Below are 72,089 nucleotides of genomic sequence, written 5' to 3' on the forward strand. Positions count from 1 at the left end.
AGTAGAAGATGTTTACTTCTACTGTAAAAAGTCTAAACATTGGAAGTGTAATTGCAAGAAATATCTAGCGCATATGAGTTCTAGCAGTGGTTGGTTTATATTAAAGTAAATATCTTAATTAATTCAACTTTTTGGATATTAGATTCTACATGTGAATCTAATATATACAATGATTTGCAAGTGATGATAAGAACTAGAAGATTAAGGAATTGTGAGATCTTCCTAAGGATGAGCAATGGAGCAAGAGTTGATGTGAAGGTCGTGTGAGACATTTACATAGTATTAAACAAGAATTTTAAGTTACTTTTAAGATATGTTTTATATGTTCTTGACTTAGTTAAAAACATTGTTTTCATTTCTATGCTTGATAAAGATGAATTTTCTTATTTATTTGCTAAAGGTATTTGCAATATTTTCAAGAATGAATATTTAATTGGAACATGTGAATTACAAAATGATATCTATAAATTAAAAATAAAAGATATTACAACCAACAATGTCCAAGTAAACATTATATCTCAACAACTAACAAAAGAAAATAAGATAGTCTAAATCAAGCACACTTGTAGCATGCTAGGGTATGACATATTTCCTAAAGAAGAATTCACGAACTAGTACGAGATGACATGTTTGGCATGTCAAATATAAACTCTCTTGATATATGTGTCATGTTTGAAGGAAAGATGACCGAAGCCCCTTTTCTAGGGAAACATAATGTGCATATGATCTATTGGATTTGATCCATACATATGTGTGTGGTCCGCTAAGTGTTAGCACAAGATATGATCAATCCTACTTCATTATCTTTACTGATGACTTTTCGATGTATGATTACGTGTATTTAAGGAAATACAAGTCTGAACCGTTTGAAAATTTCAAAGAATTCAGAGCTGAAGTAGAGAAACAATTAGAAAATAGTGTTAAAACACTTTGTTGCGTGTTTTCCGCTCGCAGGTGCACGGTTGTCAAGTTTTAATATAAGATAATAAAGCATCGTTCTCACAAGGAGTGTATATATAAAAACATATATGTGCTTGTAATTAAAATAGTCACGACTTTATGTAGAAGAATCAATAGATGTTTGGTCTACTTAACGCAAATTAATTAAAAATAAATATGAGTCAAAGAACTGAATTTATGCAAATATCAGTTAGAGAAAATATATAGAAAAGTAATTTCACTTAGTTTTCACAATAATTATTCCCGATTGCATTTATATTCATGAATTCCAGCCATTTTGTAACATCCCGTAATAAAATAACTAATACTACTTTAAAATTTATGGAAAATAAAAAATTTCTTATTTAAATAGTAAACTCTCGCCTTCTGAAGTAAATAAAATGATCGACTAAATTCTTGAAAATAATCCAAGTACAAAATATTTCCATGGCCTAAAAAAAATATCGTTCATCACTACTGTAAAAGCGTTATCTAAAACGAGCATTTGAAAATACTTTTTTGCCAACAAAATTTTGAATAAATAAAAATCAGAATAAAAATTTTAACTTGCATAAAATCCTTTCATAACAATAGCAGTCCTCGGGTTTGCACTTCCCACAGTCCGAGCAAGATCACTGATCAGCACCTACTGTCTCCTCAAAATCATCAATATCTAGTGAGCCTAAAAACTCAACATACATAAACCATGAATAGCAAATAGTACTTAATAAAATCACATGAATTTGAAAAGTAACGTGTACGAAATAACAACTGAATATACATAAATATAGACGTGCCATAATTTCATAAACATTTTCATAAAAGTGCTTCCATCATAACATACATAATCATACTTAATTTTTCCTATAAATATATTCATATCAAATGACCCATAACATAAATCGCCTGATCAAACTAAACCACAGTACTGGGCTGACAGGGATCACCACAGCCTTTCGACCGGATGTCCACACCCACATACATAAATCTCTGGTCATACTTTACCCGGTGGAGAGGTCATTGGTCATGATTTACCGTTTTCCAATCCCATAATCATAAATCCCTGGTCATGCTTTGCCCGGTGGCCACAAGACAAATCACATATCTCCAAAATAAAATATTTTTGCACGTTGATCATACTTAAAAACGTCGAGAGCTTCGCTGGAATGCTCTGAACATGCTGCCCCAACCACAACAGCAAAGATCCAGGAGATCTCAACAAAGCCTGCAACCAAAACCTGAGAAAATGTGAAGAACATGCACAAATTTTCACAGCTTGAGCGGTTTTATGATAAAAATCTTATCTCTCTCATTTTTTATTAGAAATTATGAATTTTCTATCGAATCGAAGATAACACAGAGTACAAAAAAATTATATGTTGAAAACCTTTCCACACAACAAACCAATGAGCCACTCGAAATAACAGAAGGTGAAGGTTTTGTGATACAAAAATTTCACAGCTTGTGCGGTTTTACGACAAAAATCACATCTCCCTCGTTTCGTATAAAAAATTGCGAATTTGCTATCATGTTGAAGATAACACAGAGTGCTACAAATAATATATTGAAATAATTTCCAGAAAACAAACCTATAAGTCACAAAATTTGAAATAACGGAGGGTAACGGGTTTTGTGACAAGAAATTTCACAGCTTGTGCGGTTTTACGATAAAAAATATATATCCCTCATTTCTTGTCAGAAAATTACGAATTTAATATCAAATCGAAGGTGTTACAGATTAATACAAATCATATGTTGAAGACATGTCCAAAAAATGTACCTATAAACCACCAGAATCGAAATGACAGAGGGTGACTGGTTTTGTGACACAGAAATTTCACAGTTTGTATGGTTTTACGATAAAAATCATATCTCCCGTCAAAAAAGTACGAATTTGCTATCAAATTGAAGGTATTACAGAGTACTACAAATCATATGTTGAAGATGTTACTAGAAAACAGACCTATAAACTGCATGAACCGAAATGACAGCAAATGGCGGGTTTTGTGACTCAAAATCTTCAGAAATCCTCTAAATCATAACCCATCATACTTCGTAGATAACGAACATATTTTCATGCACATTATACATCAAAATACATAATATGACGAGATTGATGCGTAAAAGAAAAGTTTATACATGCTTTTGTGTCTAAACGCTCGAATAAACGAATACCCGCACGATGGTACATGGAGGATGAATGGAGGACGATTATTTGACGTTTTTCTTAACAAAAGCTCACCAAAATCTCCAGAATATTGCTAGGATGAGTGATCAAGGGAGGAACAACCCTATATTTACACGTTATTTAGTGTGTGTAAAAGTGTGAGTTTGTGTGTTTGTAGGTGTGCGTGAGTTTTTAGAGGCTATCTTCCTTTTCTTTTCTTTTTTTTTGGGTTAAATTTTAATTAAATTAATTAAATAGCTAAACTACTAATTAGGCTAATTAATTAAGCCTACAAAATTTATAAAATAATAAACCATGAGTTAAATAATTAAATCCTAATTTTTGAAAATTGCAAATAAAATGCTTAAAATATTTTAATTCATCTAATAAATTATTTTGTCTTTAAAATGATAAAATTCATAAATCATTTAAAATAACAAATTTTTTTGGGTTAAAATAAAATATAACATTTTATTAAATCACCTACATCGTCTCCGGTCTCCTTTCCCCGATCGCGCATGGAATATTCTCCTAAAAAGCTAAAACTCGAGGAAAAATTTTAATTTGCATAAAAAAATATATAAACATTTAGCATCAATGAAATCATGCAACATACACCATTTAACTCATTTTAAATTAATTAAACAAGTTAACAAATTAAATCATGCATCGGGTTTATGTGTACTGGTTTTCGGGCACTACACATTTCATGGCCAAAACACTTAATTATTTTATTCCTCCTTTCTCAAAGGATGAATAAAATGTATCATTCAAACTTTGACTCAAACATTCCTAATAAGAGTCTACGTTAAGATGATATATGCAAACGATGTTCTTACCTAAGTCCCGCTAACATGTTTATGTGCCTTCCGAACAATATAAACATTTAACGATGTATCCCTAATGATCCATAATTCTAAGCCTTCTCTCGAGTTGTAAAATTACAAAGATAACAATTCATTTAAGGCCAGTAAATTGAAATCGAATAACCCTAGTAAACACAATTAAACCAACGTAAATTCAATCACATAAACAACTGAGTCAAAATTATCGTGACGACAAAGCTACATCATCCTCTAGAATTAAAAATTTAATGCATAGCGAAATCTAAATAGAAACAAAGCATGTTTGAATATTTAGACATCTCAACATAAGAAATTAAAGAGGGCGAAAGGCTAGTTTCTTCTCTCCAAAAACGGCTACCCCCTCTCTGAAACACTATTTTTTCTTTTTATTCTATTCTGAGCCCGTGAGTTAAATTCCAATTGTATTTTCTCGTTAGCATTAGCGCTGCGGTGCTTGTGCATCAGCGCCTAGGTGCCTGTAGAATCCAAAAGTAGCATCGCAGCACCAGTAATGTAGCACCTAGGTGCTTGCGGTTCGGCAGTGACGGTGCTGCGGCGTCTGTGGTTCAAATATTATGGCGCTGCTATGCCTCTTTTCCTCCTGTAAAACCTTGGCCCTGCGGAAATTTTTCCTTGGCGATGCGGCTGTAGTCTATCAACAGTTCAACATAAAAATGCCCCTAATCGCCATCAATCATCCGATAGTCGTTCATCTCGTGCATGAAAGAAAAACAACAAATACCAAGCATAATTATATTCGAAACTAACATAATTCAAATGGATCCTCGTATAAATAACGTGCAATTATTTCACTTATCAACCCCCCGACCTCCGGCTTATCCATTTTCATGTACCTCACAATTACTCATGAGTCACGTGTGTGAAAGGGGATCGGTTATGAGTGGCCGGATGTGCAACAGAAGTTTCAAAACTCATATTTTCAAGTAACAAAACTGAGCGCCCTACTATATGTATAGCAAATAACAAGAACAAACACAAAATCATACATAGCGTGCTTAGAATTTTTTACCTAACAATCACCAGGATTGATTATTGACTCCAACTAAGTTGTAAACAACTTAGCAGTTGAAGGATTAACCCAGTCTACAAGCTTCCAAGAGCACACCTTGCTCAAGAGGATTCTTTCCTTCAAATTAGGTCCACCACAACTTCAAATATCCACTTTACAATTGCATTAGAAAAGGTAGATTATGTTTTCTTTGAGAAGTCTATGTTGTTATCATCAAAATGAAGGAGTAAACATTCTAAGAAAAATGAGGATAATTTTCCGCCATCTCATGGAGGAGAAAAGGATGGAAAAATTTTCTTGGTGCTTGAAAAATTTAAAAGTGCATGTGCATGACATGCCTTGTTTATTGAAAACGTTGTCTCCCAACTCTTCACCTCCCTTGCATGAAATTTGGCTTGTAACATGTACAAAGATCATGGAATATTATTTAAATATCTCAAACACATTTGAGATTAATTAAATTTTTACTTGAGTGTACTCAAGCCCACTAGTTGAATAATTATTTCCAATTGTGCTATACAAAACTCAATGTAATTTAATTAATTCAACACTTGAATTAATTTAATTAATTGGACTTTACTAGGTCCACTAATGTTTAATTAATACTTGAATTAATTTAATTTAGTCCATAACAATGTTTATGAAAATCACAATTTTCAAATACGTTATTTATTGGAGCCAAATTTTAATTTAGGAACAATTACACAAATTAAAAGTTACATTCCACATAATCCCCTTATAGAAGTCATACTTATATTTTCTTTGCTCTTATAAACTCCTTTATAAGCCGTTCAACATATTGAACCATTTTTTTTCTCAACGAGATCTAGAAAGTTAGCACTTGTGTGACCCTCAATGGTTCAATGATACAACTAGCAGTGGGTTCAAATCTCAATGTGATTCAGGACTAAACATGTCCTTATATAAGCATACCTCAGTTGTTTATTCTTATTTATCGACTCCTTGATAATAAGAACGTCAGAACTCAAGTCTAATACTACCCAACCAATCCTGTTAAACGTCTAGCAGCATCGCTTACATGATTCCATAGGTATTAAATGATAGTGCCTGCAAGAACCATTCCATTATGGTTAGCGTACAACACGGTGCCTTCATCTCATATATCTCGACCGATTCGACAACTATTGGTATATCAAGAGTTGTCAAAGAATCGATACTATGTATCATGTTACAGTTGCATTGATGTTGTAATCTAAGAAACATAGTTCTTAATTACCAACAACTCTCTGATCAGAGAATTAAAACAACATACACATCAAATCACATAGGATACCGAATACAATGCATCGACTCCTATATGTTTTGACAAAACACTCAACCTTGCCACCTGATGACTCATATGAGTCGGTAAACAAATCAAAGTTCAATACAAGCATATAAAGTCACAATGTTGTCTCAGGTCATAAGGACTAATGGAGTACAACATAAACTAGGACGTTTCCACTCGATAAGTAAGAACCACTTGAAAAGTCCTTTATGGAGGGTTGTTCAGTGCACTCTAAAAGGAGCACCTATCTGCATGCTCGGACATCACAATTTCCCCTACCAATGAAACATGGTACTCACATCGTAGATACTAGTTTCAAATTCAAACGGTCTTTATCCTTTTTAACGGCGGGTGAATCGACTAGGAACTGTTTAGAATATACAGTATTCCAAATATAAGTTTCATGATACTCATCATATGAGCATCTCATATTATTTGTATATTCATAGACTTTATCTATGCAACTAGCAAGGATATACAGATAAAGATGGGCTAAAACAATAATTTAAAATATTATTAAAATAAAGATTGTTTATACATAGAGTTTCAACGTGAACCATCGACCAACACTTGGCTCGACGGACACATATTCTAACAATCTCCCACTTACACTAGAGCCAACTATCCATATGCTTCAAACCCAACGATTCGTGATGCATCTCAAACAATGGTCCAGGTAAAGGCTTGGTTAGTGGATCAACAACATTATCTGTGGATCCAACTTTGTCAATTGATACTCCTCCTCTTTCCACAATCTCTCAGAGGATGTGGTACTTTCTCAATACATGTCTGGATTTCTGATGAGACCTTGGCTCCTTCACCTGAGCAATGGCTCTCGTGTTTTTACGAAACACCGGGACATGACAACTCTATTAGGAATGACGCCCAACTCTGGGACGAAATTCCTTAACCAAACATCCTCCTTTACTGCAGCTAATGCAGCAATGTATTCGGCCTCAGTGGTGGAATCCACAGTACTGTCTTGCTTGGAACTCTTCCAAGAGACAACATCATCATTTAGCATGAGTACGAACCCAGAGGTTGACTTTTAGTCATCAATATCGCTTTGGAAGCTAGAGTCAGTATAGCCTTCCAATTTTAATTCTCTACACCCATAGACAAAGAACAACTTATTGGTTATTCTCAATAACTTGACGAAGTCTTTCACAGTTTTCCAGTGTAAAAGACCATGGTTTGATTTATATCTACTCACTACACTTAGTGCAAAAGCCACTTTAATATGTATAGATATCATCCCATACATGATACTACCAATTGCATATGCATAAGCAATCCTTGTCATCGGCGCTATCTATGCATCATTCTTAGGAGACATAGACTTGGATAGGGACACACCATGACACATTGGTAGATGTCCTTTCTTGGACTCATCCATCGAGAACCGCTTTACGATGGTATCAATGTATGTGGACTGGGATCTTTTCGATCTATCACTATAGATCTGTATTCCCAATAAAAAAGATGCTTCACCCAAGTCTTGCATCGAGAACTTACTTGCCAACCATTTTTATGTTGATTGCAACATTCATACATTATTCTCAATGAGTAGAATGTCATCAACATAAAGCACCAGGAATGTGACAGCACTCCCACCGACTTTCTTATACACAGAGGGTTCCTCAGGATTCTTAGTAAAACCAAACTCTTTGATTGTACCATTGAATCTAAGTTTCCAACTCCTAGATGCCTGATTTAGACCATAAATACATCTATGAAGTTTGCATACCATATGCTCACTTCCGATGGATGTAAACCCTTCAGGTTGAGACATGTAAATATCTTCCTTACTACACACATTAAGAAAGGCTATCTTTACATCTATCTGTCATATTTTATAGACATACCATGCAGCTATGGCTAGAAATATCCTTATAGACTTGAACATTGCAACTGGAGAAAATGTTTCCTCATAGTCAACTCCTTGTCTTTGAGTATAACCTTTTGCTATCAATTGCGCTTTGGAAGTCAATACCTTCCCATCCACCCCAAGTTTCCTCTTGAAATCAATTTACACCCTATGAGAACAGTTCCCTCAGGTGGATCCACAAGATTCTACACTTGGTTCGAATGCATGAAATTCATCTCAGATTCCATTGCTTCAAGCCACTTGGATGAATCAGCATCCAATAACCTTCAAGTCAAATAACGCCTCCTTGAAGGTTATTGGAACACATCCATGGTTAGGCTCATCATGGACCTTTTCAAGAAGCATACCATACCTCAGAGGTGGTCTCGAGACTCTCTCGAATCTTTTAGGAACTTGTATCTCCTCTCTTGGCTCTTCGGTTGTGGGTGTCTCTCGAACCTCTTCGAGTTCTATCATCTCCCCTTTTCTATCTAATAGAAATTATTTTTCCAAAAAATTTGCATTCCTAGAAACAAACACCTTTGTTTTTTGGGGATGATAGAAATAATATCCAATTGAATTTCTTGGATATCCCACAAAATAACATAAAACGGATCGACTATCCAAATTATCTTCCACTACATGTTTCACATAAGTAGGGCATCTCCATATTATAAGATAAGAATATTTGGGAGGCTTACCCATACATATCTCATATGGTGTATTATCAACTGCTTTTGATTAGACATTGTTCATTAACAATGTCGTTGTCTCAAGCGCATATCCCCAAAAGGATGGTGACAATTCCATGAACTCCATCATAGACCGAACCATGTCCATCAAATTCCGGTTATGACGCTCTGAAACACCATTCAACTGTGGTGTAGCAGGCGGAGTTCACTGCAAGAGAATCCCTCTCCCTAAGATACTCTTGGAACTCGGCACTCAAGTACTCACCATGTGGCGCCCGGTTTAGGAATTCATAATTATTCCCTTACTAGATGCCACATTTACTTTCAATCTTTCTTTATTGAATTTCTATTTTTATTTTTAGCATTATTATTATTAGAAAGATATTGTAGATAAAATTTTGAATATTTTCTACAATATTTTAAGGATTATCTACAAATATTTACATTCTTATTTCAAATATGTACAATTATTTTACAGCGGAAGTCTAACATTCATATGTACAATTATGTTACAGCGGAAGTTTAACATTCATTTATAAACAGATCATCTCAACTTTCAAATGCTCTTATTTCAGCTTCAGTTATTTTCCTCTTGTTCCAATTCGGGGGTTCCTGTGTCTGGAAATTATAATAGACGAAAAGAAACAGAGGGTTAAGTCTTTAAGGACTTAGTGAGTTTAAATCAATATATGGCTTTTAAAAAAACACTTCACCATAATTATACATGAAATAATAGGAATAAAAATTTAGATATTATGAATGAGATGTAATGAAATAATCAATAAATGAAAATTCCATAAAATAACATTGGTTGCTCTAATTGAGCACTTTTTGCGAGCCGGGTGAACCATTCTCCGGACCGAAATATTCGGTGCGCGTTGTTCAGATGAACCATATACCCGGGAATTTTGACCCGTTGTTCATTGGACTCATTTTCCGGGCCGAAGCCACGTTGTCCAGTGGACTCAATTTCCGGACCGAAATCCGTTGTCCATGACTCCATTCATTCATTCATTCATTCATTCATGATATATCAATCCATTCATAAATATGCAAGAAAATATATCATTAATAGAAATGAACAGTGGATGATATTTGAACATTAAATAAATGCTATTGAAATTTCCAGGCCAAATGCCAAGGGCTTTAATAGAAGAATGAATAGTAATTTCCTCACCTGATAACTTACAATTTAGGCTTGATTAATACTCCGAGTTCCTGGAGCAAGTCCTAAAAATATATTATGAATGATATTTACATGTTAGAGTTTTTAAGTAACTATCTGATCATTTTCAGATTATTTTTTGTTCAAAATTTAATCCGGTGGATTTTAATTAAGTTTCAAAAATCCATATTAATTAGAAGGTATATCCAGATATTACGAAAGTTGGTCAAAAAGTCGGAAATAACCTCAGGGACGTTCGGCTGCCGGAAATTTGCCGTTCCGGCGGCGCGTGTGATACACGCGCCGATGGTGCCGGCGCGTGGATGGCCGTCCGGTGGCCACGCGCGGCCCGTTTTTTTCCAGAATGTGTATCTTTTCATGATCTTGAATTCTCGTATTGAAAGTTTTGTCAAATTCTTAACCGAACGATACCAGAATTAAATATCGTCGTGTGGCTAACGGAGGTACTCCGGCATTCCGGAAATCTTAGTTCCGGCCATATTTTGGGACGACGGACGATATGTACTTCATCTATGCAACAAGAGGTACAACTTTGTTATTAAAGTCGACCTCTAGTTTTGTGTGTAACTATAAGAAAAATAAGCGAAAAGTACCTAGCTTGAATACGGGATACCGTTGCCGATTTGCGGAATATCTTTGTTGAATTTCCTTGTTTTCGGTCGATCTTCTTACGCCACCTCCAGTGCTATATTGTTTTATGATATGAGGTGAATAGTTGGTGATTTATCGGGATTTTTCGGAAAGGGTATGACTTTTCCTTCTATTTTTTTTTCTCTCTTTTTTCCTTCTTTTCTTTCCTCTTCTCTCTTTCTTTCTTCCTCCCCTTTCTTTTCTCTCGGCCGATATGTGGTTTTGGAGGAATGGAGTCGGCTATATATAGCCGAATTTCATGATTATCCTTTAATTTTTATTATTATTATTTTTTTTTATTATTATTATTTTATTATTATACTTATTAATTATTTATTAAATAGAAAAATCTCATGTTTATCCAAATTTAATATTATTATATTCGTGTATCCAATTATTGAACCTAATTATCTTATATTGAACTCAATAATTAGTGTAATTAATTACTTAACATATATGTTGAGTTTAATTATAATATTTTATTATATTTTATTATATTTTGGGTATTTGATTTTGGAAAAAGCACCTCATAGTGCTTGATGAATTTTTAAGTGTATTGTGATGTATTTTAATGTATTTCTAGATACTTTGGACAAATAAAATTTGTACCGAAAAAATAATGAAATTAATAAATTTATACTAATAAACTTTAATTTATGCACCTTTGTTTTTAGGGTGTCACAATATCCCCTCCTTTTAAAAATCTGGTCCCCAGATTTAGGAGTTATTGGAATAAATGAGGATATTGATATCTCATATCTTTCTCTGTTTCCCACGTTGCTTCTTCAATGTTGTGGTTTTTCCATAAGACTTTTACCAACTGAATTGGTCGACCACGAAGTTCCTTTATTCTTTGGTCCAAAATCTTCACAGGTTTTTCTTCATATGTTAGATTGTCTTCCAGATCTATCTGTTGGTGGTCAATCAATTGGGCTGAGTCTACTTTGCATTTCCTTAATTGTGATACGTGGAATACGTTATGTATACCAGAGATATTTTCGGGTAGAGATAGACGATAAGCCACAGTGCCTATTCGTTCTATCACTTCAAAGGGTCCAACAAATCGAGGATGTAACTTTCCCTTCTTTCCAGTACGCCTGATTCCTTTTCTTGGTGATACTTTTAGTAATACGAAATCTCCGACTTCAAATTTCAAATCTTTCCGCCTCTTATCTGCATAACTCTTCTGTCGACTTTGAGCTGTTTGTATTCGTTGCCTGATAAGTTGTATTTTGTCGATAGCTTCTTGTATAATGTCAGGCCTGATTGCTCGTTCTTGTCCATTCTTTGTGCCTCTCCATTCATCCATATCCCAGTTAAGAGGAGATCGACATTTTCTTCCATATAATGCTTCATATGGCGCCATTTTTATTGAGGATTGATAACTATTGTTGTATGAAAATTCAACTAGAGGCAAATGTTTTCCCCAATTTGCCCCAAAATCTAGCACACATGCGCGAAGCATGTCTTCCAATATTTGAATGGTTCGTTCAGATTGACCATCGGTTTGCGGATGTGCTGCTGTGCTAAAATTTAATTTGGTACCAAGGCATTCCTGAAGTTTTTTCCATAATCTTGATGTAAACTTCGGATCTCTATCAGATACTATGGTAGTGGGGATACCATGTAATCGTATAATTTCCTTCTGATAGAGTTCAGCCAGTTTTTCCACCCCATATTTGTGACTTATGGGTATAAAATGTGCTGACTTGGTCAAACGATCAACGATTACCCATATGCTATTAAAACCTCCTGGAAGCTGGGGTAATCCGGTCACAAAGTCCATAGTTATTTGATCCCATTTCCATTCTGGTATAGGAAGTGGTTGCAAAAGACCTGCTGGTCTTTGATGTTCAGCCTTTATCATTTGACAAGATAGGCATTGTGAAACGAAATCTGCAATATCTCGTTTCATTCCTTTCCACCAGAAGTGTTTTTTAATCTCTTGTTACATCTTAGATCCTCCTGGATGAATGTTGATCCGAGACTGATGTGATTTTTCCATTATTTCATTTTTTCATTGAACTTGGCACACAAATACGGTCATGATAGCATAGTATTCCTTGTGAATTGGTGATGAAATTGGTATCAGCACGGAGTTTTGAAACTTCTTGGTCCAATTCTTGATTTTGCTTAATTCTGGTACGAAATTCAGGTTCAATTCTCAATCCGGCCAAGTGCCCACGAGAATGGATGTGTACCCATTCTCTTTCTTCTTTCATTCCCAAACAAGCCATGCTAATCCTTCTACTTAAAGCATCAGCCACTACATTAGCTTTACCTGATTGATAAAGAATGGAACAATCGTAGTCTTCCAAAAATTCAATCAATCTTCTTTGCCTCATGTTCAGCTCTTTTTGAGTAAATAAATACTTCAGGCTTTTGTGGTCTGTATAAATATCAAATTTGGAACCGTACAAATAGTGTCTCCATTTTGCTAATGCAAACACTATTGCTCCTAATTCCAGATCATGAGTGGGATAATTTAACTCGTGATTCTTTAATTTTCTAGATGCATATGCAATAACTTTATCGTTTTGCATCAGTACACATCCAAAGCCTTCTTTTGAGGCATCTGTGTAAACCACAAATCCTTCTGTTCCTTCTGGTAAAGCTAATACAGGTGCACTGGTAAGCATTTCTTTTAATTTGCAAAAACTTTTCTCACACTCATCATTCCACAAGAAAGGGTTGTCTTTGCGAGTTAGTTGTGTCAGGGGAACAGCAATTTTCGCAAAATCTTTAATGAATCTTCGGTAGTATCCTGCTAAGCCGAGAAAAATTCTGATTTCTGTGATGTTGATTGGTTGTTTCCAACGAGATATGGCTTCTATTTTTGCAGGATCTACTTCCAGTCCTTTCTTAGAAATAAAGTGGCCAAGAAATGACACTTTTTCTAGCCAAAATTCACACTTACTGAATTTGGCATACAATTGATGCTCTTTCAAAGTTTTGAGAATCAATCGTAGATGTTGAGCATGTTCCTCATGACTTCTTGAAAATATCAAAATGTCATCTATGAATATGACAACGAATTTGTCCAAGAATGGTTGAAATATTCGATGCATCATGTCCATGAAAGCTGCAGGGGCGTTGGTTAATCCGAATGGCATTACCACAAACTCGTAGTGTCCATAACGAGTATTAAAAGCCGTTTTGGAGATGTCATCCTCCTTAATCCTCAATTGGTAATATCCTTGCCGTAAATCAAGTTTTGAATATACTTGAGATCCTTGTAAAACATCAAACAATTCTTCGATATGTGGCAGAGGATATTTGTTTTTGATGGTAACATTGTTAAGTTCTCGATAATCAATGCACATCCTTAGAGTTCCATCTTTCTTTTTGACAAATAATACAGGAGCACCCCATGGAGATGTACTAGGCCGGACGTACTTCTTGTCCATGAGCTCTTGTAATTGAAGTTTTAATTCTTTTAACTCTGAAGGTGCCATTCGATATGGAGTTTTTGATCTGGGTTGTGCTCCAGGTATTAGATCAATGGAAAACTCTACGTCTCTTTGAGGAGGTAAAGTATTGATCTCTTCAGGAAAAACCTCTGGGAATTCTTGTACAACTGAGATTTCTGAGATTTTGAGTTGATCTTTTGGCTTATTTATCAAATAAGCTAGAAATCCTTGTCCGTTGTCTTTTAATATAGCCCTAGCTTCTGTTGTTGATACTATTCCCATAGTATGGTTAGCTTTGGAAATGATTGGATGAGAAGTTTGAAGATAAACTTCTTTTGTGTAGCAATTGAGTTGGGCTTGGTGTCTAAATAACCAATCCATTCCAAGAATAATATCATAGCTCTTGATAGGCAATTCAATCAAATCTGCTAGATATTCTTGTTCTTGGAAGTTTAAGGGACAGTTTCTGTAAACGATGTCAGTAATCATCGTTGTCCCTAAAGGTGAGCTAATTTCGAAGCTATATGGTAGCTGTTCAAATAATAGTGGTAATTTATGTGCAAAAACTTTTGAGATAAAAGAATGAGTAGCTCCTGGATCAAATAAAGTTTTTGCAGAACTGGATAATATGGTAACAGTACCTTCTACGACTGCAGTGGGGTCAACTTCCTCCTCTTGGTTTCCTAAGAGGGCATAGGCTCGAGCAGGTATCTTTGACTTTGTTGTGGGTTGAGTCTTTTGCGTTCTTTTTGGACAATCTTGAATACGGTGTTGCTCACTTCCGCAAATAAGACATTTCCCACTTTTTCTCCAACACTTTTCTTCTTCATGATTTGGTAATCCACAATATCCACACTTTTTATTGTTGTTTCTTGGAACTTTTCCTTTGACAGCTTCTCCTTGCCCGACTTGTTGTGTTTTCTTTTCAAATTTTCTTTTCCGGTTATCCTCAAAAAAGTTGGGCTTTCTGATTTTCTTTTCTTCTTCTTCTTTTTTAAGAAGTGTCTTTATGTCTTCTTCCACTCGTAGGGCTTGATTAACAGCAGAAACATAACTGGTAACTTCTGTGGACAGCGTTGCCCAACGGATATCGAGCTTTAATCCTTGGACAAATTTTTTCCTTTTTCTTACCTCATCTTCCATGTAATGTGGTGCATAATGTATAAGACGGTGGAATTCTGCCTCATATTGAGCTACGGTCATGTCACCTTGGACTAAATCCATAAATTCACGTTCTCGGGTATTCAATATAACTTGAGTTATATATTTACCTTTGAACTCTTGCAGAAAATTTTCCCACGTCTTTGGGGTGTGATTCTTTGTCCACCTATGTTCCACTGTACGCCACCAGTTATGAGCTGCTTCTTCAAATAAATAAGTGGAAAAATTCACCTTTTGTTCTTCAGGATATTTGAGAATAGAGAATATTTTGTTGATTTTGCTTAGCCAAGATTCTGCTTGACAAGCATCTGATTTTCCTTCAAACTTTGGTGGTTTGAATCTCAAAAATCTCTCAAGAGCTCTATCATTTGTCTCAAGGTGATGTTCTTGAGCTTGATCATGAGGTCGTGGTTGATTTTGTTGACAAAACTGCACAAATTGATGCATTATTTCAAACATATTTTGCATGTTTTGTTCTTCGGGGGGATTGTGTTGAGCGTTTCTGGAATTTCCACCAGTTGCCGAGTTGTGGTCATCTTGAGGAGGGATGTCTTGTCCGATTCTGGCTTGAGTACTATTTTGTGAAGACGTCATTCTAAACATATGAATATAAAACATGAACATATCTTGCAATGAATGTACATAGTTATGTTAGAGGGTAAACAGTCGGTTTTATTTTTAAACAAGACATGTTTCAAAACCCAAGCAGAACAAGCAAACTGAGTCATCCTGAAAAGAGACATTTAATTTATGATGAAAACATAAAAATTAATGTATGAAATTATAATAAACCTTAGGCTTTTGTCTCTAGGTTCTAAGAATCCTAGGCTCTGATACCACCTCTGTGGCGCCCGGTTTAGGAATTCATAATTATTCCCTTACTAGATGCCACATTTACTTTCAATCTTTCTTTATTGAATTTCTATTTTTATTTTTAGCATTATTATTATTAGAAAGATATTGTAGATAAAATTTTGAATATTTTCTACAATATTTTAAGGATTATCTACAAATATTTACATTCTTATTTCAAATATGTACAATTATTTTACAGCGGAAGTCTAACATTCATATGTACAATTATGTTACAGCGGAAGTTTAACATTCATTTATAAACAGATCATCTCAACTTTCAAATGCTCTTATTTCAGCTTCAGTTATTTTCCTCTTGTTCCAATTCGGGGGTTCCTGTGTCTGGAAATTATAATAGACGAAAAGAAACAGAGGGTTAAGTCTTTAAGGACTTAGTGAGTTTAAATCAATATATGGCTTTTAAAAAAACACTTCACCATAATTATACATGAAATAATAGGAATAAAAATTTAGATATTATGAATGAGATGTAATGAAATAATCAATAAATGAAAATTCCATAAAATAACATTGGTTGCTCTAATTGAGCACTTTTTGCGAGCCGGGTGAACCATTCTCCGGACCGAAATATTCGGTGCGCGTTGTTCAGATGAACCATATACCCGGGAATTTTGACCCGTTGTTCATTGGACTCATTTTCCGGGCCGAAGCCACGTTGTCCAGTGGACTCAATTTCCGGACCGAAATCCGTTGTCCATGACTCCATTCATTCATTCATTCATTCATTCATGATATATCAATCCATTCATAAATATGCAAGAAAATATATCATTAATAGAAATGAACAGTGGATGATATTTGAACATTAAATAAATGCTATTGAAATTTCCAGGCCAAATGCCAAGGGCTTTAATAGAAGAATGAATAGTAATTTCCTCACCTGATAACTTACAATTTAGGCTTGATTAATACTCCGAGTTCCTGGAGCAAGTCCTAAAAATATATTATGAATGATATTTACATGTTAGAGTTTTTAAGTAACTATCTGATCATTTTCAGATTATTTTTTGTTCAAAATTTAATCCGGTGGATTTTAATTAAGTTTCAAAAATCCATATTAATTAGAAGGTATATCCAGATATTACGAAAGTTGGTCAAAAAGTCGGAAATAACCTCAGGGACGTTCGGCTGCCGGAAATTTGCCGTTCCGGCGGCGCGTGTGATACACGCGCCGATGGTGCCGGCGCGTGGATGGCCGTCCGGTGGCCACGCGCGGCCCGTTTTTTTCCAGAATGTGTATCTTTTCATGATCTTGAATTCTCGTATTGAAAGTTTTGTCAAATTCTTAACCGAACGATACCAGAATTAAATATCGTCGTGTGGCTAACGGAGGTACTCCGGCATTCCGGAAATCTTAGTTCCGGCCATATTTTGGGACGACGGACGATATGTACTTCATCTATGCAACAAGAGGTACAACTTTGTTATTAAAGTCGACCTCTAGTTTTGTGTGTAACTATAAGAAAAATAAGCGAAAAGTACCTAGCTTGAATACGGGATACCGTTGCCGATTTGCGGAATATCTTTGTTGAATTTCCTTGTTTTCGGTCGATCTTCTTACGCCACCTCCAGTGCTATATTGTTTTATGATATGAGGTGAATAGTTGGTGATTTATCGGGATTTTTCGGAAAGGGTATGACTTTTCCTTCTATTTTTTTTCTCTCTTTTTTCCTTCTTTTCTTTCCTCTTCTCTCTTTCTTTCTTCCTCCCCTTTCTTTTCTCTCGGCCGATATGTGGTTTTGGAGGAATGGAGTCGGCTATATATAGCCGAATTTCATGATTATCCTTTAATTTTTATTATTATTTTTTTTATTATTATTATTATTTTATTATTATACTTATTAATTATTTATTAAATAGAAAAATCTCATGTTTATCCAAATTTAATATTATTATATTCGTGTATCCAATTATTGAACCTAATTATCTTATATTGAACTCAATAATTAGTGTAATTAATTACTTAACATATATGTTGAGTTTAATTATAATATTTTATTATATTTTATTATATTTTGGGTATTTGATTTTGGAAAAAGCACCTCATAGTGCTTGATGAATTTTTAAGTGTATTGTGATGTATTTTAATGTATTTCTAGATACTTTGGACAAATAAAATTTGTACCGAAAAAATAATGAAATTAATAAATTTATACTAATAAACTTTAATTTATGCACCTTTGTTTTTAGGGTGTCACACACCACCTCGATCCGATTGAAGTGACTTGATGCTTCATCCCAACTGTTTCTCTACTTCATTTCTGAATTCTTTGAACCTTTCAAAGCCTTCAGATTTGTATTTCTTCAAATACACATACCCATATCTTAAAAAATCATCGGTAAAGGTGATGAAGTAGGAATTTTCATGCTTAATGGTGATGCTAAGTGGACCGCACACATCGGTATGGATCAAATCCAATAATCCTTTGGCTCGCTCCACGTGGCCCTTAAAGGGAATTTTGGTCATCTTTCCATTCAGACAAGATGTGAGAGAATTAATATCAGACATATCAAACATGCCTACTCCACTAGCTTGTTCATCCTTCTTAGGGTAATATGTCCTAATCGAGCTTGCCATAATTGTGCCGAATTTAGAGTATCTTGTTTTCTGCTTGTTTTTTGTTGTTATTCCTTGGACATTGTTTAGTGGAATATCTTTCAATTTTAGGTTATAAAGATCGTCTTCAAGTTGTCCCGTACCAATCAAACATTCATTCTTGTAAATGTTGCACACACATTTGCTAAATAAACAAGAATATCCATCTTTATCAAGCATAGAAGTGGAAACAATGTTTTTCACCAAATCAGGTACAAACAAAACATATCATAAAATTAACTTAAAAATCATCGTTCAAAAGTAAGTAAACATCTCCAATATCCTTGGCAGCAACTCTTGCTCCATTGCCCATCCTCAAGAAAGTCTCACCTTCCCTAAGTCTCCTACTTCTTCCCATCGCCTGAAAATCATTACAGAGATGTGAGCAATAGCCGGTATCTAATACCCAAGAAGTAGAGTTAATTGAAATGTTTACTTCAATGTAGAACATATCATTTCCCGAACCTTTCTGGGTAAGATATCTCTGCAGTTACGCCTCCAATGTCCAGGCTTCTTGCAGTGATGATAGATATCACCGGTCTTGTCAGCCTTAACTGGTATGGCTGCCACAGCGGGAATCGGAGCTTGCCTCTTCAAGGGCACATTCTTCATGGGACGTTGGAAAGAACACTTTTTTCCCTTCCCATGTGTACCAGTCTTCGTACCAAATGAAGAACCCACATAAAGTACTGACTTCTTTTTCTTGATGGTAGACTCAAACGTAACAAGCATGTCAACTCCTCAAAAGTAGGCTCTAGCTTGTTCATATTAAAAATTCACCACAAAAGGATCAAATGAGCTAGGCATCAACAAGAGCAACACGTCAGTAGTCAACTTTGATGGCACCATAAGACCCATGCCAACGAGTTTGTCCACAAGCCCAATGATCTTTAGGCCATGCTCAAGGATCGAAGCCCCATCTCACATATGTAAAGTGATTAGCTCCTTGACGGTAGCATGCATAAGAGGTCGTGTTTGCTCACCTAAGAGCTCTTTGAGATCATATGAATGTCAGCAACACTCTTTGCATCCTCAAAACGCCTCTGCAACTCATCATTCATAGAAGCCTGCATATAATTGTTGGCTTTCAAGTCATGGTCACATCAATCCTTGTAAGTCTGCAATTCCTCAGGAGTGCAACTAGTCGGAGCCTCAACAAGGGGCGACTCAGTGAGTGTATATGCTATCCTTTCCGAATTCAAGACGATTTTCAGGTTTCTTAGCCAATTGAGGTAATTAGGTCTAGTTAAAATGTGTTTGTCGAGTATTGCAGATAACAGGTTGCGTATCGAAGAAATTGTCAAAATTTGTACTGAAAAAAAAAAGAACAGATAAATGTTAATGACTATTTTAAAATATTTTGTAAGATATAAAGTTAGACTTTTACTTCATAAATTTTCACTCCCACTGTTTTGACATTTTTCACTACCCTCTATTGAAAACGGAAACTCCTTTCCTCAGTAGGTACGTAAGGTCCAATTAGCAAATTATGATCCCGAATAATATCAGCCAATTATAATTTCTAAAATGTAGTTCCCAATTGCATCTTCATCCAACCCTCTACGTAAATTTTTCCAATCTCACGTTTGATTAGGACAAAATAATATGACGTCGTTCATCTTTACATGTCAAGCCTTACCCAACAATATTGAACCTTAATAGACGGTCGCCATGAGTTACCTAAATAATATGAGCCAAAATCATGGGAGTTCCACGTAGTTCACATCACCATGTCAATGGATATCACGTTTTTCAGAGTCCAGGGCTCCCCCAAGAATATGAGCCGAGCACTGAGCACGGGTAGCGTTTATCATGCATCCATTGTCGATGGAAGACATGAAATTATAGACACCGTTATAATTCCCCTTTTCGGGCTTGATATTAATTTTGAATCTTATTCAAAATGAATATTTTGTAATTTGGAAAAGGTCTCATCACTAATTTTATTTTAAAAGCTCGCCATGTTTGATCGTATGTTTTCCGAATTCATGCAACTTAGTTATTATAATAATAATAACGCACACTCATTATTTATAATATATTATGCATATATTATAAACAGTAAACCAATAAGGATGATCAATCGTTCCAATACTAATGGTGCACCAAACACGGGCTTAGGTCCAATCCTAAGGAATGCATGAGATGCAAATGCATAATACATAATCTTCCAATATTTACATGCCTTAGATTTTTATAATAATCAAGGCCCAACATCTTCCACTCCTGATCTTCCACTATAGTAATATTTACAAATAAATATCAATGGCAAATAGGAATACATCTCATGGGGTGGGACCGAGCTATAAACTAAGCCCACTTATAAATTGATAATTATTACAATCATTCAACACAAAATATCCTAGCATACACCTAGCAAATTGGGCTTTGGGCTTTTGATCATCCTTCATTCATAATATCAATATCATACACCATCAATTAATTATCACAATAATCAATTGATTTAATATTATATATCTTGATACAATCACTAACCGCCTCGATTATAAATTAATCAACAAAGTAAAAAAACTCATTTTTTTACTTTCTCATTAATTTATTTATAACCGAATTTCTTGTAAATCACCATTTACTATAAATAATTAAAGTCTAACTTCAATTTTTTATTTTATGAAAAAATATATACATATTTTGTAGATTTAAACTTAAAGGCCCAAAAAAAAAATTCATCAAAAATTATTTGGCCAATTTAAATTTCACAAAATATCAACCATCTTAATAGTCCAACAAGCTTAGGACCCATGACACTTTGATATCCAAAACACTTTTGGAAAACCATATCCGTCATCGTCATTGTCGGAGCTCCGTTGCCAGATTCTGGCCAACAATTTTTTTAATTAAATTGTTGGGGGCGTTTCGGGCTGCCCTTGCCGCCCGAAATGGGCAGCCCCTTGGGCAGCAACATTTCGCCCAAAACAACCCCTCAACAGGCCCTTGATTTGTTGTTTCTAATTTTCTCATACGGTTAGAAAAAGTCCTCAATATAATATCAAGTATTTGCTACACAAAAAGAAACCAAAGCTCTGATACCACTTGAAAGGGGATCGGTTACGGGTGGCCGGATGCGCAACAGAAGTTTCAAAAATCATATTTTTAAGTAACAAAGCCGAGCACCCTACTAGATGTGTAGCAAATAACAAGAACAAACAAAAAATCATACATAGTGTGCTTAGATTTTTTACCTATCAATCACAAGGATTGATTATTGGCTCCAACTAAATTGTAAACAACTGAGCTCTTGAAGGGTTGGCCCAATCTACAAGCTTCCAAGAGCACTCCTTGTTCCAAAGGATTCTTTTCTTCAAATTAGGTACACCACTAACTTCAAAGATCCTGTAACATACCGTACTTTTACTATTCAAGATTTGCGGAAAAATTAAAATTTTCTTGAATAAACGTTAACATTCAAAATTCGATAAAATAAATAAAATGTACGTCTCACAACTTGTTGCAACAGCAGCTTTGAAATTTAAAGTTTGACAAAAGTCTTAAATATTTTCATAAAGCTTAAAACATGGCGGTCCTCGGGTTTAGCCTCCCGATCAGTCCAAGCCTGCTCCTTGGTCCCCACCTCATGTCTCCTCATAAACGTCTTCACCTGCATCGATTAAGTCTAGTGAGCCTAAAGACTCAACACGTATAAACTGAGAATAACAAATAATACATAATAAAACCACATGCAGTCTGTTAGATATGAATTTTATTGTGGCGATGATAACTAAAACCAGTAGACCAGCAGACCAATTCAACAGAATAGCTTATCAGTAGCTGCTGCTCTAGTAAAACTAAAACCAGTAGAAAAAGGATAACAATACAAACCAGTAGAGAACGTTTTCTAACGTTGCTATCTTAATTGTTACCGTTAAAGAGTTCCTAGTACCAGTATTAATTGCAGCATTAAATACTATACGGAGTCATTTAATGCATATTACTCAATTGAGTATAAAACAAGACTGATTGTTTTATAGCTTTTCTGCAGGAACCTATTTCGGTAATAAAGCTGATTGTATCAGTTATCTGAAGACTTCTCTGATTATGAACGTTGAACTCAGTCGATTATATATACTTGGATCAAATCCTTGTTCGACACGACACTTCACTTATTATCAATCTTCGAGGAACAAAGCTACTCTCTTATCAGACGAATATCAAAATTCCTTGAGTACTTAAAAAGTTCAACACAAAGAAAAGTAGCACACGCTTCATAGCTTATATATGATCTTTTTATAGATCATCTTGTGCTACTAATTCTTACACTCTTCACGATCTTTACTGCACTAATATTTTATCAGAAGAGTCTGTAATCTGAAAAGAGTCTTTTCATAACTTTGTGTTTCGCATTTGTGTAAGTTGAGAAACTAAGAGTTTCAGTAGGCTGAGGTGTAAGTCCTTCTGAAGTGGGTGTGTACAAGTGTTGTACTGTAATATCCAAAGTCTTTTAGTTATACCTTCTGGAAACAGAAGAAGGGGAGACGTAGAAGAGTTTATCTCCGAACTTCCATAAACAACTGCTGCCTACTGCTTTATTGTTTTTCAACTACTTCATCAGATTGTTTCCGCACGTTCTACTGTAATCAGGTGAAAGTATTCACACAAGATCGACTACTATCCTTAACAGGATTCTAGTACCTCATCAAAACAAAAAAAGGGTAGAGTTTATTCACCCCCCTCTAAACTCAACTTCGATCCTCAACAATTGGTATCAGAGCAGGTTATTCTTGTTTGTGAAAAACTACAACAAATGGCACACTTCAGCAAGATCCCTATGTTTTCTAAGGAAGATTTTGACGACTGGAAGATAAGAATGCAAGCTCATCTTGCAGCACAAGATGATGACATGTGGTATGTCATCACAGATGGTCCACTGAAAATCTTAAAGCCTAACACAGCTGTTGCTGTTACTGACGGTGCACCACAGATGGTCGAAAAGTCAAGAAGTGAATGGACCAGTGAAGATAAGAAAAAGGCCAATCTTGATAATGTGGCAAAGGATATACTGTATAAAACTCTTGACAAGAACACTTTCAGCAAGATAAAAATGTGTTCTACTGCAAAGGACATTTGGGAAAAGCTCATCCAGATATGTGAAGGAAATGAGCAAACGAAAGCAAATAAACTGTCTGTAGCAATGCAGAAGTTTGAAAATCTGAAAATGAGATCTGGTGAAACTCTAAATGAGTTTGATGAAAGATTCAGTAGCTTGGTCAATGAGCTAGCTGCTCTGGGTAAAGAGCATAGCAACAGAGAAATATCCCTCAAGGTGATGAGAGCCTTACCCAGAGAATGGGATGTTAAAACAATGGCTATGAGAGTATCCAAAGATTTGAACAAATTGGAACTGCACGACTTATTTGCAGATCTAAAGGCCTACGAGTTCGAATTGGAAGTGAGGAGTGGAGAAGAGCCTTCAAACTTACCCACCAAGGCCCTTGCTGCTACTGCTACTGCTACTGCTTTTACTACTACTGCCTCTACCTCTTCTACTGCTGCTGCAGTTGTACCTCAGGCATTACCTTCTGTGATCACTGACAATACAATGGAGAAGTCTGCTGAACAAATCAGTAGTGATGCTATGTCCTTATTTGTAAAGAAATTCTCCAGGTTCATGAAGAAGAACCATCGAACCTATCAGGGTCCCAATCGCAACTTCAAGAAAGATCCACCATCTGGTGATATGGGATGCTTCAACTGTGGAAAGATAGGTCACTTCATTGCTGATTGTCCTAAACCAAAGAAGGATGATCAAAAGAGAAAGGATTACAAGAGGAATGACAAAAAGTCCAGAAGAGATCGAAAAGCGATGATTGCCGAAGAAACCAAATCTAAGTGGGCGGACTCTAGTTCTGAGTCATCTGACTCAGAAAGTCATTCCAGTGACAGTGATGCAGAAGAAGTCAAATGTCTAATGGCAGACAATGACTCAACCTCGACATCTGAAGAGGTATTTGATTTTGACTCTAGTGAATTTACACGAAATGACTTGATTGATGCACTGCATGAAATGGTAAAAGAGTATTCTAGACTTTCTCAATCGTTTGAAGAAGTTAAAATTGAAAATCAGAACTTAAAGAATCAGAACAGTAAGTTAACTTGCTTGCAAGTAGACAGCTGCAATGATTTACAAGTTAAGATGAGTAAATTAATAACTGAGAATGAATGAGCCAAAGCAGATTACCAGAAGGTGCTTTCTGAAAACCAGAAGTTGTCGCTACTGGTAAATGCTTGGAACAAGTCTTCTGTTTCATTGGAAAAGATGTAAGAATTACAAAAACAGTCAGGAGATAGGAGTGGTCTCGGTTTTTGTAATAATGAAGGCACTTCTGAAACGAATACTAAGCCAACACTGGATATGTGCAAAGGGAAATACATTCACTTTGTGAAATCCAGTGTGGTACAGGAACCAGAAGTACCTACTGCTTCAGTGGAAAGGAATGTAAATCTGACGAACAGAAGAATGCACTATGGTCTGGGTTACGTTAAACCTAAGGAAAAAGTTGACCAGAGTTCTAGATTCAGAAAAGAATTCAACTCTGGAAGACAACATCCTATGAAGGTTAAGAACTACCAGTACTACAACTCTAAACCTGTTCAGAAGAGATACAGACTGGAAAACAGAAACAGAAGGGAAGAACATTATTTTGGTATGCATACTGTTAGAAATAACAGACCTTCTGTTGCACACACATCTTTGGATACCCGAAGTACAAAGTCACCAAGAATTGTACAAATGTGGGTTCCCAAAGGACTGATAAGGCTTGGACCCAAATAGATTTGGGTACCAGTTACTAAAATTTGTGTTTGCAGGAACAGCAGAAGGAAGCAGAAATCAGTAACTCTACATGGTATCTGGACAGTGGTTGTTCCAGACACATGACTGGACAAAGAAACCTACTTTCCGAAATAGTAAGCTGTACTGGACCAAAGATAACTTTTGGAGACAACTCAAAAGGTAAAACCATGGGTAAGGGTAAGATTATCCATGGTAATATAATTATTAATGATGTGTTATTAGTTGACAACCTTTGTTACAATCTTATCAGCATTAGCCAACTATGTGATAATGGGTATTCTGTGGCTTTTCAAAAGCTTTCATGTATAGTTAGAGATTCTGCTGGAACTACTGTGTTAACAGGAAAAAGAGAAGGCAATACTTACAGAGTCTCTTGGAACTCAAATCATGTCAATAGTCCTACATGCTTAGTTGCTTCTCTTAGCAATAAACATTGGCTATGGCACAAGAAACTGAATCATCTAAATTTCAAGTCAATCAATTATCTCAAGAAGCAGAATATAGTCGATGGATTACCTGACATTAATTTTGTTAAAAACCACGTTTGTTCTGTAAAGGCTATCTCGAAGGAGATACGGCTCAACATGAAATGCAACGTGCAGTAATAAACGTGACATAATAGCATGCATCATATGACATATATCAATGCACCACATAATCATGCAACACATATAAGAATGTATACTCAACCAGGATATCTCGGATAGTACTTTCGTACCTCTATCACAGCAATCCTAATCCACTGGAATAACCAGACAACAGGTCTAGTCCAAGCCTTCGTCCGTCGCTAGCCCACTGATGCCGCTAGCTCCCAACTAGAGCACAGCTCCGCTACAAGACCAGCAGCTCCCCGCTAGTGCCCAAACCTCGGAAAAAGACTAGAATCTCACAGAAACGACTGAAATGCTATGGAACTCTCTGAATTGGCGAGTCACAAATGAAGCCTCGCGCCTCTATTTATAGCTAATGTTCGGACGATCCGAACCATTTCGGAAGCTCCGATCCGGCACACTTCGGACGGTCCGAACTCTGATCGGACGATCCGATCCTTGTCAGCTTGGGAAACAGATAAGATCCAGCTTCAAGACCAAATATAGCAAATCAACTTCAAGATGTCTGGAACTACTGCATATGGATCTTTTTGGTCCTATCCTCATCATGAGCTTAGGGGAATGAAATATACTCTTGTTGTTATTGATGATTTTTCTAGATTCACTTGGGTAATATTTCTCGCAGGAAAAGATCAAACCAGTTGTCTCTTGATCAAGCTTCTGAAAAGGATTCAAAATGAAAAATCTTCTACCATTATTAAAATCAGAAGTGATCGGGGCACTGAATTCACTAACAAGTATCTTGAGTTATATCTGAATGAGCAGGGGATTCATCATGAATATTCAGCTGCCAGAACTCCTCAACAAAATGGAGTAGCTGAGAGGAGAAATAGAACTCTAAAAGAAGCAGCTAGAACAATGCTAGCAGATGCAGACATTTCTCAGCGCTTCTGGGCTGAAGCTATCAATACTGCTTGTTACACGCAAAACAGATCTATGGTCAACAAAAGACACAACCAGACTCCGTATGAAATATGGAAAGGGAAGAAGCCCAACGTATCTTATTTTCATGTGTTTGGATGCAAATGTTTTGTACTAAATAATGGCAAAAATCATTTGACGGCATTTGACTCAAAATCAGATGCTGGTATATTTCTTGGTTACTCTGCTGTGAGCAGAGCTTTTAGAATCTTCAACAATAGAACTCTTAATGTTGAAGAATCGGTTCACGTTGTCTTCGATGAAGACAGTAATGCTGAAATTTCTAGCACATCTGATTTAAGTAACAGGTTAGACAGGATTCACTTGGAGATTGACAGTGAAGATGATGTAGAAGCTAATGCCAAGGATCTTCAAAATCCAGAACCAGACATTCCAATAGTGGAACCAGATGTACAGACTCTGGATCTACCAATACCAGCAGAAGATGTTCAAGAACCTACTACTGGTTCTGTAGAAGACAATCTTATCATATCAAATCAGGAAGATGTCCATTCAAATCCATTTATCTGGAGAAAATCTCATCCTCCATCATTGGTTATTGGTAATCCAGCAGCGCCATTGAGAACCAGAAGACAAATGCTTAATGAATACATGCATGCTGCTTTTATATCTCAGGATGAACCAAAGAAGATTGAAGAAGCTCTTCTGGATCCTAGTTGGATTGAAGCCATGCAAGAGGAGCTGAATCAATTCAAACGTAATGAAGTTTGGTTTCTAGTACCTAGACCATCTCATCAAGCTGTCATTGGAACTCGATGGGTATTCAGAAACAAACTCAACGAAGAAGGCACAGTGGTGAGAAATAAAGCTAGATCGGTAGCTCAAGGCTTCAGACAAGAAGAAGGCATAGACTTTGATGAGACTTATGCACCAGTAGCAAGGCTCGAAGCAATCAGAATATTCTTAGCCTTTGCTGCTTTCAAGAATTTCAAAGTATATCAAATGGATGTGAAAAGTGCTTTTCTAAATGGTCTTTTACAAGAAGAAGTATACGTCGAACAACCTCCAGGTTTTATCGATCATTTCTCTCCGCATCATGTATTTAAATTACACAAAGCATTATATGGTCTAAAACAGGCACCTAGAGCTTGGTATGACACTTTATCACAATTTCTTATTGATCATGATTTCACCATCGGAGCAGTAGATAAAACTTTATTTACCTTAGTCAAGAATAAGCACATTCTCTTAGTACAGATCTATGTTGATGATATCATTTTTGGGTCAACTAACCCCAAATTATGTGCAAAGTTTGGAAAATTGATGCGGGATAAATTCGAGATGAGCATGATGGTTCTTCTTAGGATTGCAGATTAAGCAATCAGAGACTGGAATCTTTATAAATCAAGCCAAGTACACCAAGGAGCTTCTGAAAAAGTTTGGAATGGAAGCATGCTCTGCTGCTTCTACTCCAATGAGCTCATCTATTAAGCTTGATAAAGATGAAAGTGGTATTTCAGTAGAGGTAACTCAGTATCGAGGTCTTATTGGTTCTTTATTATATTTAACTGCCAGTAGACCAGATATCATGTTTGCTGTTTGCATTTGTGCTCGATTTCAATCTAACCCCAAACAATCTCATTATATTGCTGCTAAGCGTATTTTGAAGTACTTGAAAGGAACTCAAAACGTCGGCTTATGGTATCCCAATGATTCATCGTTAAATCTTATTGGATATTCAGATGCTGATTATGCAGGTTGCAAACTAGACCGAAAAAGCACAAGTGGTTTTTGTCAATTTCTTGGTGATAGGCTGATATCCTGGTTTAGCAAGAAACAGACTTCCATAGCCACATCTACTGCAGAAGCAGAATATCTGGCTGCTGGAAGTTGCTGCTCTCAGATACTGTGGATTCAACAACAGTTAAGAGATTATGGGATTCAAGCCTCCGAATCACCCATATTCTGTGACAATACCAGTGCAATTGCAATTACTCAAAATCCAGTACTTCATTCCAGAACGAAGCACATAGACATCAGACATCATTTTATTATAGATAATGTGCAGAAGAAGAACATTCGTCTGGAATATGTTTCTACTGATCAACAAACAGCAGATATCTTCACGAAACCCTTACCAGAAAATAAGTTTTCTTACTTTCGTAATTCTCTTGGTTTAATAGATTTAACTTGACTATTTTCTGATATCTAGTTAAACTTCTATCATTACTTGTTTGTTATTGCGTTGAACTAACAGCAAGCTTTTTGGAGAAAAGCAGAAGAGAAAAGTCAGATAAGCAAAACTGGAATTTCATTAGAAACCATTTCAGTACTTTACACAATGCGTAATGAAAAACAGTAGATCTTCTTTGCTATTTAACCAGTAGCGTTACATGTAGTGCTTGTCTTCTGAAATAGAAGCCTTTTGACATTTGCTTGCAAAGTACTTCAACAGGAAAAAGATGGTCTTCTTCGAAAGAGAAAGGCCTAGAAAGAATCTAGCAAGCTTAGGTCTTGCCAGCAATAATGTAATTTTTAGATGCCTTATAAGGCATCAGAGAGGATTTCAGCATCATCAATCCACCAGCACTCTCTAATCGCATTAGCATGCTTCTGGAAGAAATCGATGCAATATTTCAAACTCAATCGAAGCAAAAGATCTGCATAACTGTGGAAACTACAACTCAAGGAGTGTATTTCAAGGATCTTTACGACATTTATGAAACCCTCAAACCTCTCTCTGAACAATTTTGCTTCATCTTCTGAATCTAACTCTAACTCTCTTTTTACTTGAATTTCATTGTTCTTGCTTACCTTCGTTTAAGCTTTGCAGGTATTTATAGAGGGAACAAAGACTCTTGTGAATCACACGATTGCGACTGTTCATTTTCAACGGCTCAGATTGAGAGATGGCCAAGAGTCCCTTGTCGCAATTATGACTACTTATTAATTGCATTTACCGAGGGGGAACAGTATCTTAGTCAGACTAAGAGTTTGACGCCTTTTCAGAAAACAGATAGGATATTTGTCTTCTCGATAAAAATACATGTCTGCTGGTTTTGACAAAGTGCTCGCTTATTTCAGCACTCTGAAACTTCCAGTAGACGTTATCATAAAATGACAAATCCTTTTCTGATTTTCTTTAGTAACCGACTGGACAGCCCGCTCTTTTTCAAAATTTTCAAAATCATTCGTCTTTCTGACAGTTTCTGCAAAACTTTTCAAACACTCAACCAAGAACATACTGACACGTGTCTTTATGTTCATTTGACGGCTGTATATATATTTTATATTTCACATTTTCACCTTTACTGTTTCATAACTATCGTTATTCAGCTAATGCTTTCTCTATATCATAACTAACTACTGCAAATTTTTCTGCTCTCATCTGCATACAGAAGTGGCTGGCGCATATACTCTCAACGCTTATCAGGTTAACTTTGCCTCTGTTCTCACCATTAAGGATGAGAATCTTTTGAAAATGTTTCAGGACATTGAGAAATCAGGACTCCGGAAATTCCTGGAAGCACCAGCGGTTATCTACAAAAATGCTCTCCTGGAATTTTACGCCAAAGCAACAGTCCATGAAGGAAGGATTGTTTATACCCAAGGAGATGCTTCTATCTCCATTGATGCCGCACACCTAGGAGCAACCTTCCTCCTTCCACTTTCGGGTATTTCTGAACTCTCTGATATTTCAAAAACAGATATGTCTGTTGCTCTCACCTCTTTCTCCGCATCTGGAGAAGAAGTGTCTCCTTCCTGCCATAAGAAATTGCTCAAGATATAGTATCAGATTCTGGCCGATATTGTGGCCAAAGCTATTCTGATCAAGGCTGGCACCTTCGACAAGTTGACGAAGGAGAAAGTTCAGGTCATGACTGCCATCACCAAGGGGATTAAAGTGGATTGGAGTCATTTCATTTTCAGAATTATGAAGGATATGGTTACTCGGAAGAGTTCTGGTTTCGCGGTTCAGATCAGTGTGTTGCTCAAGGATGCTGGTTTCGCATCTACCAGTGATCTCGATGCCACTTCTGTTACCATGATTGATGCAGCAAATGTTTTGGCTCTAAGGCCTAAGCCAACAGTGACGGAGTTTGTTGCGATGAAAAAGGAAATTGGGGAAACTGCTTCTGAGGCTCCCAAACCTCACAAGCAAATTTCAAAGAAACGATTGCTTATTTCGACGGATTCCGATAAAACAGCATCAGAAGAATCTGCTGCTGCTGCTCGACCAACAGTACCGACCCCAGCCAAGAAGAAACAGCGCACCATTCTCAAGATGAAAAAGACAGCATCACTGTCTGAGATTGAGAAAGTACATATTCGACAGGTCTTTCCAGAAGCGGTTCCTTCTGTTCGATCGACTGTTTCTTCAACTGCACTCGCTACTGCGTCCATCTCAGCACCCTCTTCTGTTACTGCTTTTAAGCCATCATCTGGAGTTGTTATTCGGGAACCAGCAAGCGGGTCTTCTGCTTTCCGACCTATTGCGCCCATTCCATCTACTGACAAAGGAAAAGGGAAAATGGTTGAAGAACCACCTACTTTTGGTCACAAGACCACTGTTACATACTGTCCGACTGTTCCATTCTGTCCGATTGAGACCTCTGCAAACGAGGAGATAAAATTTTTTGATGAATGGCATACTGTCCGACTGTTCCATTCTTTTGACTACTTCAAAACAAAAGGAAATTACAGCAAGATGATGAATGCCGAAAGGAGGACTTTTCAGCTGGCAAAAACGAAGAATGTTATCGAGGCCTTGGGCAGAAGGAACTTCATCCTCGATCAACTCAAGTGTCAGAAATTAGAATCAGCTTTGAAAGTTATTCAATCGAATTTTGATCCTGCCGTTCCTACTACTGCTCAGGATCAAAATGTTATTTTGATTCTTTCTGATAGACTAAAGCAGATGAATGAGCAACTTCTTGCTCAAGAACAAGGCTTTGGAGAGCCTACGGTTTATCATGTTGGCCTTGTCCCGATCTTTCAGCAAAATCAGACAGTTGAGGAAAGGACTACCGCCTCCCCAAAGGCTGTTGTTCTTAGTACTCCTGCATCTCCGACTCGACCCATTCAGTCCTCATCGCTTTTGTCTGTGCATGAACTGGCTTCAGTTGAAGAAGTCATTGAATCAATTGTCCCTACTGTCTCTACCACCTTGGAATTGCCGGCTTCTGGATCTCCTACCCCAGGGCAACAAGTCGCAGAACCAGACACTACTTCTCTACTGCCGAACTTAGAATTGTTTTCTGCTGAACATCAAGCAGAAATGACCGTTCTTCTGGAACCACCCTCTGCACCTTCTATTGAAGCATCTACAGTTTCACAGGCTGCTACTGTACCTATGGAAGAAGTCTTGGCTTCTGACTTAGCTATTCCTACTGAAGATCCTACTCCTCCTCTGGTTGCTGTTGAGCTTACTGTCTCTGCACTTCCAGCAGAAAGCACAGCAGACCCTGTTCCTTCTGCTGCATTTATAGATGCTCCTCATGTTCCTACTACGTTGACTGTCTCCCTCCCTGTTGTGACTGCGACGACTTCTCGTCTTTCTGAGATCAAACAACGCATTCTTGACCGAACTCCTTCCCCGGAATCAGATGCATTCAACCTCGAACATCAGATTCAGTGTCTACAAACCGACCTCAACAACATATCTGATTTAGTAAAACGTATGTCTTATGAAAACCTTGCGGAATTCAGTGGTGCTCAATCTTTCCGAGAGCGAATGGGGAAATACATCTATCTCACTAAGGAGACCTCGGACAAGATGTATGCTGAAGCCTCTGTTTTCAGAACAGCTATATCAAGAAATCACAACGCCATCATGCTTGCTCAAAATGATATACTCACTCGAATTACTGAGCATGATGATATCTTTCGATCCCTGTCTACTTCTGTGGAACTTTTGGATGCCAAGATTGACTCTCAAAATCAATCTATCACTGCCTTAGATCACCGCATCTCTTCTCAGACCCCGTATCTGGAGATGTTAACCGACGGCATTCAAAATATTTCCGGCAGACTGAATGATCTCTTTACCCATGTGGTAGCCGCTGATGCCAAAAAGGGGGAAGATAGAGGAGATCAAGCAGAAGTTAGGCAAACAGAAGATGAGGCTGAACCTTCTAACAGAAGAGATCAAGAACCTCAAAATGAAGAAATCATTTACAGGGACATTGGAACCGATTAATTTGTTTACTTTAATGCGTTATTAACTTTATCCGTTTGATTAAATGTTTATCTGTTTTACTCAACGATTTTCTACTGTTTAGGTTTTGGCATCACCACAAAGGGGGAAATTGTTAGATATGAATTTTATTGTGGCGATGATAACTAAAACCAGTAGACCAGCAGACCAATTCAACAGAATAGCTTATCAGTAGCTGCTGCTCTAGTAAAACTAAAACTAGTAGAAAAAGGATAACAATACAAACCAGTAGAGAACGTTTTCTAACGTTGCTATCTTAATTGTTACCGTTAAAGAGTTCCTAGTACCAGTATTAATTGCAGTATTAAATACTATACGGAGTCATTTAATGCATATTACCCAATTGAGTATAAAACAAGACTGATTGTTTTATAGCTTTTCTGCAGGAACCTATTTCGGTAATAAAGCTGATTGTATCAGTTATCTGAAGACTTCTCTGATTATGAACGTTGAACTCAGTCGATTATATATACTTGGATCAAATCCTTGTTCGACACGACACTTCACTTATTATCAATCTTCGAGGAACAAAGCTACTCTCTTATCAGACGAATATCAAAATTCCTTGAGTACTTAAAAAGTTCAACACAAAGAAAAGTAGCACACGCTTCATAGCTTATATCTGATCTTTTTATAGATCATCTTGTGCTACTAATTCTTACACTCTTCACGATCTTTACTGCACTAATATTTTATCAGAAGAGTCTGTAATCTGAAAAGAGTCTTTTCAGAACTTTGTGTTTCGCATTTGTGTAAGTTGAGAAACTAAGAGTTTCAGTAGGCTGAGGTGTAAGTCCTTCTGAAGTGGGTGTGTACAAGTGTTGTACTGTAATATCCAAAGTCTTTTAGTTATACCTTCTGGAAACAGAAGAAGGGGAGACGTAGAAGAGTTTATCTGCGAACTTCCATAAACAACTGCTGCCTACTGCTTTATTGTTTTTCAACTACTTCATCAGATTGTTTCCGCACGTTCTACTGTAATCAGGTGAAAGTATTCACACAAGATCGACTACTATCCTTAACAGGATTCTAGTTCCTCATCAAAACAAAAAAAGAGTAGATTTTATTCACCACCCCTCTAAACTCAACTTCGATCCTCAACACATTCTTAAAAATAGAACATACATACTGAAACTTGAACTTGAAGTAAACTTGAACATTCATAGATATCATAGACGTGCCATAACGTAAAAACTTTTCTTAAACATGGTGCATACTTGAACTTACATAGCTTCATCATTTAGCGTAGAGATATGTTTCAATGCAAGTGACCCTTAACATAATCGTCTAATCAGACTAAACCACAGTACTGGGATGAAAGGGGCGAACCCACTGCCACATACATGAGATCCTCGTTCATGCTTTAACGGGTGGATTGGTCCCGTTCATGCTTTAACGCTTTCCAATCCTGATCTAAACCCGTTCATGCTTTAACGGGGTGGGTTGGTCCCCGTTCATGATTTAACGCTTTCAAACCCCATACATACATTGGTCACAAGACATTTAGCATACCTCAAAACTTGAAAATAATTTTTCATGCACGTCAACATACTTACTTGACGTTGTGGGATTCGTTGGATTTCGATTTGGGGCCGTTGCTGCACATAGTAACATGAATTCACATACTTAACTTGCATAGCTTAGACGTATTGATCATGCTTAATTGCGAGTTCATTCAACTCCTTCCAAAATTCCCATGACTCGACTTTTTAAATCATTGCACTATATCATGACATCAATCCTCAAAGTAAACATTACATTTTTCCCAAAATATGAAGTACACGGACCTCGTGCCTGGCTCCGTGTACGGGTCCGCTAAAATGTGTCGTGAAGAAAAGAGAAGGCACGGACCCCGTGCCTAGGTCCGTGTGGGGGTCCGTGTATGTGCGCAAAGAATTTACTCGGGAAAAAGAAGGGACACGGACCCCGTGCTAGGGTCCATGTAATGGTCCGGGTAGCTTCGCAAATTTTTACACCGAGAAGAAACGAAGGCATGGACCCCGTGTCCTGGTCTGTGTGGGGGTTCGTGTACCTGCGCAAATCTGAAACTCTCGAAAATTCTGAACACGAAATGTTTATCATTCTGGACTCGGTTATACGGACTACGAACCGACACCACGATACCAACCTAGGATGCCATAACATTGAACCAACTCGCACAAACATCCCAAAGCAACGACGTCCACCCTACGACACATATGACACAAAAATACGGCAATTGACATCAAATCATTTCCTACGACTTCTAATTAAATCAATTGCCTATCGACATGAAACAAAACCTCAAAAATACTCCCAACATCAATATCAATGTACCTATACGCAGCAACGATCACCTGTCGATCCCCGACAAAGCCTGCAACAATAAAACTTCAAGAACGCATCAACATCAATATTTCTGAAAACGTAATTTGAGCAGTCTCACGAAAAACATCATAACTCACTCAATTTTAATCCAAATAATTTGAATTTACTGTCAAATCGAAGGTAACAAAAAGTTTTACAATCTTCGTGTTGAAAGTTTTCACAATAACGCGACTGAGAATTCGCAGTATTTAAAAGTACAGGAAAAATGAAATTTTAGATCTAAAAATGGTTTCAAAAGCGTTCTAAACATAATTGGTCAAACTCCTACGCATCGCACATGAATTTTTGCACATAAATATCAACACACGCATAATATGACGAGATCAATGCAGCAATAATAGTATATAGTGCCTTTTGATGATTTGAAATACCGTAACGACGATACCGAAGCGGAGATGGCGTGAGGATTGATCCGGGACGAACGTAGCGCCAAAATCTTGCAATAAAATTCCCGAAAAATTGCTGGAATGATAAAGGGGGATGGGGCGGCTGCTGTATGAGGAAGAACCCTAGGTTTCCTCTCCAAGAATGATGATAATCTAAATGGAAGAGTGTGTGTGTGTGTTTTGCGTTATTCAGTGTGTGTAAAAGTTTGTGTGTGTGTGTGTGTGATTAGTAAATTAGGGAGAGTAAAATTTGCTTAATTATTAATTAGTACTAATTTTAAAATAATAACTCTCCCTTAACTTTAACAAAAATCTCTAATTTAAAATAAAAATGTACATGTGTTAGTTTTTTAAAAGTTTTAAAATTCTAAAATTCACCTAATAATTAAATTAGGCTTTAAAATGCTAAAAACTTAATAAATGAGTTAAAATGCCCCATCTCTAACTTAAAATAAAATACCACGTTTTAAATTGCCAAAATCGTCACTGGTTTTTTCCTCGATCCCGCCTCGCATAATCGCCTGAAACATGAAACTCGAAAAACATTTTAACGTGCATCACATAAACATAATTAATTTAAAATAATGCATTTAAATAAATCATGCATGGCTAAAACTCAATTTAAGTTAAATAAATGCTTTAATAATTAAATAAATGCAAGGGTTATACGTGTACTGAATTTGGGCACTACAGATCCACTCTACAATTGCACTAGAAAAGGTAGAGTATTTTTCTTTGAGAAGTTTATGCTCTTATCATCAAAAGAAGGAGAAAAAATCTAAGAAAAATGGGGATAATTTTCGGCCATCTCATGGAGGAGAGAAGGAAGGAAAAAAAATTTCTCAGTGCTTGAAAAAGTTAAAAGTGCATGTGCATCACATGCCTTATTTATTGAAAAAGTTGTCTTCCAACTCTTCATCTCCTTTGCATGTAATTTGGGTTTGTAACATGTACAAATCCCATGAAAAATTATTTAAATATTTCAAACACATTTGAGATCAATTAAATCTTTACTTGAATTTACTCAAGCCCACTAGTTGAATAATTAATTTCAATTGGCCTCTACAAAACATAATGTAATTTAATTAATTCCACACTTGAATTAATTTAATTAATTGAACTCTACTAGGTCCACTAGTGTTTAATTAATTCAACACTTGAATTAATTTAATTTAGTACATAATAATGTTTATGAAAATCACAATTTCCAAATACGTTATTTATTTGAGCTAAATTTTAATTTAGGAACACTTACACAAATAAAAAGTTACATTCCATATAATCCACTTATAGAAGTCATAGTTCTATTTTCTTTGCTCTTATAAACTCTTTTATAAGCCGTTCAACACATTGAACCATTTTTCTTCACAACGAGATCTAGAAAGTTAGCACTTGTGTGACCCTCAATGGTGCAATGATACAACTAGCAGTGGATTCACATCTCAATGTGATTCAGGACTAAACATGTCCTTATATGAGCTTACCCCAGTTGCTCTTATTTATCAACTCCTTGATAATAAGAAATAAATAAGAACGTCAGAACTCAAGTCTAATACTACCCAACCAATCCTGTTAAACGTCTAGCAGCATCGCTTACATGATTCCCTAGGTATTAAATGATAGTGCCTGCAAGAACCATTCCATTATGGTTAGCGTACAACACGGTGCCTTCATCTCATATATCTCGACCGATTCGACAACTATTGGTATACCGAGAGTTGTCAAAGAACCGATACTATGTGTCATGTCATAGTTGCATTGATGGTGTAAACTAAGAAACCCCTTTCTTAATTACCACCAACACTCTAATAAGAGATTTAGAACTACATACATATGAAATAACATAGGATATCCATACCCGAAGGTAAGCGATGAATCCCCTTCTACAATGCATCGACTCTTATATGTTTCGAAAAAACACCCAACCTTGCACATGATGATCCAATATGAGTCGGTAAACAAGTCAAAGTGCAATGCTAGCATATAGAGTCACAATGTTGTCTCAGGTCGGTGTACAACCATAAAATATGATGTTTCCACTCAATAAGTAAGAACCACTTGGAAAGTCCTTTATGAAGAGTTGTTCAGTGCACTTTACAAGGAGAAAATATTTGCATGTTCAGACATCACAATGTCCCCTACCAATGAAACATGGTACTCACCTCACATATATTATTCTCAAACTCGAGCGGCCTTTATCCTTCTTAACGGCGGCTGAATCGACTAGGAACTGTTAAGAAATACAATATTCTAAATATGAGTTTCATGATACTCATCATATGAGCATCTCATATTATTCTACTAATTGTATATTCAAGGACTTTATCTATGCAACTAGCATGGATATACAGATAAAGATGTGCTAAAACAATAATTTCAAATATTATTAAAATAAAGATTTTTTATACATAGAGTTTCAATGTAAACCCTCGGCCAACACTTGGCTCGACGGACACCTACTCTAACAGTGTATGAGACCCTTAATTCCTAATCGTTATTACAATGAAGTTTGATTAGTGTTAATTAATTACATCGGAAAAACGAGTGAAAATTTTCTTTACAATGAGCACAAAACGTGTCAATGATAATTATGATACTAAAAATAGTATATAATAAAGTCTCGTCTAAACATATCACCTCAGAAAATAAGCCCATACATAATCAAAATGAACTACATACAATCAACTCATATCATCGGGACATGCCCCGGTATATAGATACATATATACACTGGGATAGACCACTAAACCTGAACTCAGATGTGACTCCCACCATAAGTACCATCTCCGGTCTCCTGATAACCTGGAGCACCTGTCATTGTCCACACACATAGACAACAACAGACCCATTTGGTTGTGAGCAAAGCTCTGTATGGAACAACCATACTATATACAACATGTGTCTACACAATGATGTATGATATGCAATACATGTATATCGTGGGGATATCAGGTCAAATGTCCATCCACTGAGCATGTATCAGAACCAATCGAATCGCTATGAAATCAATTCTCGAGCTGTCACACCGACTTCAATCAAGTATAATGGATAATCGTATGGTAGCGTCGGCAAAGCGCCATCAAATCTCAAATCTCAATTAATCAATCATTGGGGGCCACGAATGACTATGTTTTAAGGGCCACGTAATGCAAAACATCAGCATGCTCACAAACCCTAGAATCATATCCAATCATATCAAGGTATCCAAGGATCATAGCGCAACGTGCATATCATATCGATATACGAATAAAATAATGTGTATTAACAAAATATTTATGTTATACATCGATATCCAATAATGAATGTCATGTATGCCACATCAACTCAACAAATAAGGCATATAGACACATATTCTCAGTCAAATCAATCAAACATATATCATATGACACAGATACTGTCGTATGTTACTCGGTCGGAACAAACATTAATTCTTCGTCTCTAGTAAATGTAGCTTGATAAACAAGTAGAATTTTAATACAGATAATCAATCTACATCATTAACATATTCATTTCAATCAATAAATTCATTTAAAATCAACAATTCAAGTCCCAAAAATCATTTGAAACTTTGAAAATTCATATCAAATTTAAATCATAACGTAATTCAATTCCGACTTTGAACAATATTTTCTTGTCGGTAATTCTATCAGATATATTGAAATCAACTTTAAATATATGCTATTTCAGCAATTCAAGAAATAAAGGTGATGAAACTAAAAGAAACTTACCTCAAAAAAACGCTCTCGACACGAGATTCCGTATATATAATTTGTTTCAAGTTTTAACAACGTTTCGAGGTAGATTCATCTGCGTAAAACTTTTGTTAGAATCGGTTGATAGGTTGAGATGTTTTTAGAAGGGGGGTTGAATAAACACCCACGATTTTATAATCTTTTCGAATGAAGTGTCAGTTTTTTGACAAACTGAAACTAAGAATCTTGTCAGTCAATGACAATCAGTTTAACTGATAACAGTTGCGGAAATAAACTGTCTGGAAGATAGAATAAATAACTGAAGTAAGAACACACAAAGATTTATGGATGTTCAGAGGTTTGAATTATTCCTACGTCACCCCTTCTATCACAATGATAGGATATGCACTAAAAGACTTTGCTCGATAAAAAAATTGTACAGACCCACTTCAGTTTGGACTTAACACTGCCTAAGCTAAAACTCTTAGTTTACAAAATATCTCACAGTTCTTTGACTGAACTTAGCACAACTGATCTAGTTAAAGATCAAGTAAACAATAAAACAGTTTGTGCTTATATGCTCGAAAATTAGCCTTAAATGCTACAAATAAATCTGATGTGTGTGAGATTTTTGATTCTTGAGTAAGAGCGATAATTTCAGCAGGGTAACACAAAGCTTGAGAGAATAAATAGATCGATTCTTTTCTTAACTTCTCTTCTCACATATTCGTAGATTCTCTTCAACAGTAACATTAAATATAATTTGAATCTTTATGCCCGTTGATTGCCACGTCAATATTCCTCTGACATTCGTACAATGTAAGTTCTGAAATGCGGCGTTCCACTACGAGTTGCAGTCTGCTTTGTACTGTTGTCGGTTGAATGTCCTTTTCGACAACTGATGACCTGTACAGCTGAATGATCCGCTGATAAGCAATCGCTGGTAAGCTCACAACTGAATATATCAACTGATCAGTCAGTTGTCTTCGTAAGTTCAATTCGGCTGGTTTCAGTTGCTTTCGATTAAATGTGCATTAATCTCCAGTTAGGCAACTGTCAGTTGATTTAAGTAGTTCAGTTACTTCAAGCTACTTGATCAGTTAGTCCAATAAATTAAACACTTAGTTTGTCAAACAACCAAAATAAAGTTTCCAACAATTTCCCCCTTTTTGGTGTTTGACAAAACATGTAAAGTATGAACTGATCAACTGAACTCAAAAAAATTCTTCGAACTCATTGTAGATAAAATAATTCTTCTAATGTGCATATTCGTACAAAGAATGAAAATTAGGAGCTAATCCATGTACAGATTAGTAAAAAGAATGAAAAGAATAAATATTTCCTGCCTAGTCTTCAACCGATAACTGAAGTGTCCGTTGATCTTCATTTCTTCTTCTTTCCTTTGTCTTCTTTTATCCCTTATGTCTCTCTAATTTCCCCCTTTTTGTCAAGCACATCAACTTTCTTGGATAAAATTCGAACATCTGCTGCAATATCTAATACAACATTCACCACAATGTTCTGCAACATATCAATCCTTTTGGCGACTGTATTCTCCAGAAAATCAAAGCGTCTGCCGACTATTGCTTGAGTCAGGAAATGAGATTCAGTCGACAGTATATCTTTCTTGATTTCTTCCATCTGGAGAAAGAGAGAAGTCACACTCTGATTGATTTGATTTAGTTTGTTCGATGTAAACTCATTGTTAGAGTTGAGCTTCAATGAGTGTGCAAGCTGAGTCGACTGTATTGCAGAAATAACATTCATCATACTGACGAGGTTGGACTGAACAGTCTGAAGTTCTTCAAATAGGGCATCAGTATCTCAAATACCAGGAGACATGGCACCAGAAGTTTCTGGAATCTGCACCCTTTCCTGTTGAGTAAAGACAAACATAGCACTCAGTTGCTTCTGTTTCATGCGTCACTATTTCTGAAATATTTTCAGTTGTAAGTTCCTGTTTAGGCTGGGGAGGAGAAGAGACAGTTGGAAGAACAAAAGTAGTAGAAGGTTCTTCACTTGATTCCAAAATTGGCTCTTCAGCTGGCACTTCTTCAGTTGAAACTGAGTGCAGCTGAGCCTCTTCAGTTTGTGGAAAAACTGCATGTTCACTCATATCAACTAACTGAATTGGCTCTTCAACTTCTTCAAAAATATCCTTCTAGGCCGGTTCTTCAAACTAGGAGCTTGATCTGTTGGTTTCTCAGTCAAGACAAAATCTTCAACTGATCTTGATGTTTCCAGCTGAATATCAAAAGTGACTGATTTGATGACCTCATCAAGATTGGCCAATGATAATTCAGCTTTAGAATAATGCGTTGGATCATCAGTTGAAGAGAGAGGTGGTGAAGATGATGTAGGTTGAGCAACTGATGTGGAAGGGGCAGTTGCTTATTGAGTAGATTCAGCAACTGTGTCTTTGGATGGCTCTTGAATTGATTGTTCAGCTGGCTTTTCTGATGAAAATCATGGGAGGCTGCTGGAATGATCAGTTCTTGTTCCATTTCCCAGTTTTTGATCTCCATCTGCAACGAGATAAGATCCGAGTCCAGTTGGTCATGCATAGCTTTGTCATTGTATGCAGTTGGACTGATAGGATCATAGTTCAGTCGCAGTTGAGCAACTATCTGTTGTAGCTTCTTTGCTCTCAGTTGATTGAAGAAATAATTCTCACTCCAGAGCTTGAACAATTGTGACACCTCTGACCGGTTTTAATAAAATAACAGCGGAATTTAAAATTTTATTTAAAATGGAAGAAGGATTCAAAATACATTTCATAAATAATCAAAAGTATACACATGATCAATAAAATGATACATCAAAAAGCAAAATATCATTCTTGTGATCATGTCCAAAATGCTTGCAAAAGATCTTCTTCCTATCATCTTGATATGCATATGACTCCGGCCCACAATCAACGTCCCGGCCCGTCGCACTTATCTGCATCACATGAAATAACTGAAATGAGTATAAAACTCAGCAAGTGGAACTCTTACATAGCAATGATACATAGCATACTCTGAAAATCATGACTTTGAAAACATTAAATACCATGAACTCTAAAACATGAATAACATAGCAATATAACAATAAGATGATATTTCTCTTTTCTCTGTTGGATTGATATCTATATAGTATCTCTGTCTCTTACCTATATCCCATCGATATAAATCGATAACTCTGGGGGATATAAGCCTATGGTCGTTGATTAACTAATTGCATGCAATCTCTTACTATGTATCTATCAATCCATAAATCATTTGAATTCTCTCTTTGGCATTTTATCAAACACTTTGAATATATTATTCTCTTGTATTCCTTTTTAAACAATTGAGGCATATACAAGCCTCTACTATACAACACAATGAGTCAATACATACTATGAATCAAATGGAAGGGAATAGCATAATAAAACTCTTGAAATACAATACATATACTTTCATGTGAGCACAAGGAATGAAATTCCACTTACAACCACTTGGAACCTTGTATCTAATCTCTTGGTAGTAATCCTACAACAATAAACCATAAATTACACCATCAATAACCCAATAATCCAACAACAATACCATAGAAGCCATAAAACCAACACAATCCACAAACCCATAACATCTCTCACACCAAACCAAGAATAACTAAACCAAAATGCTTACCTTAACTCCTTGAACCAATAATAACTTAGTTCTCACTTCAGTAATCCAAGTAGGAGCTTGAATAAAAGATAGGAAAGTAAGAAAATGGAACCCTAGCTCTCCCTTGCTGAAGAAATCGAGAATCGAGGAGAAAAGAATGAGGAAAAGTGAACAAGTCTATGCCTTATATCATTAAAATCTCGAAAACACGCTTCTACTGTTCATGCACCGCGGGTGCGGTGTGCCTTCGGCAACACAACCAAAAATCTGAAAATGTCGACCACAGGTGCGCTCGGAAACATACCGCGGGTGCGCTCTAGTCTCGGCCAACCACCGCGGGTGTGGTGCTCCAATGACCGCGGGTGCGGTGAAGCTACGGGAAAAACTCACAATTCCTGAAATCCGAGACCGCGGGTGCGGTGTCCTCTGGACCGCGGGTGCGGTCACCCCTGGAATCAACAATCAATTCTACGCAACAAAAGACCGAATCGAAACGCTAATACAAAACAACTACACATCAACTAATATCAACAGCACCACAAAACAAATATAACTAACAATACTATAACCCATAATCACAACTCTTAACATCACAACTATATTTAAACTTAACCAAATAGTCTATAAACATACGAAATCTTAAACCGTACCGCTCACCAGGCTTGGCTATTACAACAATGGTAGATGCCTTGACTACCTTCATAACAATATTCTCCCGATCAACAAATTTCTTCAGTTTTGAATTCTTCTGAAGCTGCTTGGCAAAGACTTCAGTTCGGAACTTTACCCATGCATTATAAGTCTTGAGCTTGTTTTCCGAAAATTCATTAATCTCTTGCCAAATGAGATAAATGTGCGTTTGGATTGCATTGGTTGTCATGGGCTCTTCTTGCATCTTGCCCTTGCCTTTAGAGTCAGTCAGGGAATGAGGAATGCTCAACCCTAATGTAGTCGCGTCAACTTGTTCTCTGATCACTATCACCTTTGGTCTGGCAAGAGGTAGAGAGGTGTATCCAGAGATAGTGATCAATGGAGCTTTATCTCCAGCAAGTTTCGTCTTGTCACCTGATTCGGTGACTTTCTTCTTCAGTAGAATTGCAGACAGAGGTAACTGATCCTCAGTTGAGGATTCAGTTGGAATAGCTTTCAGAGGAATAGCCTTGATAGGCTGTTGAGCCCCCGACTGCATCAGTCTTTCAGTTGGGATGGTCCCAACTGCAGCAGCATGTTTTGTCTTCAAAGTTCTTGGCGTCTTGTAGACCTTGGGAGAGAGAGTCTTCTCAGAATCAGTTTCACTGACAATCAACTTGCGCTTGATTGTATTCTTCTGAAAGGTCTTCTTTTTCTGAACTGATTTGGGAGCCTCTTGTGTCCCAATCTCCTTCTTTGCCTTCAAGAATTGCTCAGGAGATATGTCCAGTTTCTGCTTCGGTGGCTGGACATTCTTAGCATTGAAGATTTTCATTTTTGATGATTTTTCAGTATCATCAGTCACCAGCAAATAGGTGAGCTGCACCACATAACCTTTTGATTGCTTGGAAAATTTAGACATATTCTTCAGCATGTTGAAAATTATGTTCTTACAGTTCAGTTTCCGTCCAGCCATAATAGCAGCCATGGCATGAAATTTTTCAAGAGTAAGTGCATCAAAGGATCCAGCCTTTGCTAAAAGCCCTTTGGCTACTATATCTGCCAATAGTTACACTTCTAGCTTCAATTTCTCCTTGGGATCATAAACTTTTATTTTCCGACCATCAGCATATAGAATGGTTTGCATCTCCTGAATGCCTTAACTTCAGATAGATTAACTAGCTCATCAATACGCAGTTGAAATAGGTTGCAGAACAACTCCTCGTCAATGATCAATAGCTGACCATTTACAGTAGATGCGATTCTGCCAGTTGTAGTGACATAGCCGTTTGCATAGAGTTCCTAAATCTCTTTTTTTGTATAAATTTCTTGAGAAGATAATCCCATAAATTTTTTCAATCCAGCTGCTTCCAGTTTGATGAAGATGTTCTTCACAGCTTCATCTGCTACAGTCATAACTGAGTAAAATTTATTGCCATTGCGTTCATGACATGAGCTGGGATATGATTTGACATTTGATTGTATGTTTTTCTGCTAAGAAAGAAAGCTTGAATTTGTGTTTGCTCTGTAAATTTGAAGTAAGCGTAAGGAGAAGAACTGAATTGGAGTGGGTAAAGTACTAATGTAAGTGACTCTTCAAATTATTTGACACGTGTCAGTCCAGGAAAATTTGTGGTAAAAACGTGTGTAGAGTATTTATGTATTACGTGGGTCCACGTTCCAAAATACTATTTGTTGAAAGACAGCAATTAATGCTTCAACAAACAGCCACATTATTTAATATAGAATATTATTCGATTTATTAGTTAACTTATCAGAGAAGATCAGTTAGATCAGCAGCTGAATGACCAGTTGAAAAACTTAGTCAGTTCAGTTGAAGACCAAGTGACTATTATCTTCTCAGTTAACTTTTCAAATCGATATTCCCCCTCAATAAATGCATATGATTAAAAGAAAGTGTAAGAAAAACTCATTCTGAGTAAGTCAAAAGACGTTTCAATTGACTTGAGTCTGTTCATCTTCTTCAATATTAAATGTAACCTGTCTATAAGTAAGATAAAAAATGTTAGATAACAACAGTTCAAAATGTCTAGTTCAAGCGATTCAGATGCCTGCAGCAGTACGCATAACATAATTACATCGATGACACTTCCTCATTTGGAAAATCTGATGAAAACCATCGAAGAATACGTCTGGATAAAGGTCATGTCTTCATGGTTTAAAGTGCAAGATCTTCAGAACATGCATCGTAATGGTTTGACACCTACTGCCAAATAGAGAGCAACAACAAGAAAGTACAAACAGCAGTTTGTCGTCTATCATAGTACCGAGTTTGCTTCTGATCAAGTTCTGCTACATGTGATGCTATGGAAAGAATGTCATCAGCTAGAGAAGATCTCCAAAGCAGAATCCTTCAAAAGGATTTGAATCCATGAATTGAATAATTGGATTACTGAGTGGCAAGATTCTGTAGACACTGAATTGTGTCGTGTAACATGGTTTCGATTCTTTTCTCAATGAATTCTTGTTTTTTATCAGTTCTGTTGCCTTTTTACTTTCTGCAAAACTTTAATTTTCATCAGTTGATAAATAGTTAATGAACTGAATACAATAACTAATAAATGACTAACTGACAACAGTTGACAAACAGTTAACTAACTGAATATAATAGCTGATAAATGTCCAACTGACATCAGTTGATAAACATTAAAATAATAAATGACAAACTGAATGAACAGCAATTGACAAAGCATCAATAAAACTAATATAATTAAGATAAATCAATTAAACCAAGTATGTTGCGAAAGTGAGAAAACTTAGTCTCTGGTAATGATTTGGTGAAGATTTCAGCAGCTTGTTGTTCAGTTGACACATATTCCAGTCTGATAGCTTTATTCAGAGCATGATCTTTGATGAAGTGATGCCTGAAATCAATGTGCTTCGTCCTTGAGTGAAGATCTGGATTGTAAGTTATTGCAATCATGCTTGTATTATCACAAAACATGGGAGATTATTTAGCATCAACTCCATAATCTTTCAGTTGCTGAATCTAGAGCAGTTGGGCACAGCAGCTTCCGGCAGCAAGGTATTCTTCTTCAATTATGGATGTAACTATGGATGTTTGCTTCTTGTTGAACCATGAGATCAGTCTGTCTCCTAGAAACTGACAAAATCCACTGGTGCTTTTATAATCTATCTTACATCCTGCATAATCTGCATCTGAATATCCAGCTAAATTGAAAGAAAGTTCTTAGCGTACCATAATCCCACATTTTGAGTGCCTTTTAGATATTTTAAAATTCTTTTGGCAACTGAAAAATGCGATTTCTTAGGATTTGCTTGAAATCTATCACACAGCAAATACAATATCAGGACGACTAGCAGTCAGGTACAATAATGAACCTATTAAACATATGTAGAGTGTCGTCTCAACTGATATTCCCCCTTGATCATTCTCCAGTTTGACTGATGAACTCATGGGAGTGCTTGCAGCTGAACATGTTTTCATGCCAAATTTCTTGAGCAATTCTTTCGTGTATTTGGTCTGACTGATAATGTAACGTCCGAAAAATCAACCTACGTAAACAGCTTGCATGCAAAATTATTTTAATTGCTTATTTGTTTTAATTAATTGATATTAAACGCTAGAATTATATTTATTATATGATTAAATATATTATTGCATGATTAAATAATAATATGACATGATTACGTGAAATTATGAATTTTACCCGAATATTCGATAATAGGAAGGGAAAAGGAGACCAGGGACGACTAAGACAAGAATATGTATTTTTATTTAATTAATGGCAAGGCTTCATAATATTATTTAAAAATGGTTTGATTTTCCTAAAAATGTTGGAGTTCGAATTATTTTACGAGTCGAGCTCGATTTTTCCCGGGAAGCCGGTTTTGGGCAAACAAAGAGTTTTAAAATATCAAAAATATTATTTTATGGACACTAAATTTATTACATTTTATGTTTTAATTAATCAAGTGTTATCAAGCCCAATTTAATTATTTTAAGAAGGCCCAATTACCCTTAAGTTGTAAGCCCAAAACCAAAGCCCATTTATCTTATTAATTAAGTTATAAATAGGTGCATTAGGTTTTCAAAACATCACAATCACCATAAATCAGCCGATTTCACTCTCAAGCACACACCACAATTTTCGAAAAATAAGAGGAAGAAAAAGGCTAGGAGTTCTTCGTCCTCCGGTCGTCCAACGTCGCACCCTCGCCAACGATCGAATAATCGAACATTTTAAATGCAAAGGCATGTTTTCTAAACCATTTCAAACATCATGCAAATCATAATATGTGTGTTTTAATTGTTTATTCTTGAATAAAATAGGTATTCGATTATTTTTATAGTAGATCGTATACTATCAAAAAGGTGATGATTTTACGTTTATTCGAAAAACGTTTTGAATCTAACGGACACCATTCCAATACATAATAAAATATGAATGAATTATGAACAAAAAATGATAAAACTTAAGTAAATATCATGTTGGAACAGCCGAGAGAATTAAGAAAAGGAACCGTGGGTGTATGGCTTGTACAAAATTCATGGGACTTGGCTAGGGTGCATGGGGTCATGGGGCTCGACCAAGTCTCGACGAGGGCTCTTTATGGAGGTGGTTCAGGGTCAGGAAGGGTCCTAGCATGGCTAGGACTCCTTGGTCACAGCTATGGAGGAGGCCCATGGAGCAAGGACTCCTCACGTAAGCCTGTAGTGTATCGCAGCAGCAGAGAGGGGTTGTGGCTGGCCTGGGCATAAGCAGGCTGGTCCATAAGAGTGCTAGGGTGATGGGAAGGGGTCGGGTTGGAGTGGCTAGGGTCACTGCTGGCTCGACGCAAACGAGAGAAACTCAAGGAAGCTCCATGGTGCGCAGGTTGTGGTTCTTGCTTTCAGGTGGTTTGCTGCAGGCATGGAGGGGCCTGGGCTGGTATGGGTTGGGTCTGGGCGTGGTCCAGGGAAGGCTAGGGTCAGGTGGGCTCGGTGGTGGTTCAACTGGAAGTGTTCTAGGGTGGCTAGGAGACTTGAGCGCGAGTAGCATGCTGGTGTGCAAAGTGTGAGCCTTCAGGCAGGGCTTTTGCGTGGATCAGGGGCTAGTCTGGGCGAGGCTGGGCATGGTCCAGGGTCAATGAGGGTCCGAGGTGGTCGCTGGTTAAGTGGCTGGAGGTGTCCTTGCTAGCTAGGAGTCTTGGGCGAGAGGGGTTAGAGGTGCGCAGGTTTTGGGTCTTCTGTCCAGCAGGGTTTGAGCGAGCTAAGGCTAGGTTTTATGGGTCAGGGTTGGTGAGGAGGGTGACTAGGTGGGTTGGCTAGGTTTGGCTCGGGCGTGGCTCGAGTAAATTGAGAGATGGCTCGATGTGTTCATTAATGTGTCAAAAACGAAAATTTAAAAGCTAAAATTAGAACCATGGGTCCATGTGTATGGCTCATGACTTGGAAGAGTAGAATAAATAAATGCTATGTTTAAAATTTGGGATCAAAATGATGGGTTTTGGAATTATCCGGGATTTAATCGCCTCGCAAAACGCTAATGAAAGACTTAATTGAAAAACCTAGTTTTAAGCCTTATAAAATTATGAAAAATTATATTAAGCTTAAATAATTATTTAAGATAAACCCATGTCATTAAAAGTGAGAAAAATATAAATTCGAGAATTTTTACGTCCAGGGGCAAAACGGTCTTTTTACACTTAAGAGAATACGAAAAATGCTTGGCAGCGTCCTGAAGGATCATCACGCATGTTAAATGATAATATATGATTTAAAATGATGATTATGATGATAATATGAATTTTATGATTGATGGTAAAGCTGTGCAATTTTTACTGTTTAAAATGCTATTTTTCGAAAGCTGTCTTATTATATGATTTTTAAAGAAAACAAAAAATATTTTGAGGAATGTGAATTGACTGTGACAAAATATATGATTTATGTTATATGATTTTATGGGAATGTCGTGAGGGGAAAAGGCCCCAGAGGGAGCCCATTTACGGGAGAAGGCCCCAAAGGAAACCCGTCTATGAGAGAAGGCCCCCGAGGGAGCCCCGACGATCGTATTTCCATGGTGGAGCCTAGTGCACACCCCCATGAGCCATGTGGAGCTAAGACTGCAGTCGACCAAATGATAAAAGCTAGTCACTTTCAAGGATCAAACTTCCCCCAAAATGATATATGATTGAAAGCTTATGATAAAAATGATTCTTATGATATATGAGTTATGAAGAGGACAAAAGATATTTTTAAAATGATTTATTTATGCTTAAAATTTAGTTTTAATGATTTTAAAATGATTTGTTTAGGCTTAAATGATTTTAAATGGTTTATTTATGTTTAAAAGCTATTCTAAATAAAAAATGATTTTAATGCATGTGAATGTATATTTATTACTTGCTATCCATGTTTATTTCGTGTTGAGTCTTTAGACTCACTAGGTTTGTATGATGCATGTTTAGATGATTTAAGAGAGGTGCTGACGATTGAGTGGATCGAGTGCAGCAGTACACACCCGATGGTTTTTATGTTTCCGCAATAGCTAAATAGATAAATGATTTAAAGATTATGTTAATGATTTTTATTAGAGATATTTTTATGTTTAATTTTATTGTTAGCCGATCTTTTTAAAGGTCGATTTAGGAATTTTGGTTAGTTGATGATTTAGGATTTTATTTTATGCACTTGAGGTTTAAATTGTTAAATTATTATGATTCATGATTATATTAAATTATTTATTTAGTAATTTAGAATTATAGTTTAAAGATTAGAAAAAAAAATCGAAGTCGTTTCAGACAAAAATACCAGTCTTCAGTTGCTTCACTTGTAGTCTGAAAAAGAATGTCAGTTCACCCATCATACTCATCTCAAATTTGTCCTGCATTAACTTGGAAAATTTCTCACATAATTTGGATTAGTTGACCCAAATATAATATCAACATATATTTTCATAAGTAAAATGTGATCATTCTTAGAAAATTTGAACAAGGTCTTGTCAATCGATCCAACAGTAAAATCATGATTAGTTAAGAATTTTGAAAGTGTCTCATACCAAGCTCTTGGAGCTTGTTTAAGACCATATAAAGCTTTGTTCAAATGATAGACATGATCAGGAAAAGAGTGATTGATAAAACCTGGTGGTTGTTCAACATAAACTTCTTCTTGCAACTGAACATTCAGAAATGCACTTTTTACATCCATTTGGTAGACATTAAAGTTCTTGAATGATGCATAGGCAATGAACATTATGATTGCTTCCAGTCTTGCAACTGGTGCATACGTTTCATCATAGTCACTTCCTTCTTCTTGCTTATATCCTTGTGCTACAAGTCTTGCTTTGTTGCGTGAAACTGAACCATTTCGTTCGGTTTATTTCTAAATACCCATTTTTACCTATAATTGTTTTACAAACTGGTCTTGGAACTAAGTTCCAGACATTGTTATGGGTAACTGATTTAGCTCCTCTTGAATTGCATTTATCCAATTGGGATCAGCAAAAGCTTCACCAGTTTTCTTTGGTTCCAGTTGTGAGACAAAAGCAGAATGAATAAACAAATTAATCATTTGATTTTTTGTTATTTTCGGGTCAGATAGATTACCTATCACTAATTCTTGAGGATGTGATTTCTTCCATCTGAACTCAGTCCTCTTGAATTGCATTTATCCAATTGGGATCAGCAAAAGCTTCACCAGTTTTCTTTGGTTCCAGTTGTGAGACAAAAGCAGAATGAATAAACAAATTAATCATTTGATTTTTTGTTATTTTCGGGTCAGATAGATTACCTATCACTAATTCTTGAGGATGTGATTTCTTCCATCTGAACTCAGTATTTGTTGCTTCCATATTAGCAACTGCTTCTGTTGGCAACTGAATGTTTTCAGTTTCAGTTGGAGCTGTATCAGTTGGTAACTGAATATCATCTGTTTGCTCCACCAACAGATTAACAGGAGCAGATTCATGTTCAACTGATTGATCTAGTATTTCTGGTTTAGGTGTTTGAAGGATATTTCTATTGATATGATTTTCTTCTTCACTATCATCCTCCAAACTATTCTCTGTAAAACGATCAACTAGCACAATTGGATCAGTTGCCTTATCAGTTAGCATAGTTTCATAAAAAACAACATGAATAGATTTTTCAACATTTAAAGAGCTTTTATTAAAAACTCTATATACTTTGCTAACTGAAGAATATTCAAGAAATATTCCCTCTGCAGATTTACATCAAAAGCTTTTAAATGATTTTTACCATTATCAAGAATAAAACATTCACAGCCAAATATTTTGAAATGAGAAACCACACTTTTTCTTCCATGTCAGATTTCATATGGTGTTGTCACATGATTCCTATTAATCATTGATCTGTTCTGAGAGTAACATGCAGTGTTTACTGCTTCAGCCCAAAACCTTTGAGAATACCAGAATCAGCAAGGATTGTTCTAGCAACTTCTTTAAGGGTCTGATTCCTTCTTTCAGCTACACCATTTTGCTGAGATGTTCTAGCTGCTAAGAGCTCATGCTTGATTCAGTGTTTTCTAAAAAAGTTGAAAGATTTTGATTGATGAATTCAGTCCCTCTGTCAGACCTTATTTGATCAATCCCAACTGATTTTTCATTTAATAGTCTTTTGAAGAGGTTAATCATTTGTGAAGCAGTTTGGTCTTTGGATTTGAGAAAAATGACCCAAGTAAATCTTGAAAAATCATCCACAACTACCAAAGTGTATTTCATTCCTCCTAAACTCATGACTGGTATTGGAACAAAAAGATCCATATGTAGCAGTACTAATCATCGGGAAGATGATTTACAACCTCTATTTTTGAATTAAGATCTTGTTTACCAAACTGACATGCTGAACGAATTTTATCTTTTGAAAATTCTATTTTGGGTGAACCAGTTACAAGATCATGGTTACTCAGATAGGCAATAGATTTAAAGTTTAAGTGGTTCAACCTCTTATGCCACAACCGGTTATTAGAAGATTTGGAAGCAATGAAACAAAATGGTGCATAAGGTTGTTCAGTCCAACTAAATTTGTAAGTGTTTTCACAACGATTTCCAGTTAGGATGACCTCATCAGTTGAGTCTTTAACTGAACAAGTGTGTTTGTCAAACTAAACTGAGAAATTATTGTCACATAACTGACTGATGCTTATCAAGTTATACTTCAAATTCTCAACTAGCAAAACATCTTTAATTGTAATGTTACCATGGATAAGCTTACCCTTAACCACAGTTTTACATTTGGAGTTGTCTCCAAAAATGATGTTTGGTCTAGTATATTTGATCAGTTGAGATAGCAAATTTGCATCTCATGTCATATGTCACGAACAGCCACTGGCTAGATACCAAGTTGATTCTTTACTTGTTCCTGTTACCTGCAATCACACACAGTATATGATTTTGGTACCCATATTTATTTGGGTCCTAAACTGATTAGTCTTAAAGATCAAGTAAACAATAAAACAGTTTGTGATTATATGCTCGAAAAGTAGCCTCAAATGATACAAATAAATCTGATAAGAGTGAGCTTTTTGATTCTTGAGTAAGAGCGTTAATTTCAGCAGGGTAAAACAAAGCTTGAGAGAATAAATAGATCGATTCTTTTCTTAACCGCTCTTCTCACCTATTTATAGGCTTCTATTCAACGGTAACATTAAATATAATTTGAATCTTTATACCCGTTGATTGCCACGTCAATATTCCTCTGACATTTCGAACACTGTAAGCTCTGAAATGCGGCGTTCCACTACGATTTGCAGTCTGCTTCGTACTGTTATTTGTTGAATGTCCTTTCCGACAACTGATGACGTGTACAAATGAATGATCAGTTGATAATCAATCGCTGGTAAGCTCAAAGCTGAATATATCAACTGATCAATTTCCAACTGATCAGTCAGTTTTCTTCGTAAGTTCAATCCGGATGGTTTCAGTAGCCTTTGGTAAACTGCGCATTAATCTTCAGTTAGGAAAATTTCAGTTGATTTAAGTAGTTCATTTACTTCAAGCTACTTGATCAGTTAGTCCAATAAATTAAATACTTAGTTTGTCAAACAACCGAAATTAAGTTTCCAACAACTTGATTTCAACTTTTCTCTTGAAGTTCAGAGAAAGAAACATGATTTATTCTGTAAAACTCGTTCTTATCAACATCATATATTTGTGCGCGCGCTGGGGCGGTCAAGTAATAGCGCCCTAGCGTGCCAAGCTCTGCTCGAAGCAGTTTTTATCCTACAGTGCTGGGTGGTCAAGTATTTATGCCCTAGCGTGCCGGGTTCAGTCCAAAAATATTCCTAATGTCGTTCTGGGGCGGTCAAATAATGGCGCCCTAGCGCGTCATGTTCTGTCTGGAATGAAATATTTTGAATTAGCAAAAGTGGTCAACAAGAAAGTTGTAGATCGATGTCTTGGATTTCCTTTGCCACTAACCTCACTCAATTCGGATATCATACGCAAAACTTACGCTCGTTCTCCCAAAATGTGTCAATGCAGGAACCTCAATGCACACAATACACTTCGGGATGATTTTGCCCCTATTTCCAAATGGATTTCGACAAAACTCAAAACATAAAAGTTGTAGTATTATGTATTAGCTTTTTAATGAAATCGTTTTCATTCATTTGAACTAATACTCAGATACTTATGCTGAAAACCGATACATGTGTCACTTTTCCATTGTGGTTTAGCATATTTGTCAAACACAAATCAAATACTACTACAATCATTCATTAACAAAACATAATTTCTCTAACAACATGACTTTATCATGAATTATCGATAGTCAAAGTATGATTTACAAAAATACGATACATGGTCCTTACAACGTGTGTGTGATATGCCAATATTTATTTACCCAATCGAATGCTCAAATAGATTCACAACACCCACTCGCCTTATAAACACAAGAAATCCTCGACTCAGTTCAAACCACACTTCATTAAGATGCAATTTCACTTACACACATCACAAAAGACTTTAATGGTGAATATTTGGCTCATAAGATGTTCAATATCACCAAAAATTTGATGTCAAACAATGAGATTCTTACATGCAAATGATTAAAATATATACTTGCTAATCATATTTCTCAGGTATCCATAAGCTTGCATCATATTCACTGTCATTTCATTCACTATCCACTTATTGTTTTCTTATCATTCACATCCTCTATTTCCCATATTTTTTCTTCTACACCACTTTTGATTCATTCTTTTTATTGTTTTTATTCTTTTTGTTTCTTTTTCAACTCATTTATACACATTTGTTTTTTCTTCTTTTTTTCAATGATTAGTTGAATTATTTCAATACCAATCAACTTATTTATCTCAAAGTTAGGTTGTATAGTAAGTGTATAAGCTTCATTTGATAGTTGTTGTGGGATATAAAATATATACAAGTGTGGGCTAATCATATGTCATTGACACACTCCACTTGATTTTTAGCAAGCTCAACGGGGACACTAGGGATATTTATGATGCATTAGGTAGGCTCGGAAGGCTCAACCGATTCAAAAGATTGCCTAATGCATTCCTATGTCGCATTTTATCTGTATTTCGCCTAAAAAAATGTTCAAGCAAGTTCTAAATAACTCCCAATCATTAGTTATCTCATACAGATCAATCACATGCAATATTAAACCAAAATGATATCTGAGATAGGCACACAAAAAATTCAAGCATCTCGATCAACTTGAGGCTCAATGGGCTAACAATCGCCAATAAACAATGAAAACAAGCCCAAAGATACTGAAAAACATTGCCTAGATCATCTCTGTGTTCGCAAAAGTGTCAGTCAATGTCATGCAAGAATTAATAAAAATCACGATCTTCATTGTCTATAGCATCACAAGTATGTAAATTGTCTCTAAGCATCAACAACATCAACAAACACGACAGTGCAAAAGATGTGACTCACAAGTTATCATGAATATGTTCAGAACTACAACTTTATTCTCATCACCTTCCACACAAATGACTTATCTTGACTCTTTTCTAATGAATATATCATGCATTAATCAAAGTGACTCTTTTTTATTATTTATTTATTTGTTATTATTTTTTAACTCAAAAGGACTTTATTAGACTCCCTATGAAATTAAAGAAATTTAACTACTGTGCAGTAAGTAACTAATCATGCAGGCCTCAAAACAAATTAATCAACTTAAACCAAACAAACAAATTCACACCCCCAAAATTAAAAATGTGAATTGTCCCCAATGTACAGTAATAAACCAAGAAAAACATGGGATCATGTACCTCGTGCAGTGAGCATCAGGACTCACTGTGCTCGCCTGACAACTCATACTCATCTTCATTCTCGATGGATCGGTGTGAAAAAGCTGGCGGAGGCGGGAATGGCTCGTTGGCGACGCTCTTCACAGGAAAGTGCTGTGCAAGCACACGAGTAAAATCGTGCATATAATCCATGTGCTCACGAGTAATCTGCCACTATCTCCTCATCATGCGCTCCAAATCATCGAGACGCATGCTTGGTTTGTCCCCTCCCAGTACCTAACTCTTATATCTGCGGTGCCCGTGGGGTGAGCTGCGACTGTACTCCACTCCCTAAAGCCTTGCCCGGACTACTAGCAATTTTTCTCCGTCTCTTGTCTCGCGGGAGGTATCCAACTAGTAAGATACCGTCTTTCGTCTGCAACACCTGCTCAGTGTCATCCCATGTGACACCTGCTATGTGACATAGGTCTATGATGGTGGAATAATGGTGCATGCTAACGGTGTAAGTGCCCCAAGCAGCCTGAAAGATCGAACTCATAATCACCCGGCCTGCATAAACTGTCTTGTCGATGATGATACAATATAATAAATTTGTCTTATTCTTCGTCACATCGGACACATGCCCAGATGGCATCAATCTCAAAGCTATAAAATGATACCAATTATACGTCTCCCTCTTCATGGATGTAGCTAGGAATGTGACCGGGGCTCGTTGATTGTTGAGCTTCTAAACTGTTCCTGGCTCACAAAGGGTGGCAAGAATAGCCTCGTATGGATATGCCTCTCATATACATTGTATACTCGTCGGTGTCATAGTCGGGCATCGAGTACAACGAGGTAATCGTTCGAGTGTCAAATCAATCAACCGCCATCTGATCTTCACATGATAGTCCATGTGCCTTACCTTTAAGTTTGCGTAGAATTTCCTCACAAGGGACATCACAGCATCTGCATACGACTTCACAAATTCATCCAGTGTAACCCCTGAGCAAGAACCAATGTATCACAATCCGAGTAACTCTAATCCATCCCCCTCTCACGCTGCATACTCTTTTCTTGTAATTTCATATAGTTCTCAGAGGCATTAGCATCCCAGAACCGTCTTCTATCAAAACTAGCCAAAGACGACTCACCATCCCCACTTTGACCATGTTTACTTTTCTTCTTTGGCGGCATGACTCAACTTGGATAAAAACTCCACTCAATAACAATTGTCCCCACAACAACAATTCAAACAATATAGCTATCACAATTTCAATACAATCTTTCGATTACTAGTTCCTCTACAACATGCAATATCTCAATCCAACAAACACCAAGAACAACTTCACTCAAACAATTTATCAAACACCTTGTGGGCGGAAATCAAACAACTCAATCCCATAAAATTTGAGCAAGAAATTCGAGATTCACAACACAAAAAACGATTACCTTCTGATTGAGGGCCGAAATATGCTGCAAATCGCTAGGGGTCAACTCGTTTTGAAAACTCTCATTGAAATCTTTATGAAACGACCTCGATTTTTTTATACTAATCATAAATCATAAACTCGAAAATACTAACTAAATAAAATAACTTAACAATTCTAACAATCATAATAAATTAACAATTTAAATCTCAAATGCATAAAATAAATCCTAAATCATCACCTAACAAAGCTTCCTAAATTGATCTTTTAAAAAGATCAACAAACAATAACAATAAAGCATAAAAAATATCTAATAAAAATCATTAAAATAAATCCTTAAAATCTTTAATCTATCTAGCTAGTGCGGAAATATAAAGGTCCTCGTGTGTGTAATGATGCACTCGATCCACTCAATCGCCACAGCCTCTCATAAATCATCAAATCATGCATCATACAAACCTAGTGAGTCTATTGACTTAGCACGTTCTAAACATAGACAACATATAATACATATACAATCACATGCATTAAAATCATACTTTTATTTAAAATAACTTTTGAACATAAATAAATCATTCAAGTATAATTAAATCATAAATTGTAAAATAATTTTAAAATAACTTTAAACATAAATAAATCTTTTAAAAATCATTTAAAATAATCTTTGAGCATAAATAAATCATTTTTTAAATCATTTAATAATAGCTTTAATCATCATCATGGATCATATATCATAAAATCATTTTAATCATAAGTTTTCAATCATATATCATTTTAGGTGAAGTTTGATCCTTGAAAGTAACTAGCTTTTATCCTTCGGTCGACTGATCAGCCTACAGCTCCACATGGCTCATAGGGGTGGGCACTAGGCACCACCATGGAATTACAATCGTCGGGGCCTCGGGGGCCTTCTCCCATAGACGGGCTCCCTCTGGGGCTTTTCCCAAACATGGGCTCCCTCTGGGGCCTTTTCCCCTCACGAAATCCCCATAAAATTTTAAGTTCATTGTCCTCACATAAACGGATCCCTCACAAATCATATATGTAAGGCCCGAGAATTTGATTAATGTAATCTAAAAAGATTTGAGTATAATTACGGTAATCAGACGTTGATTAATTGTCAGAATTGTGATTAGTAAATATCACAGGAACCAAATAAGACATGAGAGGTGAAGCCGGGCGTCGGTATATTATGAGCTAAGATGTTGGACAGAACATCTGGCGCCTGAGCGGTAGAAAATAACCGCCCGCGCGCCAATGCACCATAATCATAAAGTTTGGGCAGAATGTATGGCTCCCGAGCGGTAAAGAATTACCGCCCGAGCGCCAAGGTACAAAACGGAAATGCTTGGGCAGAAAATGACGCGCTCGAGCGGTATTTTCTTACCGCCCGAGCGCCGTCTGGAATTCAAGAAAAAATGAGACACGTCTCATATGCATGCAATTGGATATATATATGTATATCCTTTACGTTTTCTTCAGAATTAAACGAGGGAAAGGCAAGAGAAAGGTTTCAGAAACTTTCGAAGAAATCCTTACGCCTTTTGTGAGAAATCCAACCGTCTGATTTTGAATCCGACTTCAGTACTGTGTTCCTATCGACGTAGGCTACAACTGGACGTAAGTTTTGCTACATTTTGACATATTTTGAAATTAGACTATTGTCAGAATTGAATAGGATTCGTATATGATGTTCTTGTCATGTTAGACATCATAGAATCGAAGTCAGATTGAGAAACAGACTGATTAGGTAATTGTTATGATTTTCGGATTCGATTTGACTGGGAATTCATATCAGATATGTATTGTTATTGAGATTATGACTGATATCGATATCTATTATGAGTTCTGGTATTATATCTGTGATGTTCGGACTGACGGGGATTATCGAGACTGTATTGGTATACCGTCGAAACATCAGTTAATTGATATTGATCAGATTCAGTAGTGATTTCAATTATATCGTGATTCGTCGATATGAATTGGATGGTATCTCAATTGACATTGATCAGATTATGTGTTTTGATTTGAGTGTTGATCAGAACAGGTATTGAATTGAATTCTGTATTGATATTATATCTGTTCGATATTGTTATTACCAGATTCAGAATGGACCGAGATAGAGTCGGGACTTCTTCTTCTTCTGAGCGAGAAGATAAAGGTATAAATTAATGTTGAGTTGGGATTGCACAACTTGAGTGAGGTTTGACTCGAGTTTCCCTAAATCACATACTTTATTATATTGCATTGTTATTTGCAATTGAATACGATTGATATTTTTGGTCTATGGATTTATAGACAATGTATGTCTTGAGTCATAAGCGGATATGCTTAGTTGTAGACATTTCATCTTGTGACAGAAGGGCCGGATAGTGAGGACTCGTCACTGGCCCATTGCACTTTGTCACAGGACATGATATTGGTGACAGGACCACAGTCCATGACGGTTAGGTCAGGACACTGGATGTTTGGTTATATCGACGTGGATAGAACTGGAGTCTTTTCTATTACTGTTGGTCGATATAGGAATACCACATCTGGAAATCGGGATCCCTAGGCTAGGATTGAGTCTAGTCTAAAACGTGGAGTCACGAGTCTGAGTGACAATTATATTGATTTATATTTATTGATGTTGATTATGTTCCTGAATATGGTTCATGTTCCTTGTTGTTCCTGATGTTGGTACATGTTTAGAATAGGAGTTATTCTTGATATTGAGTATGTTCCTGATATTGGTACATGCTTAGAATAGAATTTGTTCTGGAGATCGAATTATGTTCCGGATTAGGGTACAGGTATAGAATATGATTTATTCTTGTTATGGATTGATATCATGATTTTGATATATGATATGATTTTTTTGATATATGCTTTTATATTGTTTATATGATGGCATGTATACATGATTTATACTGGGATATTTATATCTCACCGGAGTTATCCGGCTGTTGTCTTGTTTGTATGTGTGCATGACAACAGGTGGGACATGATAAGGGTCAGAAGGAGAACGAGGCTGGACTAGATAGCGTGGAGATCCGGGCTTCAGAAGCAACTTAGGATTCAGTACTGATATGTAATTGAACCTAGTGGAATTATTGTAGATAACATCAGATTTGTATGTTTATGTTTAATATGTAATTTGAATTTAATTACATTACGTTTCCGCTGTGTATTTTAGAAAAAAAAAAAAATTAGACCCTGTTTATTATAAGTGATTAATTAGTCCCAATGACGATTAAGAACTGGATTAGCTTCCGGGTCCCCACAACAGGTGGTATCAAAGCTGTAGGTCCTTGAACTATAGGTTCCTTAGCACTGAGATAGAGAAGAGTGAGCGGGGTAGAATGAGTTTTCTTTCCTTACATGTGAGTGCTAGCATGTGATTGATTATAATGTGGAATTACATTGTGTATGCTAGCATGATAGTATGTTTTACTGCCTGAATTTATATGGCACATGAGTAAATATAATGTTGAAATTACATTGTATATACTAAGATTTCAGTATGTTTTTACTGTATATGAAGCTACATGTTACCTGAATATCTGAGTTGATTTGGTAATATGTATTATTTGAAACTGGATCAGAACCAATTTTTGATCAGAGGTAAGCTGATCCGGATTGGGATTGAGACGGATTTGTCTCCTGTTACTACTAACATCTGTGATTATCAGATATTCCTCCTAGAAGGATTCCAGAAAGAGGCAGTACTTCGTCTGATCGGATAGATGTATCAGAAACTCAGATGGAAGTAAAGTTGAGAGAGTTTCAGTTACTGCAACCGCCGATTCTGAGTGGTATCGAGACATCTGAAGGTTGTGAAAACTGGGTTGATGACATAGAAATCCTGTTTGATTTAGTTGATTGTACAGATGAATAGAGAGTTAAACTGATATTCCATCAGTTACAAGAGGCCGCCAGGAGTTGGTGGATTACAACCAAAGGAATACTAGAACTGCGTGGTACTGTGATCACATGGGAAGTCTTTAAAGCTGAATTTTATCGAAGATTCTTCTCAGGATCGTACCGAGAGGATAAAAAAGTAGAATTTGAGAATTTAAGCCAAGGTCAACCGAATATTGAAGGGTATGTTGATAAATTCTCTACTCTGCTGCGTTTTGTTCCTCATGTAGCAGGGAATGATGAAGCTATAACGGCTCAGTTCGTCAGAGGATTGAACTCGGAGATTGTTGCATTGATGAATATGCAGCGGCCGTACCAATTTGCTGATGTCCTGAGTAGAGCGAAGAGAGCGGAGACGAGTCTGATTAGACAACTAAAAAGGTTGTATGCGGCGCAACCCCAGACACAGCAACCTTCTCTCCGGGTTGATCGCAGTAGTACGAGTGGAAAGCAGGATTTGCTGAAAGCTCGAAAGAAGCCATTCAAGAAAGTAGGAAGTGGACTGAGTGGTTCATCTAGCTCCAGCGGTTCTAGTCCGAGTTATACTGGAGTTTATTGCAGGAATTACGGTGGAAGACATTCCACGGAGCAATGCCGGGGAGTAACTGGTAGGTGCAATATTTGTAAACAACCAGGACATTTTGCTAAAGCTTGTCCACAGAGGGGTCCCCGAAGATTTCAGGGAGCAGAATCCTCTTGTGGGAGGGATCGAGAAACAGACCCAGGACACACTTGATGATAAAGTGACATGTACCGATCTTTTATGATTATGTTGCATATGTATTGATGTATACTAATGCATTCCTTATGATTATCCTTGATTGAATTGCATTGATATATGTTATACCTGTTGGGTCTGTATTACTGAAGTATTGACCTTTATACCTTTTGGGGAAAAGAATTGATAGCAGTGAATTCTGTGATATATTATATACGACAGTAAGTTGAGAATAAAAACGAATTAAACTGTGTTGTACTTGTGTTGCCTGATTCGGATTACGTTATTGATATTGACATATATCGAACAAGTACAGAGCTATTTTAGATTCTTGCCAGGAGATGGTAAGATTCGGACCTGAAATGGCCAAAGAATGAATGATATACGGTAAGGATTCTTGATTTTGAATTCCTTGATATCCGTATTATATAAGATTCGATGATTATCGAAAGGAATGGAGTAATTCCTCATATATTCAGTTGATTACTGAAGATGAGCCTATCAGGATTGATTTACTAGTAGCAGGAAGTTTGCTATAGTCTTGCAGATGAGATTTCAGGTTTGTCCTGTATCAGGGAGACTGATTTCAGCCTTGATTTGATTCCAGGTATTGGTTTCATTTTAGAATTTCTTATAGACTGATACTGATTGAATTGAGAGAATTGAGATATCAGTTGAGAGATTTATTGCCTGAAGAGTTAGAGTTACATCTGATTATATGTTTATCTGTAAAGTACTTCAGTTCCAATTATGGGTTGATAAATCCGATATTCAGAGATATTCTCATGATATATGCTCGTTTTATCTATGATATTTTGATATATTCGCAGCGTATGATTGATCGAATCGCACAGTTGAAATTTGTATTTAATATTCTGGGAACTGAGATTGTTGTATACAAAGTGTTCGGATATGAACCTCAATTGTAACAGATTGTATTCAGAGTCTGTAATATCTGAAGATAGTATACTGATTGATAGTCAGAACTGTGAGACCGTGATCAGTGGCTGAGAACGACATTGAATATAGCAGAATTTCAGAGATGTCAGAAATGTCAGAGATTGCATCTTATGCAGTTATTAGATCAGTATTGCGTATTGATATTTTGAATCTGATCCGATATTATTATCTTTCTGAGTCCGTTTTTGATACCGATTGTTATGAACCGTCGAGCTTATATACAGTTCAGTCGAGTTAGAACTGATTTTGAAAATTTAAGCAGTCCAGAAGTTTGATCAGACTGTTCAGAACTTGATTTTGATAGTCAGAACCGAATACCAGGTAGGTATTTCTCTTTAATTTATATTATTAGCTGATTTGTTTGTGTCAGATATTCGAATTTGAAATGACAGGTATTGTCAGATACACACAGTAGTAGATTCAGTACTATTCTGGTAACAGGAAATGTGTGATAATTCGAATAAACAGTTTTGAAATAAACAGATGAAATCAGTTATGGCCGAATTGGTATTGAAATGTCTAAATCGCTGACAGATGAAGACAGAAAGATGAAAAACTTTTAGACTAATGATCTTGATTATTGATTTCTAAATAGAAATGGAAGTACATTTCTATGGATTGTGTGATGACACTACTGCAATCTTGCCAAGATAGTGATTGTGATTGAACGACTGTTCAAATCTGTCCATGTTATATTATACAGGAAGAAATACAGACATGACCAGATGATGAGGATTTATGTCAGAAACGGAGTCAGATTGTATTGAATGCCAGAGTTGATTTTATCAGACTGTGATTTTCGTTTGATTTTATACTTTTAGCTGAGTGCATGAGATGATATTTTATCTATGATTTATAGATTGATGGATAGTCGGAGTGAACTATCTAGATACTGGAGGATATCCAGGACATATAGTGCTGGATTTTAGCACTAATTGACATGATTCATTGTCACTTGTGAAATATTTTACAATAATCGCTTTCAGATGAATATCGAAATAGCTTTAGTCGAGATATTATACAATGAGAACTGTGAAATTCCTTCGTATGGGAATGATATTACAGTGATGCTTGAGAGTAAATTTGCTAAGATCAATGATCTGATAAAGAAAATGAAACTAATTCAGAAGAAAGGAGGATAGCTCAGAATACATAGACTAATAAGCCAATGTCGGACGATGACTGTTGGTATTTGAAACTGAAGATTGAGTATATCTCTGACTGAGATATTGATTGTTATGAGTTTTTGATGGGTATATACAGATGTTGTATAGCCATTGATCTGAAATTAATTTTATTACGAGTGATTTCGTTAATATGAGATTATTGTCGTTTCGATATGTCTCCTTCTTATATCTGATTTGAGATATGATATGATTATCTGTATGACACGAGTTGAGTGTTTGTGATTTCGAGGACGAAATCATATTTTAGAGGGGGAGAAATGTAAGGCCCGAGAATTTGATTACCGTAATCTAAAAAGATTTGAGTATAATTACGGTAATCAGACGTTTATTAATTGTCAGAATTGTGATTAGTAAATATCACAGGAACCAAATAAGACATGAGAGGTGAAGCCGGGCGTCGGTATATTATGAGCTAAGATGTTGGACAGAACATCTGGCGCCCGAGCGGTAGAAAATAACCGCCCGAGCGCCAATGCACCAAAATCATAAAGTTTGGGCAGAATGTATGGCGCCCGAGCGGTAAAGAATTACCGCCCGAGCGCCAAGGTACAAAACGGAAATGCTTGGGCAGAAAATGCCGCGCTCGAGCGGTATTTTCTTACCGCCCGAGCAAGTCTGGAATTCAAGAAAAAATGAGACACGTCTCATATGCATGCAATTGGATATATATATGTATATCCTTTACGTTTTCTTCAGAATTAAACGAGGGAAAGGCAAGAGAAAGGTTTCAGAAACTTTCGAAAAAATCCTTACGCCTTTTGTGAGAAATCCAACCGTCTGATTTTGAATCCGACTTCAGTACTGTGTTCCTATCGACGTAGGCTACAACTGGACGTAAGTTTTGCTACATTTTGACATGTTTTGAAATTAGACTATTGTCAGAATTGAATAGGATTCGTATATGATGTTCTTGTCATGTTAGACATCATAGAATCGAAGTCAGATTGAGAAACAGACTGATTAGGTAATTGTTATGATTTTCGGATTCGATTTGACTGGGAATTCATATCAGATATGTATTGTTATTGAGATTATGACTGATATCGATATCTATTATGAGTTCTGGTATTATATCTGTGATGTTCGGACTGACGGGGATTATCGAGACTGTATTGGTATACCGTCGAAACATCAGTTAATTGATATTGATCAGATTCAGTAGTGATTTCAATTATATCGTGATTCGTCGATATGAATTGGATGGTATCTCAATTGACATTGATCAGATTATGTGTTTTGATTTGAGTGTTGATCAGAACAGGTATTGAATTGAATTCTGTATTGATATTATATCTGTTCGATATTGTTATTACCAGATTCAGAATGGACCGAGATAGATTCGGGACTTCTTCTTCTTCTGAGCGAGAAGATAAAGGTATAAATTAATGTTGAGTTGGGATTGCACAACTTGAGTGAGGTTTGACTCGAGTTTCCCTAAATCACATACTTTATTATATTGCATTGTTATTTGCAATTGAATACGATTGATATTTTTGGTCTATGGATTTATAGACAATGTATGTCTTGAGTCATAAGCGGATATGCTTAGTTGTAGACATTTCATCTTGTGACAGAAGGGCCGGATAGTGAGGACTCGTCACTGGCCCATTGCACTTTGTCACAGGACATGATATTGGTGATAGGACCACAGTCCATGACGGTTAGGTCAGGACACTGGATGTTTGGTTATATCGACGTGGATAGAACTGGAGTCTTTTCTATTACTGTTGGTCGATATAGGAATACCACATCTGGAAATCGGGATCCCTAGGCTAGGATTGAGTCTAGTCTAAAACGTGGAGTCACGAGTCTGAGTGACAATTATATTGATTTATATTTATTGATGTTGATTATGTTCCTGAATATGGTTCATGTTCCTTGTTGTTCCTGATATTGGTACATGTTTAGAATAGGAGTTATTCTTGATATTGAGTATGTTCCTGATATTGGTACATGCTTAGAATAGAATTTGTTCTGGATATCGAATTATGTTCCTGATTAGGGTACAGGTATAGAATATGATTTATTCTTGTTATGGATTGATATCATGATTTTGATATATGATATGATTTTTTTGATATATGCTTTTATATTGTTTATATGATGGCATGTATACATGATTTATACTGGGATATTTATATCTCACCGGAGTTATCCGGCTGTTGTCTTGTTTGTATGTGTGCATGACAATATGTGGGACAGGATAAGGGTCAGAAGGAGAACGAGGCTGGACTAGATAGCGTGGAGATCCGGGCTTCAGAAGCAACTTAGGATTCAGTACTGATATGTAATTGAACCTAGTGGAATTATTGTAAATAACATCAGATTTGTATGTTTATGTTTAATATGTAATTTGAATTTAATTACATTACGTTTCCGCTGTGTATTTTAGAAAAAAAAAAAAATTAGACCCTGTTTATTATAAGTGATTAATTAGTCCCAATGACGATTAAGAACTGGATTAGCTTTCGGGTCCCCACAATATATCATATGTCACAGTCAATTCACATCCCTCAAAATATTATTTTTTTTCTTTAAAAATCATAAAATATCATACATTTTCAAAAATAGCATTTTAAACATTAGAAAATGCACAGCTTTTCCAAAAATCATAAAATAACATATTAACATCAAATCATCATTTTATATCATAGAATATCATTTTACAAGCATTATGATCCTTCGGGACGCAGACAAGATTTTATGTATTTTTCTAGGTGTAAAATTACAGTTTTGTCTCTGGACGTAAAAATTCTTTAATTTATATTTTTCTCACTTTTAATGACATGAATTATTCTAAATAATTATTTAAGCTTAAATATAATTTTACATAATTTTATTAAGCTTAAAACTAGGCTTTCAATTAATTCTTTAATTAACGTTTCGTGCGACGATTAAATCTCGAAAAATTCCACAACTCGTTATTTTGATCCCAAAATTTAAACATAACCTTTTTATTATTTATTCTACCCTTGGGAGCCATGAACAAACCCGTGGACCAAGGTTCAAATTTTAGCCTTATAATTCTTTTTTGACACATAGATGAACACACCGAGCCATCTCCCAAAATTCTTGAGCCACACCCGAGCCACCTCAAGCCAAACCCAAGCCAACCCATCTAGGAACTCTCCTGACCAATCCCAGCCCAAAGAACCTAGCCCTAGCTCGCTCACCAGCCCTGCAACCGAGCCACCAGATTCTGCATGTGTGTGTGTGAGACTACTTTGAACATTAGGACTCCTAACTAGTCTAGGACTCTTCCAGCCCTGAACCACAGAGCCCAAACGACCTTAACCATCCCTGGAACACGGCCTAGACCCTACCCATACCAGCCCTTACCATGGAACCCGAGCAAGAAGCACTTGAATCGGAAGACACAAGCTATGCGTTCCAAGCTCTCTCACGGTTTCCAGCTTTTGGCTCGAGCCACAGCGTAGCCAGCCACTCCAGCCCCTGGCCTGACCCCTGCCCATCACTCTAGGACCCTGATGGGCATACCTAGCTAACCCAAGCCCCCAGAAGCGTGCCCCCTAGCCGTTGGTGCATATACCCGAGCGTGGGGGAGAGTCCCACTTCACGTGGACTCTTCCCCAGCCCAAGGCTCGAACCCTAGCCGCCTTAGGACCCAACCCAGCCCTAGACCGAGACCACCACTACCCATGAACATGTTAGAGTATGTGACTAGCAAGCCAACTTGTGGCTAGGGCTTTTATTGACTCTAATGCAAAACAATCTTTATTTTAATAATATTTTACGATTTTATTCGATTATGACATTATACTTTATCTGTATACCAATGCAAGCTGCATAGATAAAGTCCTTTAATATATAATAGGTACCATGAGGTCTGCGTCACAACGTAAGTTCATGAAACTCATTAGGAAGTGTACCGTATATTCTAAACAGGTTCCTAGTCGAATCAGCCGCCTAAAACAAGGATAAAGGTCGCTCGTAAACGCCATGTTTCATTGGCAAGGGCATGTAGATGTCCATTCACACAGATGGGTGATCATATGATGATGCACTGAACAACCCTCCTTCGGACTATCCAAATGGTTCCCACTTATCGAGTGGAATAGTCTGCATTTATGGTTGTACACCATTAGTCCTTTGACTCTGGACAATGTAGGAGCTATACGTACTAGCATGCACTTTGATCCGTTTATCGACTCCATCGAGGGTCATCAGGTGGCGAGGTTGGGTGTAGTTCTGAAATACATAGGAGCAAATGCATTGTAGTCGGGTGAAGATATCCTATGTGATCTGATGAGTTAATATTGCAAGGAGTCTCTGGCCAGAGCAAGAAATGTTCTTTAGGGAATGGTGTTTTCCTAGTTGCACATGCCATGACACTATTAGCAATCAAAGATAAATCGCATCGTCATCGAATTCATATGCAAATCTCGATATACCAATGGTTGCAGATTAGATCGGGATATATGTGTTGAAGGGACCGTACTGTACGTTAACCATGACTAAAGGTTCTTGCAGGCAATATCAGTGATACCTAGGGGATCATGAGGCGATGCTACTAGACGCTCTTACCATGATCCGATGGGTGCAATCAGAAATGAGTTCTGACATTCTTGATCATGGAGTTGATGAAAAGAATGGGGTTAACTAGGGTAAATCCGACTAAGAATAAATGTTATTCTGAATCACATGGAGATGTGAACCCACAGCTAGCTGTATACCTGAACCATTGAGGGTCACACAAGTATCGGATTCTGTGTTCCCATTGAGATAGTCAAATTTCAAGGAGTTCGAATTTGGCGACTATAGTTTGATGGAGATCAAACAGGAAGCTTATGAAGGAGTTTATGAGCTGATTCCATATGATGGAAGAAGTGGAAGTTAGCATGATTGCTAAATAAGGAAGGAGAGTGAAACTGCGTGTTTTGTGAAGGAGTTCACTAAAACTGGCAGCTGCCAAATATGGTAACTGCCATATATGTTAAGTTACAAATTTGGTAAATGAAAATTTTGATCTTCGAAATTTTCGATTTTCATTATATGAACAAGATTTGTATCATTGGTACATCGACGCTCTCGGATAGTCGTTCGGGGTTATAATTAGTTCGAAATCATTTTTTTTGTGAATTTAAAATTTACTAATTAAATTATCGTGGTAGTAGTGGTGAATATATTTTATACAGTGATATAAAATATGTGTATATGATTTTATTATATAATTTATTATTAAAGGTTAATAAATACATTATATATTAATTATGTGGGAGTTTAAATATAATGAAATTATTAGAGTCCTTGTGGGAGATGGACTCCTAATTAGATTAGGAGTCTCACTCTATAAATACACCATTAGGGTTCACTGTTGGGTGATGAATTTTTCACACAAAACAAAGCTTTTCTCTCCTCCGTCTTTGAAGTCACGGCCATGATGAGTTAAAGCAATCAAGTCATGAAATTAATTATGGATTAATGATTTGATTAGCTTTCTTAATTGTTGATTATGAATCAATTAATTTCCCACTTTGAAAAAGGGTCTCGGCCAACACAAGATTTGTGAAAAACAATTTCGGCCTATTTTTGTTGCTTCCACGCCACGTCGCAATGCCGCACTGTCTTCGGATTTTGGAAATTCGGACGTTACAGTCTCAACGCAAAATCGTTTGTGATTTCTAGTGCAATCCAAGCGAGGAATATAGTTTTCGATCGTGGACCTAATTAGACGATCAAAGGAAGGACGTTCGTAGGAAATTACAAGAAGGGCTATATCCGCCTAAACACTGGAATAGTTTGGAGTCCAGCGTTAAGAACACAAAGGTATAATTCTTAGAACACCCTATGAATGTTTCTAAACACACGACGCCCAAGAACAAAATTTTTAAACTTCCGCTGTGTCTTAGGTATGAGAATACGATGTCCCAACAGAACCAGCCCTGGTCGAGCCCCATGGCCTCACGCATAAGAACCGAACCTCACGAATTTTGTACAAGTCAAGCACTCACGGCTCCTTCTCTGAATTAATGCCCACGGTTCCAGCTTGGTTTTCTTTTCAAAATTGTCATGTTTTCTCATATTTTAATCATATTTTATCATGTTTTGGCAGCGTACTCGTTGGATTCAAAAACGTTTTTCATAAAAGCGTAAAAACATCGTATTTTTTTAAAATAAACGTTCTACCGTTAAAATATTCAAGCACCTATTTTTTTCACACATAAACAATTAAATCATGCATAATATGTTTTGTATGATGTTTAAAAGAGTTTAGGAACGTGCCTTTACATTTATAACCCTCGAATATGCTATCTTCGGCGAGGGTGTGATGTTGGACGACCAGACGACGAGGAACACGAGCCTTTCTTTTCGTCCAAATTTTTGAAATTATTGTGTGTATGTAAGGTGTGATTCAAGGCTGATTGGGTGGGTGAATTGTGAGGTTTAGTATACCTAAGTAACTTATTTATAATTAATTAACATATTAATGGGCTTTGGTTTTGGGCTTGCAAGCTTGAGGGTAAATGGAACTACTTAATTTAACTAAATTGAGCCCAATAACACTTTTTTAAATAATAAAAGTTTATAAAATTAGTTTACATAAAATAATACTTTTGATTTTTTAAAACTCCTTGTTTTCCCAAAATCGGCTTCCCGTGAAAAATCGAGCCCGACTCGTAAAATAATTTGAACTATAACATTTTTAGAAAAATTAAATTATTTTTAATCATATTAGGAATACTTTCCATTATTTAAAAAAATACATATTCTTGTCTTGGTTGTCCCCGATCTCCTTTTCCCTTCCTATTATCAAATATTCAGGTAAAATCCTTAATTTCATATAATCTTATCATATAATCATTTAATCATGCAATCATATATTTAATCGTATAATAAATATCATTCTAGCATTTAAAAGCAATTAAATAAAACAATTAACCAATTAAAATAATTTTGCATGCATGCGGTTTACGTAGGTTAGTTTTTCAGACGTTATACCTTAAGCCACATGAGACCTTGCAAATGATACATAAAGATGAATTTGGCTTGAGAATGATTTATCTAGAGTATTGTAGTGTTCCAAAGAACAAATTTTTGGGGAAGAACGATTTTTGTTGGTGCAGTGGGAGGGGGAAAAGTGCGGCGCTGCTTGAGTGTCTTAGGGTAGAATGTTTTTGGTGTCCTCTTTTTTTTTCCCGTATAGTCCGACCTAGCGCCACAGGGCTGCTTATGTATCACTTAGGCGTTAAGCCTTCGGCCTGCTTAGCGCCTAGGCACTGGGTAACTGGCGCTGTGGCACTTTTTCTTCGCACAAATTGGCGCCGCGGCGCTGATTTAGTGGGACCTAGACGCTTGTACTTCAAAAATTTTGAACATTTGAGCTCCTTTCCAAACCTTTTGTCAACTTTTACATGCATAATAAAATACATATCAATGTATAATCTTCACATACATAATTCAATAACACAAAAACACAACAACGTTTATATTACTGAAAATAAAGAAAATAACGAAAGAATTAAAAGATACTTATTGGAATTTCCTCCCAACAAACGCTTGGTTTAACTTAATCAGCCTGACTGTCACCAGTCCTTCTCAGTTCAGTTCGCCCAAACTAAAATTGTCGATATTCCTCACTTCGGTCCCATAATAAGTCTTAACACACTGTCCATTCACCTTAAAGGTTCTTCCACCACTGCACTTTAGCTCGATGACCGCATGAGGATACACTGTCACCACAAAAATTGGCCTAACCAATGCAATTTCCGCTTACCAGGAAACAATTTCAGAAGACAATTGAATAATAACACTTGTTGTCCTAGTTTGAGTTAC

At 36.5% G+C, this 72,089-nt stretch overlaps 1 protein-coding gene and 2 long non-coding RNA genes across 3 annotated transcripts; all 3 read right to left on the reverse strand.

Annotated features, from left to right (window-relative positions):
• Nucleotides 1-9,145: 9,145 nt before the first annotated feature.
• LOC140828486 (uncharacterized) lies at nucleotides 9,146-10,818 on the reverse strand. Its single transcript, XR_012117233.1, has 3 exons — nucleotides 10,608-10,818; nucleotides 10,006-10,058; nucleotides 9,146-9,446 (listed from the first exon to the last, which is right to left on the reverse strand). It is a non-coding gene; the product is annotated as an uncharacterized lncRNA (long non-coding RNA).
• Nucleotides 10,819-12,653: 1,835 nt separating this feature from the next.
• Nucleotides 12,654-15,809, reverse strand: LOC140827332 (uncharacterized). The gene is made up of 3 exons (XM_073189986.1): nucleotides 14,004-15,809; nucleotides 13,058-13,505; nucleotides 12,654-12,925 (listed from the first exon to the last, which is right to left on the reverse strand). The coding sequence occupies exons 1-3, from the start codon at nucleotides 15,807-15,809 to the stop codon at nucleotides 12,654-12,656; spliced, it is 2,526 nt and encodes an 841-aa protein (XP_073046087.1).
• Nucleotides 15,810-16,061: 252 nt separating this feature from the next.
• Nucleotides 16,062-17,609, reverse strand: LOC140828487 (uncharacterized). Its single transcript, XR_012117235.1, has 3 exons — nucleotides 17,571-17,609; nucleotides 16,969-17,021; nucleotides 16,062-16,409 (listed from the first exon to the last, which is right to left on the reverse strand). It is a non-coding gene; the product is annotated as an uncharacterized lncRNA (long non-coding RNA).
• Nucleotides 17,610-72,089: the final 54,480 nt, after the last annotated feature.

The sequence above is a fragment of the Primulina eburnea genome, chromosome 3 (genome assembly GCF_022965805.1).
Source record: "Primulina eburnea isolate SZY01 chromosome 3, ASM2296580v1, whole genome shotgun sequence".
NCBI classification, from domain to species: domain Eukaryota; kingdom Viridiplantae; phylum Streptophyta; class Magnoliopsida; order Lamiales; family Gesneriaceae; genus Primulina; species Primulina eburnea.

Bases quoted from the DNA above. Each gene is read 5' to 3' on its own strand.
- LOC140827332 (XM_073189986.1), bottom strand. From the start codon at position 15,809: ATGACGTCTTCACAAAATAGTACTCAAGCCAGAATCGGACAAGACATC. The intron at 13,506-14,003 runs GTATTATTTGTC...TTTATTTCTAAG, and splicing joins CATCTCCATGGGGTGCTCCT to AAAGGACTGGAAGTAGATCC. The intron at 12,926-13,057 runs GTTCCAAATTTG...TTTATCAATCAG, and splicing joins ATGGAGACACTATTTGTACG to GTAAAGCTAATGTAGTGGCT.